We start from the raw sequence: 72,089 nt of genomic DNA on the forward strand, positions 1-72,089 counted from the left end.
CAGATGAAAAGAAATTCAAGAATTTTGGTGAGGGAATGATTCAAGTTATCAATTTCAACATCTGGTCTGAGTAGGGACATGAGTGAGGCCAAAAAGGACTGAAGACCTTCTTCACCTGTCCATCAGATGATCTTCCACAGGGAAGAAACCAAGAACCAGGAGCAGTGCCTCTATGATACTCAAACCTTATCACAATGATCGCTCTCCCTAAATTGTTGAAGGCCATCAAAAATCCTTCCAGGATCAGCCTTAATCTTTCCTGACTGTATATCAGAATCACACAGAGAACTTCTATAAAAGACAGTATGCAGATTCCAACGACAATGATTGAGGATGAGGCCGTGGTAAAGGCATTAAAAAAAATATATCCTGATGATTCTAAAGTGTATCCAGAGTTTTAAGCCATTGGTTTAGTCGGTCAATCTCCAATTATCCATGTCAAGGGCAAGTTGGTAGAGAACTGCAGGGTCTAGGAAGAACATAAATAACTGAATTCTATAGACAAGCCCAAATCCCAATGATGCTAATGGATTCAGCCTTTTTATTTATTTTTTAACTAGGTGGTAATTAGTACCAAAATCCACTGTCTTGATTTTCTTTCCCTATTTCTGTCACTCATGATAAGACAGAGGTGCTAATTAACAGCAAAATGACCTAAAGGCAGCCAAAAGGCAAGAGAAAAAAAGGGAAAGAGAAGTGTGTGGTTCCATAAATGGGATCTTTGTCTCTGTAACAGCAGGGTTAACACACATATGGTCCTTACTGAGTGTCAGGTTCCATTCTAGGAATTCCACACGTAACTCAGTTCTTTTCACTGAGTCGCAGTCTTCTGTTATGCCCATTTTACAGGTGGTACAAAGACGATACTGCAGAGTCATAAAGCTAGCCATTGGTGGGGATGACACTGCATGCAGGTTTTCTGATTCCACGGTCCTCTCTCTCACCATTACACAGATGCATTCTAGAAGCTAATAAACTCATTAAGAAAAGGAGAATACACTGAAGAAATGAAAAGTCTCAGATGTAGATTTTTAAATGGATCTAATTTTTTTTTCTGATTGCATTGTTGATTTACAATGTGGCAACAGTTCCTGAGCTAACACTTTAAAGAAATTATTTTTCTGATGCAAAGCCAGTTTTTTATTAGTCTAGTACCTAATAAAAAGTGAGGCTTCCCTGGTGGTTCAGTGATAAAGAATCTGCCTGCCAGTGCAAGAGACTTGGTTGGATCCCTGAGTTGGGAAGATCCGCTGGAGAAGGAAATAGAAACCCACTCCATTATCCTTGCCTGAGAAATCCCATGGACAGATGAGCCTGGCGGGCTACAGTCCATGGGGTCGCAAAAGAGTAGGACACAACTTAGAGACTAAACAACAATAACAACCTGAAAAGTAATACACTTTACCTTAGAACTAAATCCCTGGATGAACTGGTTGATAGATTATTGCCACCCTCCTAAAAATATATGCTTAAATGAACAAATAGATGATAAGTAAATTTTTTCAACTCTCCCCTTGCACAGTTTTCCTCAATAATAAGATTTCCATCTTGCCTCCCTCATTTGTATGCATTGCACTTATCACATAACAGAACCTTCATTCAATTAGGGTTGTATTAAACCTTCATCCTGTAGCTAATTCTCTTTCAAAATGTCAGAATCTACTGCCTCATGGAAAGCTGTGTATAGTCAGTTTATTTGTGACCTAGGTGTTCATAGTGTGCTTTGCTTGCCATCATGTTAATTAAATTACTTGTTGTATAAATTATTGCAGAATGTCCCAGATGATGGAGACCAGGCAAATGTCAGGGTGCTCATTAACGTCTCCTCAACAGTTGCAGGAAGGAAAACATTGCTATTTGTCTCTGGTTCTCCCTCTCTCAGGTGGTTCTCAACCTCAGCTACACATCAGAATTGTTTGGAGATCTTTAAAAAATATGGATACCTGTGTCCCACCCCCAACGGTTCTGATATCATTGATCTGGGTATTGGAATGAGAGGTTTTAAGATACTTCCAGGTGATTCTAACGTGTAGCTGGGGTTAGGAATCCATTTCTCAGGAGCTGGCAAGGCTGTGGGTAGAAGCAGCAAATGAAGAGAGGTGTATTTCCAAAGCCACCCACATTTTTTTTTTTACACTATGTGACTCACAAATCTCTAGGGCTGTCACCTTCCTCTATCTTTTAGAAGCTTTTTTTCTTTTGAAATAGATATAACCTTAGTATTTTATTTGAATTCAGTTCCTTTGGGTAATTGTACTGTGCACTTATAAAATGTCTCAGCATTTCACTTGAGTCACTGAGACATCATGTAAACCAATAATTCTTTAGGACCCACTTGTGTATGCTAGGAACACTGAAGCATTTTAACTGGGAGATTTTGCTTCTGGTCCAGTAGTTGAAAAATTGGAGAAGCATATTTACAAGCAGACAGGTTTCTGTGCGAGTTCCTGAAGCAACACAAAATCACACACCTGTGTTTGTTTAATAGGACATATCCATCTTACTGATTATAAGTAAATGTAACTGATTCAACAGGTTTTTGAAGAGCAAAAATACAATTATTTGCCTGAAACAATGTGACTAAGAGACAGTTTCAACAGTTTCCCACAACCTACCTCAAGAAAGAATAGGGAATGTAACCAAGAATATGACAGGGTGTCCAGGAAACTGTTTACTGTCATTGAGCACGAGGTCCTTTCACTCCACTGAACTCCATCCCCCTTTAACATCATGTGACCATGGGTTAATTAGGTAGCCCATCCATGCCTCTGTTTTGTCATCTGCAGAATGGGATAATAGTGGAGTGGACTTTAACTTCTGGGCTGATGAAGGTTAAGTAAATTAACACACCTAGAATTCTTAGACTTGGGCACTTGGTAAGTACTCAATAAATCTTAGCTAAAATAATGTTGTTTTTTCCCAAGACCCTATGGTTGGAAGCCATTCATTTCAACCAAAAACTCAGCTGCCTCTGTGAGAGCAGAGCCCCAGGAAAGGTGACATCACTGGCCTTGGTGGACACAAGGGGCAGGAGACTCACGGACCCCCAGCAGTAGTCTTTCGCCTTCTTCCTTTAATACTTACAGGATCAAAGAGGCATCTTCTCCACATACTGGTTCCATTCCACTGTCTGAAATGCATTTTCCTCATTCTTCAGAACTTCAAGCTCCATGAAAGCAAGGATAAGGTACATTTTCTTCACCAGTACATACCCAGTAGTTATCCTGGGGTCTGGCAGCACTCACGAAGTGAGAAACAAAGTGTGGATTAATCTTGGGGTCCTGGTAGGATAATATATTATCAGCTACTAACACTTCAGCTTGGAGAAGTCAATGGCAACCCACTCCAGTGTTCTTGCCTGGAGAATCCCAGGGGCGGCAGAGCCTGGTGGGCTGCCGTCTATGGGGTCGCACAGGGTCGGGCACGACTGAAGCGACTTAGCAGCAGCAGCAGCACTAACACTTCGGCTTGAAGTCAATGGCACCCCACTCCAGTACTCTTGCCTGGAAAATCCCATGGACGGAGGAGCCTAGTAGGCTGCAGTCAATGGGGTCGCTAAGAGTCAAACACGACTGAGCGACTTCACTTTCACTTTTCACTTTCATGCATTGGAGAAAGAAATGGCAACCCACTCGTGTTCTTGCCTGGAGAATCCCAGGGACAGAGGAGCCTGGTAGGAGGGCGTCTATGGGGTCATACAGAGTCAAACACGACTGAAGCGACTTAGCAGCAGCAGTAGCAGCAACACTTCGGCTTAACTCAGAGTATATACTTCAGTTCTGTTGTCTAATGGTTCTCAGGTGTGTATGAGTGTGCATGCTAAGAAGCTTCAGTCATGTCTGACTCTATGCGACCCTGTAATCCTGTGGACTGTAGCCCACCAGGTTCCTCTGTTCATGGGGATTCTCTAGGCAAGAATACTGGAGTGGGTTGCCATGCCTTCCTCCAGGGCATCTTCCTGACCCAGGGAGTGAATCTGCCTCTCTTAAGTCTCTGGCATTGGCAGGGGGTTCTTTACTACTAGTGCCACCTGGGAAGCCCCAATATAGCACAAGTTCACTCAAATTAATTTAAGACTGCGTGTTTATAGTTGTGAATGAGAGAAATGTGAATGCAGAGAAATTTGAACACATCCTTGGAACACTGTGGAGGGAATCAATGAACAAAAATTTAGCAAGCAAGAAGTAGTGTTAAAGCTCAGGGCAAAGCCTAAGGAAGCAGAGAGAGACAATAGAAAATGTTTTGTCAGCACTTGAAGGGGATGTACTGAAATCCAGTCCCTCTCTACCAGGAACATCCTTTGGCTTTGGTTTCCTTCTGAGAAAATCTCCACCCCCATCAGCCTACTCCAGGAAGTCTATGATCTGTGAGAGCTGAATGTGAACCCTGGGGAAATCAACAGTTGGAGAAGCCAAACATTGTCTTGAAAACTGGCAAGGGTGAAGAAAACTCTGGGGTTAGAGAATAACAGGAAAACTACTTCCTCACTGCTCCCAAACACTTCCCATGTAATAATGCCCTTGTGGCATGCCAGGTTGTGCTGGCTGCGTCTACACACAAAACAAAGCGAACCATAAAATGTACCTCTGTGCCCAGGATTCTTATTGGAATTAAGTGCTCATCCTCTAAATTTTTGCCACTAACTTAATGACTTGCCGATTTACTTAAGGTAGACTATGTCATCTATTAGGTTGGTACAGAAGTAATTGTAGTTTCAGACCGTGAATTTTAAATCATTATAAATAGGCTGAAAAATCTTTTTTCATCAAAATAGGAACCATTACAATCAACACATTTTTGCCAACAAGAAATAAGTTTTGTTTAGTCCTGTACTGAAAAAACCCATGCTTCAGGATTCGACAAACTCTTGGAAAGGATTTTCTGCCTCTTGCTGGTTGTGGAAGCCTTTTTCCTGGCTAAAAGTTGTCGAGACGCTTGAAGAAGTGCTGGTCGGTTGGTGAGAGGTCAGGTGAATATGGCGGATGAGGCAAAACTTCGAAGCCCAATTGGTTCAACTTTTGAAGGTTTGGTTGTGCGAGTGCAGTCAGTCGTTGTCATGGAGGAGAATTGGGCCAATTCTGTTGACCAATGACGACTGCGGGAGTTGCAGTTTTCAGTGCCTCTCATCGATTTGTTGAGCATACTTCTAAGATGTAATGGTTTCGCTGGGATTCAGAAAGCTGTAGTGGATCAGATGGACAGCAGGCCACCAGTGACCATGACCTTTTTTTGGTGCAAGTTTGGCTTTGGGAAGTGCTTTGGAGCTTCTTCTCGGTCTAACCACTGAGCTGGCCAGTGTTGGTTGTCATATAAAATCCACTTCATGTTGCACATAACAATCCAATTGAGAAACTGTTGTTATGTAGAATAAGAGATGACACTTCAAAACGACAATTTTTTTTTTTTTTCGGTCAGCTCATGAGGCACACACTTGTCGAGTTTTTTCACCTTTCCAATTTTCTTCAAACACCAAATGGCAGTAGAATGGTTGATGTTGAGTTTTTCAGCAACTTCTTGCATAGTTGTAAGAGGATCAGTATTAATGATTGTTCTCAGTGGGTCTTTGTCAATTCCTGATGGCCGGCCATTATGCTCCTCATCTTCAAGGCTCTCATCTCCTTTGCAAAACTTCTTGAACCACTGCTGCGCTATATGTTCGTTAGCACTTCCTGGGCCAAATGCATTGTTGATGTTGTGAGTTGTCTCCACTGCTTTATGACCCATTTTGAACTCTGTAATAAAAAAACTGCTTGAATTTGGTTTTCGTCTAATGTAATTTCTATAGTCTAAAATAAATATAAAATAAACATAAAAAGTAATTAGCAATAATTATTGCCAATAATTATTAAGTAATTAGTCATAAGTAATACGGAATAAGTCATTAGCAAAAAACATAAAGCGAGAAATGTGCATTAAAATGATGCATAACATAACCACATTCATTTCAGAATGTATTCCAGTATCAAACGACAAAGCTTAAAAATGTAAAACCACAATTACTTTTGCACCAAGCTAATATTTTTACGGTTTTAGTTTAAGGTGGGCTTCCCAGGTGGCACTACTGCTAAAGAACTTGTCTGCCAAGGCAGGAGACTTACGCGACACGGGTTCGGTTGGGAAGACTTCCCGGAGAAGGGCATGGCAACCCATTCCAGTATTCTTGCCTGGACAATCCCTATGGCCAGAGGAGCCTGGTGGGCTACAGTCCATGGGGTCGCAGAGTCAGACAGGACTGAAGTGACTTAGCATGCATGCACTGATGGTTTAAGGTGCTGGTTCTCAACCTTTCCTGCACATTTGAGTCAAGTGAGGAGTGGTTAGCAATCCAATACCCAGGCTGCACCCCAGGCTAATCAAATCCGAGTTCCCAGGGATTTAGTTCCCCAGGCATCAGTATTTTGTAACTCCCTTGGTGATTCCAATGCACAGCCAAGGTCCAGAGCCACTGCTCTAAAGTAATATTTACTTTTCTTCATCCTTCTCATGACAATTTTAAAAATGAAACAAGAAAGGAATTTAATCAAAAAAAGAAAAAATGCAAAAATTCACTCCATAAACAATAAAACAGAACGTCATAGTAATTATATTATTTTCAGCCCTCACCAGATAAATGCCTGTGTTAAATACAACTTCTTTATGTCATTGTGTTATTCCTCAGCATCTGGCTAGAATTTAATACAGAAAAAACAAAAGCAAAATTACAGAAATATTGCTGTAAGATGTGTCTCCTAGCATGAGAAGAGGGACATTGATCAATTATACCTTAAGAAAAGTAAGTGGACTTCAATACAGCTCAGAAGGTTTCCAACAGACATACGCTCTTAATTGGGCTCAAAGTCTTTGTTCTAACCATCTGTCAGGGTTTTTTGTTTTGTTTTGTTTTGAACTATAGTTGATTTATAATATTGCATATATTAGTTTCAAGTATACAACATTATGACTTGGTTAGTATTTTTCTGATTATAATTGATTATACATTATTACAAGATATTATATATAATTCCCTGTGCAATATAGTAAATCCATGTTGCTCATCTATTTTCTGTATAGTAGTTTGTATCTCTTAATCTAATCTGTTCTTTACCCTTCCCTCTCTTCTATCAGAACATGAGGAGTGAACAAGGCTCTTTCCCAGAGGCAGAAGTCCTCTGTCCACCCAGATATAAAGCAAGAGGGTCTTTATTATGCCTGAAATGGAGTTTTCTAGTAACCTAGTGGGCTGTGGGCTTAACAAAGATTAATCTTGACCTACAGGTTTTAAAGAATGTTAAATGTTTACACTCCAAATCATAGAGTAAAATTCATACCAACTAACCTGGTGCTTCACAGACTAACTTAGTCTCAAGAGCCAAGGGCTATAGCCATCAAGACATACATAAATTCCAATTCCAAGACTGAGTCACTCATGTAAAGAGAACAGACTTGTAAACAGGCAGTGTCACCCACTTTTGGAGCATCACCAGACTTTTCAGGACAAACCTGAGACAGATTTGTCACCAAAAGTCCACGAATACTGTATATGCTTGAGACATACTTTTGTTTTCACCTCTGGCCATTTCTCTGGGAACCAGAGTGCACCACTAAGCAGGGAACGTGTACACAACCTGAGACTTGCTCTCTGTAAGCAAGTGGCTTTTCACTTATACATCCAATGAACTTTTACAGAGTTTTTACTAAACACCAGTACTGGAGAAAAAACACTGAGGGCTATCCTGGCTAAAGTAGGATTTAACACAGGCATTTACATCTGTTCTCTCTTTAATTCCTACTAAATGACAGCTGAAGACATAAACTGCGGCAACATAGAGGGCTGGAACTGAGAAACAGTCAGAAACACGTGGCCATGGAAAGGCAAATGTAGGAAAAGCAGCTGACCTTTTAGGCCAGAGACGGCTGCAATCTATGCTGGCAGAAGTGGAAACTAAGGAGCAAAGTGATTTACCCCAAATCAGGAACTGGCAGTACCGGCTGTCTCTAAAAGGAAGGGCAAAAGTGAGGCTGAAGACAGCAAGACCTGTTAAAACAGTATTTCAGAAGCAGCCAAAAACCAGAGGTTTACTCTCCAGAGAGGTTGAATCAGAGGTATTCTGAGGGCGGGGGACACAGCACAGCTGACAGCGGGTGGGATCACTGTAGTAAAAACAGGAATTAGGTGAAGGTCCAGGGACTTGTGTGACCCACAACCCCTGCAGGCCTTCTAGACCACGGGGAGCCGGGCCTACACAGGAGAATGGAAGACAGTTCAAGGGGTAGAATCTGAGCAACCCAAGGGAGAAGGACTGGGGGTCCCCAAAGGAACAGGGCAGCCAGATCACTTGGGAGTGAAGCCTGACAGGGAACAAACTTTGAGCTTTCACACACAACTTCCAATCAACAACTGGATGACCTCAGTCTCAATTAGGACCAGACAAGGAAGGGTCCCTGGATGCTTGAGGATTAAAGTAAATAAATAGGGGAAAGAAGATACTCAGAGGAGAAGACACTGTAAAAACAAAGCCTTTCATTAATATCTCAGAGACATGAGACTGCACCAATGAAATAAGAACAGAGGAAACATTCAGAGAACTAAAAGCAAACAACAAAAAAAAACCTTTAAAAATAAATAAAATGAGAGTGCTATTAATTTTTTTTAAGTAGGAATGGGAAACTAATGTAGATGGAAAATGAAATTTATGAAACACTCCAAGAAATAGAACAGAATCAAGAAAAGGAAAACAGGAAAGAAAAAGACAAAAACAACAACAAAGAGAGCCCATTCAAATAACAGAAGTTCCAGGAAAGGGGAACAGAAAATAAAGACAAATTCAAAAATATACATTCCCAGGTTATTTGCTACTCACAATTGCTATTCAACGATGGGTTCTAGGAGAAGGCAGTGGCAACCCACTCCAGTACTCTTGCCAACTGAGTGACTTCCCTTTCACGCATTGGAGAAGGAAATGGCAACCCACTCCAGTGTTCTTGCCTGGAGGATCCCAGGGATGGGGAAGCCTGGAGGGCTGCCGTCTATGGGGTCGCACAGAGTCGGACACGACTGAAGCGACTTAGCAGCAGCAGCAGCAGATGGGTTCTAAGCAGAGAATGACATAAGTAGAATAGCAGCAGTGGGGAAGGTGAGTTGAAATGGGTCCTGAGGAGGGAGGCTGAACGAGGAAGCTAGTCAGGAGACTCCTGCAGTAACCCTGCATGCAGAAGAATTAAGCAGGAAGGGAGAGAGTGGTTGGCAGTGGGGAGGAGAGGACGGAGGGCTGAAATGAGAGAGGAGACTGCGAGGGCTCCTGGGTGACCGCCTACGCAGGCAGACCAGAAGGCAGGGGTGCCGTCCATCAGGACAGGGGTACAAGGGGAGGACCAGACTGGAAGGGAGCACAGTCAGACATGTCAACTTGGAGCTGCTTACAGGCTGTGCAAGTGGAGGTGCCCAACAGGTAGTCAGGCCCCTGGGTGTGTAGCTCAGCAGAGGGATATACAAAACTCATCACTGCACAGGTGGCAGCAGAGTGCACCCACTTGAGAGAAATCAGAGGAGACAGAGGAAGAAAACGGGATGGCCAAACTTGGATCCTGGGAACATTGGCCTTCAGTGAGTAGATGAAGGAACAGGAATCACAAAAAGAGATAATGCATGATTCACATACATCCAAACTGTGATTTTGTTACCCCAAAGAGCTCTCTGCTAGTCCTTAGAAATCTATGGTTTCATTGAGGTCAGGCAACTTAGGAAAGGAAAAGAAGAATGAGTCCTCTCCCCCTGTTGGCCATACAAGACACACATGAAGAAAAAGTAAAAAATGAGTCCCAGATGTATGGGCAACAGAACTGAAGATGGGCATAAGAGACCCAGAAAGAACGCTTTGGGAAGAAGACTATGAGTTCCATTTTTTTTTTTTTTTTAAATAAAACTGGCAGAGGTTAAGGGTTGGACCAAAAAGAAAATTTATCTTCTTGATCACATCATGCAATGAACAAGACTTGTACAGATCACAGCACAGAGTCTCTCAATGAACTCTTTCTTCTTTCTGTGGCAACTCTCTCACACGTGGCAAGTGAATTCAGCCTCTGCATGTTTAGAAAGCATAGTTTAACATATCAGTGTGTGCATGTGGGCTAACTGAGTTTGTTGCCTTTTGCAACAGTTCTAGAGGTTTTTATTAAAATGATCGGGTTGAGTGGCTAAGATAGGCGGGCACTATCTGACCTTTGGGCTTCCCTGGTGCTCATTCGGTAAAGAATCTGCCTGCAATGTACCAGACACGGGTTCGATCCCTGGGTTGGGAAGATCCCCTGGAGAAGAAAACGGCAACCCACTCCAGTATTCCTGCCTGGAGAATCCCATGGACGGAGAAGCCTGGGAGGGCTATAGTCCACGCGCTTGCAGAGTAGGACACGACTGAGCAACTAAACCAGCACCGCCACTTGGCCTTTAAGGCATCATCCATCGGATGCTTCTCTCTTAGGGAGCACAGGTAAGCTCAGAGAAGTTTTAGAAAATTTCAATGCTACCTCAGAAACTGTTCTTCTATCTTTGAGGCAGTGGGTTCAGTGGTGCGAAAGAAAAAAAAGAGAGAGAGAGAGAGAACTGAGAAGAAAAAGATCATAAGACCATCCATTATTTCTTGGCATTGTTAGAGCCATCAGAAACAATCTATAATACACACTGAATACGATGGGCTGCTGTCCATAAGGCAAAATATGCAACGTGCTCTGACTTGCAGTTAGAGAGTGAATTAATTTTTGAAGAGAAGCTAAAGCAGTACCTCCAGAACAATAACAAGGAAACTTGTGCTACAGACCTTAACTGGCATGTGGTATAAGCTGGGGAACATTCTTCTTCCTTGCTCAGAAGTCAGACTTCTAAAATAAGGACTGATAACAACATTGACCCTGTTCATAGGAAGGTTGTTAGGATTAACTTAGAAATCATTATAAAATTATCTCACAAATATTGTATTAGATCAGAATACCTAACTCCAGGCAACATATCTTTACAGTTGAAATAAAGTTTGAAATTTTCTAGACTGTTCATCATTGCCATAAAAATAGAATGGAATACAAATACATTAGCAAATGTTAAAGTCACTTTGCCCCTAGTGAGTTAATTTGGAACAACAGATTACACTGCTCAAGTAGTCACACAAATCAACGTGATTTCGGTTGAGTTACGTGCCAAATCCAGACAAGTTTTTAAAAGATACTTGACGGTTTTCATCAAATAAATTAACATCAATTTTAGAAATGTGGGTATAAGAATATTGTATCAAACAGAGCTCTGGCAGGTGATTCAAGGAACTTTTGTAAAAATGTGGGCCAAGATAAGCAACTGATAAAAGATGTTGATGCCCCCAAGAAATTAACCACAGAAGAAATGGACGCAACGAGATGGAGAAGATAAGACCTTTCAAGAAACCAAAGAGTTGAAGAATCCAGATTCTGCCAGAAAAGTCTGCCTAAAGCAGAGATGGAACAGGGAAGATACGGCTCAACCTCCCTCTCCCACCACTTACCTTATTCACCTCTCCTTCAATATTTTTATTTGAGAATAAAATCTCTACTGATTCAGATCACTAAATCCTAGTGCTGCTGCCTTTGCATGACAATGAGTACATCACAGGCTTACAGACTTGATGCATAATTAAGTATTTGGGGAACTAAATACAAATGCAAGGTAACAGTACAATTGGGCTAACCTTGAGAAGCAATTATATTCATATTAAACATCAGTACTATGTTCTAGTCACTGGATTTGGGAACATGAACGAGCCACACTAAAGATTATCTGTTATGCTTCCCAACCTCCAGTCTCCTTCCTGCTGGTGCTGACCACTGTTTGAAAAAACAGAAGCCAAAGAGTCAGGGGATGCAGTTCACAGGGTTAGCCTCCTAGGGCTCAGAGGAGGGTTGAGAAGGGCAAAAGTTGATCTGAGGAATGGTCAGTGGAGAGTGACCAACATAAATATAACCCTCAGGATTTTTAAGGCATCCTATCAGTCCAGCTTTAAAAATAAGGTTTGTGTCTTCCTTTTAATTTATTCATGAGTCACTGAAATATCCTACAGTATGTTAATGTTACGGTAATTCCAATAGGCAACAAGTTCTATATAGGCCCAGGTTTTGATCAGGTATATATTTGACTGTAAGAAGCAAAAAAACTTGTGACTTTATTTATTTATTTTTACAATGACTTTAATAAGGTGGGATTCACCCATACGAAGGGCTTCCCAAGTGGTGCAGAGGTAAAGAATCTGCCTGCCAATGCAGGAGGCAGAAGAGACATGGGTTTGATCCCTGAGTTAAGGAAGATCCCTGTAGTTAGGAAATGGTGATCTACACCAGTTGCCTGGAAAATTCTTGCCTGGAAAACTCCATGAACAGAGGAACTGATGAGCTACAGTCCATGGGGTCACAAAGAGTCAGACATAACTGAGTGACTGAACACACCCACACACCCCCATAAGAAGTTTGGAGGTAGTAGACTGCTGGCATTGTCAGCACTCAGGGACATTGGAGCCAGAGTCAGCCATTTGGGGGGCTTTTAATCGATGCGTTTCACCTCAAGGTTGTAAGAAAGCTGCTGCAGCTCCAGACATCATACCTTCAAGGAAAGAGGAAGGCAGAAAGGAAAAGAGCAATGCCAGTTACATCTATCCATTTTTATTGGGAGAGCAAACACTTTCCTAGAAAGCTCAGCCAAATTCTACCTTTGTTTCACTGGCCCAACTACAGTGCACTTCTAACTATAAAAGAGGCTTTGTAAGCACATAGTTAGGCAAGTGTTTTTTGTCTTTAATAAAATCTGGCTTCTGGCAGCAAGCAGGAAGTGAGGAGATACTTAACAGGCAACGGAAAGTGTCTGCCACAGTTAAATATCATTCATATATTTTATGTTTACTACATTAGCTACTCAAAAGAAACCCATTCACACTCATTAAACATTAGATAACAAAAAGAAATGCTCGTTTACTCTTCCTTCTCTAGTGAATAAGCCAAATAGGTAGTGAGCCTGTCATCTGAAAGCCATTTTCAACTAACATCAACCCACTTCTTACAGTAGATGGGAGAACGGGAGAACTGATTTAAAAGTAATATCTCAACTTATGAATATGATGCTGTCCTTCTCAGGATAATTATGTTGTGTTCTTGAATCCTAGTTCTTACTAGGGCTTATATTTAGTACTAATATATTTGCTTCTCAAAACTAGCCTAATTATGCTGTTAGTGAATTCGTATTTAATTCCCAAATATACCCACTTCCACATCATCTCTACAAGACTCTGTGATCTACTGATTGCTACGCAAAGACAGCAGCATTAGGATTTAGAAATCTGATTCAGTAGAGGTTTTATTATCATTAGAAATATTGAATAAGATGTCCCTGGATGTACCATTTTGATCAGTTACAAAAGATAACATGCTATAGACCAAGAGATATTATACTCTAATTACTGCCTTCTATTCAGTGATCCTACTGCTCATGTTAATGAATAGCTGCCAAGTAATAGTCATTTAACAGAGAAGGGAGCAGAGAAACCACATTTCAGACTTCAGTATGGCAGTGATCCATCCCCCTTGTACAAACCCAGCATGGTGTGTGACCTTGAGTTGCTGTCATTTAAGTGGTTTTTGATTTTTTTAACCATTGTTTTATTCTGCATTGCATCTATTATTCATATGAATCCTAGGGCGAAGCTAATTTTCCTGCCACATCACCTTGTTCTGTCACACAAACTTTCTGGCCATTTCTGCCCCAGAGCACTCTTGATGGAAGCATTTGTTATACAATCAGTCTACAATGTGGGCTTAACTTGGCACTGACTCGCAAAGGGGAAGGAAAATCGCATTTTATGGTGCTGAGTTTAAAATCTGAACAATTCAGGTACATCCAAAGCACTGAAGACAATGACATTTCAAAGGCAGCTGGGTACAAAACACTAAATGATATTCAATTCAGTCAAACTGTTTTATGCTTTAGTTCATCAGTATTGTTGACATATAACAGAAAAAGATTCCATGGCCATAGTGAGCCCCAGTAGACTGCAGACTATAACTCTTGTGATGCTTTAAAAATTAAAAGTGTGAAATGGGGCTGGATGATCAAGAAAGTCGGTCCTTTGTATATTAATATTATGGACAAAAAAACCTTAGGCATCTCCTGAGATGTTTCCTTAAAACACAGCTAGTAGGACATACCACAGTTTTCCCTCTTTTTCTTTTGTCCTTCCTCTATTGTACTGCTGAGAATGTGGGTTGAGCTCTTAGCACCATTTTGGATCATGAGGATAAAGGTCACATCTTAGGGATGGTGGGATAATGAATTGGAAGCATCTTGGGTGCCTGAGGACTTCAAGGACCAGCTCTGGACTTTCTACTCTAGAATCCCTCTGTGAAACTGAAACAAGCTTCTGTCTTGTGGGTCTTTATCGCTCAATGTCAAACACAGTACTAGCAGCTACAAGCTCAGGTAATAACAAAAACAACAGCTAATATTTATTGACCTCTGACTTTGTTGGATAGTGTTCTGGGCACTTTATTTGTGTTAGCATCTTCAATCTTCACAACAACCCAATGAGGCAGGTACTATTTTACAGAGGAGAAAACTAGAACTTGAGAAAGATACTTAACTGGCCAAGGTGATGCAGCCAGTGAGTGGTAGAAACGGAACTCAAGCCCAGGCATCTGACTCCAGCATCCATGCTTAGGACATTAGCCATGGTGGAGGCCATATTTATAACTATGACTCCTATTTCCTCTACATAGTACATCTATCTCATTTTGAGCAATATTTATGTTTGCCTTAGTTTTTGGAACTCCCCTACTTCCAACACCCTACTTGTTCAACAAATGCTTACTTTAATAGGTTACAATACTCTGTGTTATCCCAAGGTTAAGGAAGACAAGTGAAATTTATTCTGATGGAATAAATATCGGAATTTATGCATGTAATTGTCTTGTGCTCTGTAGCAAAAGACATAATTTCATTCTTCTAAATGCTGCACAATAGGGAAAAAAGAAGTGAAGGATAGAGACAATATCTTGAAGAATGATTCAGTAAGGAAGGACATGGTCAGAGAACAACCTGAATTCAGTACTCTTTCAATGCAATCTTCCACAACGGCATATTCAAAATACTTTATAGATCAGTAGCTTAAATTATTTTTTAAAAAGCAACTGTCATTATCCATAAGAGGAAAATATATTTACTCCATACTTAGGGTGGCTGGTGCTTAAGGTCATTTTATGCAAATGATGTTTTTGTTGATAAAGTCAAGGACAAGGAAACCCAGTTTCTATGTAAGTACTAGACTTTTTTTCTGGACCCTGGGCTTTTAAATATAATTATGACATTGGAATGTCCAAAGAGAAGTATACATGAAGGATAAAGGAGATCGGAATTAACCCTTTAACCTTATTCCACATGACTGCTGCTAAGTCTGCTGCTAAGTCGCTTCAGTCGTGTCCGACTCTGTGCGACCCCATAGACGGCAGCCCACCAGGCTCTCCCATCCCTGGGATTCTCCAGGCAAGAACACTGGAGTGGGTTGCCATTTTCCTTCTCCAATATTCCACATGACTAGAACCTCATATCAAATGCTAGTTTCACAATTTAAGACTCAGAATTTTGAGATAGAAGGAAGTCAAGAGGCCATAGTCCAGTGCCTTAAATTACAGAGGGAAAGAGGTCCAGTAAGCACCTGGTCAAGACTACACAATAGGAAGAAGAACAAGTAGAAGTCAGAATCCCGAATCCCTAATTGAAGCTCCATCCTTTAGGCCATATGGCTCAAGAGAGACACAGAAAGCTTGGAGAGCCTCAGAAAAGGCTGAGGGCTGGAAAACAGTGTAATGAAAGGTCAGAGGATCTGGGATTATTTAACTTGAAAGGAAGAGACCAAAGAAATGATTTAATAATTACTCAGTGCAATGGTACCCCACTCCAGTACTCTTGCCTGGAAAATCTCATGGACAGAGGTGCCTGGTAGGCTGCAGTCCATGGGGTCGCGAAGAGTCGGAAACGACTGAGAGACTTCACTTTCACTTTTCACTTTCATGCACTGGAGAAGGAAATGGCAACCCACTCCAGTGTTCTTGCCTAGAGAATCCCAGGGATGGGGGAGCCTGGTGGGTTGCCATCTATGGGGTCGCACAGAGTCGGACAAGACTGAAGTGACTTAGCAGCAGCAGCAGTAGACAAAAAAAAAAAGCCAAAAACAGAAAACAAAACAACCAACAAACATTTTCTCTCTCCTAATGAGACAGATAATAAGGGTTTTCTTCACAGTGTTGCCCATGCTATTCTTTCTGTTTTAAACATTGTTTTACTTTACTGTCCACCTACCCAAATACTGGGCATCCTTGGTGGCTCAGCAGTAAAGAATCCACCTGCAATGCAGGAGACACAGGTTCGGTCCCTGGGTCTGGAATATTCCCTGGAGAAGAAAATGGCAACCCACTGCAGTATTCTTGCCTGGGAAACACTATGGACAGAAGAGCCTGGAGGGCTACAGTCCATGGAGCCACACAAGAGTTAGACACGATCTAACAATTAAACAACAATCCAAATACAACTTCGTTTCAATGTCATTTGACAAGGCCTAGATCTTTCTAAACCGTCCCCAGATGAGTCCATTAACACTGAACTTTATTTTCTCAGGTTTCCTCCTTTAGCACTTATGGTTAGGACCGCAAAGATTGACACATGCATTGTCATCATGACCAAATGTTTCATTGGGGTGTTTCTCCTTTGGAGAAATCTATTCTAATCCTTCAACTCTTAATCCTCCTGTCATGTAAACCTCCATGGAACTTCTATCGTGGTCAGAGTTGAGCTTAGAATAGAAACTCAATACTTATAGAATTTAATCGATCCAGGGCATTGTAATTTATGTTAAATATAAAATATATTTTTTCTAATGATGAATTAAGTATTATTTAAGTAATCATTAAGTAATATACTAATTATACTGTAAACTTTCTAAAACCAGATATATTATCTATCTGCAAAATGTAAGGTCTGAAGGTTCAAGGATTGACAGATAAACCACAATCCTTTCTCAAGTCTGAGCCTTATGATTCTGTCATTATCTACATTGACTTAAACAACACATCCTCTAGATCTCAAGGTTTCAGCTATCTCCAACATTGACTCAAACCAGTGCAAAGTCAAACTGATGAATTAATCAATGAGATATTTGTAATAAGTTTTCTGTGGCACAAATAAACTGAACAGCTGATTCAATAATCATGTGATTAGAATGTTCCAATTCTATCCATGTAATGAGAACCACAAGCTAGAAGCCGTATATATTGCTCTGATGTTACAAAAGATGAAGGATTATAGATGCACTTACCTTTTATGGATCTATTACCTGTAGTATTTATACAATATCATGGTTTCATAAATTTTTCTGGAGACTATTTTTTCACTTTTATTATTTGTACTCATGCATTTAGTAAAGTAACTGATATACTAGAGAAGAGAGGATATCACTAAATAATCTTGGCAGATGAAGAAAAGAAAATCCCTTACAAGAGACCAACTTGCTGCATATTTTAAAAGATCACTCTTACATATCTCTATGGCTGTTTTAACTGACATCACTCTAATCTCATGCTTCTGAGGGTTTTACCTTCACTATAAAACATATGCATGGGGATTTGCCCTTTTATTAGCATGTCAATCTATTAATATAATAAATATGATATTTGAGATAACGAACTACCTGATCTCCAGTGGAGATCATTAAAATGTTGCCTCTCAAATTGCCTTCCTAAGGGGCAGACCTCTTTAAAAAATTGATGGGAGTCATGAATTGAATTTGTGAAATCTGTAGAATCTCCTTTCAGTAACAGCCATAAGTTTTCTATAGACAAAGATGGTATTTGGCTCACTCTGAGAGGCTTCCTTGTCTAATAACGTGAAATATAATACAATTTTAGAATAAGCAGGCCTTTAAAATGTCATTTTAGAATGACATTTTAAATGCTTAATGAAAAGCAAGACCCTAAGTGTCTTTGTCACTGCAGTTTATTTCAAGATTCTACTTCGCCTGATTTAGGGTCACTTGAAAAACAGCCAGATTGACAGCAGGATTTGAAAAGTGGCAGTATCTGGAATAGACAGTCCTTCCAATGCCAAAGTGGATCCACAGTGAAGTTAACAAGGCTGACCCTTTGGGGCTCTCGCTTGCACAGGTCTATGAAGGCAAGAAGCTATGAATGTCCCCGTGTCCTAGGAGGGGCCAGCAAGCCAGGTGCTAATCAGGAAGCATTCCTATGTGTTCATTTCTGGTAAGTTGGCCTACAGAGATCTCTGAATCTTCAAGCCTTCCATAATTTGTTGTGATTTACTTTTTTTTTCATTTTAACTAAGATCTCTTTTATAACTTTGTATTTGTTTTTTTTTCTTAGAGGGATCCCAAAGTCATGTGAATCTCAGGCCCTATAAAATCTAGATTTGCTCCTGCCCAACAGCAAGAAGGATTTCATTACAAACGAAATTTGTTGCAACGAATATTTTTAACTGACATTTTCTAACAGAGTTCGATTAGCTACACTAAGGCCCTCAAAGTAATTTGTGTGAATGTAGCCAAATGGTCTGCATAAATCATCATTTGGATACTGGGAGTTAATGATGTGACACAAAGCCTCAGAGATAAATGAGAGCCCTAATTTAGATGTAGCACCATGGACTCTTAAAACAATAGGTGGATCAGTGCAACAAAAATGACCAAGCAGATGTTAATTCCCAACTTATTACCAAGTAGGAAACTCCTACAGAGATTGCATGAGGTTCTGACACACCTAGAGTAAAAGTTAGGGGCAAAGGCATAATCTATCCTGTGTCGAACAATAATCACTACTGAGGCTGAAAAGAAGAGCTTCATTTGGGGTCTTAAGAATTGCAATTCAGGAGACATAGACTCTGGTAAAACTGTTCAGAGTGGTCCCGGAGAATAGAAAGTGTCTGGGGCTTATCAAGGCAAAAGCCAGAAGGTTGTTCAAAAATTGTGACTGACCCTGATGCAAGAAAGGAAATATTTGTCCTTAAGGGATAGGCTGTCACAAATTATTTTAGAGTAAGTAAGGGCTTCCCTGGTGACTCAGTTGGTAAAGAAGCTGCCTGTAATGCAGGGGACCCAGCCAGGTTCAATCCCTGGGTCAGGAAGATCCCCTGGAGAAGGGAAGCAGTGAGAAAGCTACCCACTCCAGTATTCTTGCCTGGAGAATCCCATGGACAGAGGAACCTGGTGGGTTACAGTCCATGAGGTCACAAAGAGTCAGACATAACTGAGCAACCAACACTTTCACTTTCAAGGGTCAGATACATATCTTGGGTTTTTGGGCTGATGTTCTGGATGCCTATGTTATGATAAGAAGTGGTCCAAGTTCAGATTTCATCTGGGCTGAGCAGTGCTTGAGTCACACTTCTTCAGTGGCCTCTCAGCTCTATTTCAGATGCCTCTCTTGTCAACACTGACTCCATTTTGATTCTCCTTTTATACCTGAAACCTCTCTGCAAAAACTGAGTTTAGACAAACTGAAAAAATTCAGTGGTCAGTGCATACCATGACAAATAATACGGTGCAGAGATTCAAGTCAGTGTGACAAAAGAAAAAAAAAAAGGTATCAAAGAATCATTAGTCCCTCTGAACATCATACATTGTGCTGACTCTATTCTGCTGAGCTAAGGGGTCACAGCTTGAACAGGGATCCACTTCTAAGTCACTGATACTTGTCACTTATCCTGCAAGAGGTGGGCTAAGAGCACATAAATTGTCAGCACTCAATTAGGAAAAGAATATTTCTCTCACTTTTAGTTTCATGACTTACTAACATGTCCTATACTTTAGAAAATTCACCAACATTAATACCAAGGCTATGACAGTCCTCCAGTGGAGTTAAGATGGTTGTTGCTAACAATAAATCATTTTAAGGTAACTTCTATCATCTGAATGAGATAAACTTTCAATACTTAAGGTAAATCTTTTTAAAATATTCCCCACAAAACTTAACAAGTCAGAAGACAGTCTCTCCCAAGAAAACAAGTACAGCCCCTGGGCATATTGGGTAAAGGCAATGGTGGTGGGAGATGGCTGGTGGGGAGGGGTGGAGATAGGAAGACAGAAGATCAAGGTTAAAGCTTGTGAGAAGATTCACACAAGACACAAGACTTTCTCAGGAGAAATCAGTCTTTAGCCAACGCCTTAGGACAGCAGTACCCCAAATACGGGCTGTCGGCCTCTGAGGGTCATTGAAGTTACTGTCAAGTATAAACTTACAACTATTTTAATAATACTGAGACATTATTTGTCTTTTTCATTGCACTGTTTTGCATAGATGGTACAAAAGCAATGATGGCTAAAGCTGTTGGTTGCTGCTGCTGCTGCTAAGTCACTTCAGTCGTGTCCGACTCTGTGTGACCCCATAGGCGGCAGCCCACCAGGCTCCCCCATCCCTGGGATTCTCCAGGCAAGAACACTGGAGTGGGTTGCCATTTCCTTCTCCAATGCATGAAAGTGAAAAGTGAAAGTGAAGTCGCTCAGTCGTGTTTGACTCTTAGCCACCCCATGGACTGCAGCTCACCAGGCTCCTCCGTCCATGGGATTGTCCAGGCAGGAGTACTGGAGTGGGTTCCCACTGCCTTCTCTGAAAGCTGTTGGTGGCTAAACACAAATCGAGGCAATGGCTTCTAAGTGTACTGGTATCATGTACTAGTTTCGTGTGAAATCAGTGTGCTACTATAATGCACATTGTACTTCACTGCCACTCACTGGCAGGAGGGGAAAAAAAAGCCAGAGAACAGTTTCACCTTACAATGACTGTTAACAAAGCAATACAAATTATTAACTTTATTAAATATCAGTCCTTAGATGTACTTGGTTTTTTATAATCTGATGAAACGGCAAGTGTTCAAAAAGTACCCCTGCTACACACTGAAGTATGATGGTTGTCTCAAAAAAAGGACTTGGACAGTTGCTTGAGTTCTGAGCTGAATGAGCAACTTTTTCAGAGACTGCCATTTTTACTTGATTTGGTGAAGAATCATGCGGAGAAGGCAATGGCACCCCACTCCAGCACTCTTGCCTGGCAAATCCCATGGATGGAGGAGCCTGGTAGTCTGCAGTCCATGGGGTCACTAGGAGTTGAACACGACTGAGCAACTTCACTTTCACTTTTCACTTTCATGCATTGGAGAAGGAAATGGCAACCCACTCCAGTGTTCTTGCCTGGAGAATCCCAGGGACGGGGGAGCCTGGTGGGCTGCCGTCTATGGGGTCACACAGAGTCCAACACGACTGAAGCGACTTAGCAGCAGCAGCAGCATGTTTATTTAGACATGAGTATTTGGCAGAAACTTTCTCAACAATGAACCAATAAGACTGTCACTTCAAGGAAAGCAACTGACAGTTTTGTTGCCAAGGATAAGATTCAAGATTTGCAGTGAAAATCAGAATTTTAGAAAAATTGTATCTACCAGTGCAAGCCTGGCAGTTTTTCAATGCTCAAAGACTTTTCTGATGATTAGCAACATTAACAGATAAAATATTTTACACTGCATAATGAAATATGCCAACATTTGACAGAACTGAATAATTCAAAGAATCAATATTCCAACTGACCAATGCATCATGTTAGAATGCATCATTACAAAATAAATGGGTAAAATAGCGATTCAAAGCACAAAATAAACCAATAAATTCTAATGTAACAGATTTTGAAAAGTTCATGGATATGGTTTCAGATTCTATGATGCAATTCACCTTTAAGAAACTTAGTATTTGGTGTTGCATCTAAGAATAGCCACAAACTATTTAAGAAAGTTATTAAAATATTCCCTTTTCCAAGTATTGAACTGAGATTTCTTAAAACATATCAACCAAAACAAGACATCACAACAGCTTGGTAGTGTCTTTAAAATATGTCCACAGACTCTCTGACAATCCTGTTCTAAAAAGGTGTATTCTGAGAGTCAGACTTTTTTTTTTTTATTGAAGTATAGTTGACTTACAATATTATTTTAGTTTCAGGTAGACAGCTGAACTGAGACAGCAAAGTGATTCAGTTATGCATATATGTATATCTACTCTTTTTCAAATTCATTTCCAAAATATTGGTTATTACAAAATATTGAGTGTAATTCTCTGTGCTATGCAGTTAAGTCCTTGTTGGTTATCTGTTTTACATATAGTAGTTATTACAAAATATTGAGTATAATTCTCTGTGCTATGCAGTTAAGTCCTTGTTGGTTATCTGTTTTACACATAGTAGTTATTACAAAATATCGAGTATAATTCTCTGTGCTATGCAGTTAAGTCCTTGTTGGTTATCTGTTTTACATATAGTAGTGTATATATGTTGATCCCCAAAACACGTGAAAATGAAAGTGTTGCTTAGTCATATCTGACTCTTTTTGATCCCACAGACTGTAGTCCACCAGGCTCCTCTGTCTGTGGAATTCTCCAGGCAAGAATACCGGAGTAGGTTGCCACTTCCTCCTCCAGGGGATCTTCCTGACCCAGGGACCAAACCTAGGTCTCCTGCATTGCAGGCAGATTCTTTACCATCTGAGCCACCAGGTAAGCCCACGTTAATCCCAAACTCTTATTATTTGTAGACTTTTTATGATGGCCACTCTGATTGATGTGAGGTGATACCGCACTGTAGTTTTGATTTGCATTTCTCTAACAATTAGCGATGCTGAATATCTCTTCATGTGCCTTTTGGCCATCTGTATTTCTTCTTTTCTGAGGCTCAGACTTAATGATTCATTTCTAGCAAACAGTATGTGACAAAAGTGACAATGTGTGACTTATAACAGTTCAGAAATGCATCGTGGTTTCCTCCTTGCTCTCTCTCAGAAAACATGGGAGAAGTCAGCTGCTACTTTGTGAGGACACCCAAAGATCTGAGAATCTTGGCCTTCAGTGACAGGAAAAAGATCAAGCCGGATATCCGCATCTTGATTATGTGAAGCGAATATTCCCTTTAGGTAACTTCAAGCCTCAACCACTGGCCAGGCTTCTTGTGGGTCATGGATAATGTATTATATTGGGAGTTGGCTAAATTCAGCTCACTGTCTGCTTTTACAAATAAAGATTTATTGGAATACAGCCAGGTCTCTGTTACATATGCTCTTCGGCTGCTTACAACAGCAGTGGTGAAGTTGTCACAAAAACACCATGGCTTAAAATAGGTATTATTTGGTCACTTACAGAATGTTTGCTTACCCTTGTACTACATCAGTGTTCTTCAATTTGCCCTCTTGAAATTTCAAGGTATGACTTTTTCAAGGAATCAGAACCTTTCTCTTCTCTCCCTCTTATTCTTGTCTAATCAACACCACAGTGTGAAAGGGTGATTGGTTAATATTGCAAATGCCATTACACTGACGATTAGTTTTCAACTTATAAACTTTGAGGGGACACAAACATTCAGTCTATAGCAGTAATCAAGGAATTTTAGTACCATATAAATTTGGTACCCACCATCATCCATTTAAAAATAGATAAAAGTGCTCTTAAATTGAAATTTTACATCTTTCTTTTTATTTGAATCTGTTCTTATGGTCCACATATCTTCCCTGGCAACTGAGTTTCACAATGTATTTTTTAAATCACAAGTTCTTTATTTATCACCCTCACTCAACAAACATATAGAGTTGCCCCCTGAACAGCACAGGTTTAAACTACACAGGTCTGCTTATACACGGAATGTTTTCAATAGCAGATGCTACAGTACTACAGGTTCAGGTGTTGACTGAATCCCAGGATGAAGAACCACAGACATGGAGTAACTGAGTACGGACGGCCAACTGTGAGCTAAACTCAAATGTCTGTGGGGAGAGGTGGCGCCCCAATCCTCCACTGTTCAAGGCCAACTGTATACAAACTGAAGTTTTAATGTAAGTTTTATATTTTCTGTGAGCATAGGGTTAAAAATTTTCTTCTAAATTAATTACTATTATAATTATTATTAATATATAACTGATGAATAATTTTCATATATTAAAGCTTTTTACCAAAACATAGATTTATTTTAATTTTTATAAATAACTATTAAACATACAAGCTAACATTTTATTGAAAGTTCTCTTAATAAGGTTAATATGTATGCTCTGAGACTCGGTCATGTCTAGTTCTTTGCAACCCCATGGACTGCCAGGCTCGTTTGTCCATGGGATTCCCCAGGCAAGAATACTGGAGTGAGTTACCATTTCCAATTCAAGGGGATCTTCCTGACGCAGGGACTGAACCTGTGTCTCTTGCATCTCCTCTGTATTGGCATGCAGATTCTTTAGCACTAGCGCCACCCGGGAAGCCCAGTAAGGTAAATAAGAAGTTTTTTCTAATTATTTCATCCACAGGTGAATTTACTTTTTTCTAGATTAAGCTAAGCTAAGTCACTTTAGTCGTTACCGACTCTGTGCGACCCCATAGACAGCAGCCCACCAGACTTCCCCATCCCTGGGATTCTCCAACCAAGAACACTGGAATGGGTTGCCATTTCCTTCTCCAATGCATGAAAGTGAAAAGTGAAAGTGAAGTCGCTCAGTCGTGTCCGACCTCAGCAACCCCATGGACTGCAGCCTACCAGGCTTCTTCGTCCATGGGATTCTCCAGGCAAGAGTACTGGAGTGGGGTGCCATTGCCTTCTCCATCTTTCTAGATTAAGTTATAGCAAATATAGGCCATCGGTTATATTCCTATTTCCCATAGTAAGATTTGGGATCAGTGAGGTACACATCTTTCTCATGTGTAGTACGAGAAAGGGTATTACAAATGCTTGTAAATTCTCAAGGTGGTCAATTTAAGAAAAATACTTGATATAAAATTGAAATTTCCCTTAAAACTATTTTTTTTTTTTTTTGCACAAGTCCTCTCTTGGGAAGTCTTCCTGTACCTACGGGCACTGAGTTTGAAGCCCACTGGAGTAAAGACCCCCGAAATCTCAGAGGGGGAAAGACGGAAGTGAGAACAAGAGCAGATGATCAACCATGAAAGCTATAGGGCCGCTGGGTGGAAGAGCTGGATGAAATTAAGTGGAAGTTCATGATGAAGTTCCCTGGTGGCTCAGATGGTAAAGCATCTGCCTACAACGTGGGAGACCCAGGTTTGATCCCTGGGTTGGGAAGATCCTCTGGAGAAGGAAATGGCAACCCATTCCAGTACTCTTGCCTGGAAAATCCCATGGATGGAGGAGCATTGTAGGCTACAGTCCATGGGTCGCAAAGAGGCGGACACAACTGACCGACTTCACTTCGACTTCACTTCATGATGAAGTAGGTAAAGGAAAACCAAGAGGATGAGAAAATAGGAAATAAAATTTGTTTTAAGAAAAAAACTAGAAAAAGGCAAGATGGGAGTTTTTGCACACTGGGCAGGGGTGAGGGTGGTGGGGCGGACCACAGTATGTCCAGAAGGGTCTGTTTTCTCAGATATTTTCCTGATGATCATCTACTCCAGCTCAACTCTATCTTATTCTGACTGTGAACAAGCTCCAGGCACAAGGGAGGTGCTCAAAAAGGTTGTGCTGACTAACAGACCATGTTTAGGAGGTTTAAACTGCAAGGCGCTATTCAGGGAAAACATTCTCTACCTATCTGCCTTGACTATCGATGCAAGAGGTGGAAATACAATACTACCCTTATAGTTTTTATAGCACCACTTCCCAACTAGTGTCATGTGTGCTTTGTACAGAAATCTCTTCTGGAGGTTTTCTAAAAGACATTTTAGCATATGAAAGAATAGGGCCCTCTCTGCAATAGCAGTCCTGTCGGATCTTCGGCTCTTCCCTCCCCTCCCCCTTCAGGGTTTGTGGGAATCTCATCCTTCCTATTCTGTACACATAATACTCATATTTATTATGCTGAATCAAAATCCAACCCTGGTTTCCTCTCTTCTTGACCTTAGAGCACACGGGCTCAAGATGCCTATTTTCCCAGGCTGCTGATTGCTGATTCGTTCTCACCTGGATGTCTGGGGCAGTGGTGCCCACACACCAACTCTCCACGTGACAGTCAACACCACTCACATAGCACACAGCACACAGCACTGCCGACTGGGATTGCTCTGAGTAAAGCTGCAAAATAAGGCAAAGAGCGCAGCAGATGTGTTTGGCTCAGAAACATTTCAGTAACGATTTTCTTGCAGATGGTCAACTCAAGCATTGTTAAACTATCATACGTCGGGGTTTTTAACTGTTTTTCCACAAGAGCAAATATATTTTCATCATCTGAAGGCTCAAGCCCTAGTAGATTTTCCCAATGGTATTTGAGGGTTGGGCTGAGGCATGGACAGCAAAGTTATTGGCACACCAAGGGAATTTCCAGTGCCAGATATTATGGGGTAGAATTCAGCCCAAATATTTCAGCTTCCTCTACTCACCCTCCCTCCCAAACTTATTTCTTGCTAATTCTTTCAAAATTAGCTTTTCTAGCCTAACACCCCAAAGTTGCCCTTTTGCTGTTATGAAATTGCAAACCACTTCAAGGCAAAGCCGTCTCTGAGATGTACCTGAGAGGCACATTATGAACTGCAAAGCTCCCACGGAGCAATTTAAAATGATGAATATCCTTTCCAAACATCCTTTTCAAAATTGCACATGGACTCCAGCCAGTCACAAGACAGAGATGTGGAGGATGCATTCAACTCCCCGTCTGCTTTTCACATTGCTCATCGCTGATTTATAACTCACAGTAAGTCACTTGGCCACACAAACAGAACTGACGGGCAAGCAAAGCCCCCAGCAGATGCAGTGTGTAGCTAAGAAAGAAAAGATGGGTCCCTGGCATTATGTTTTTTTTCTCCTACCTGCACCCTGATGTGACTCACTGCTATTCTGAGAAGAGTTCTACCCACTAGTCTCAGAAGAAGAAAAACACCAAACCCTGAGGTACATTTTAGACTTTGACAAAATAAATAAACCACTATAGAGATAACTTCAGACTTCTGCTTTCATTAAAGCAGTTTCAATGCATCTTCTCTCCCTTGAAACACAGTAGCGTGTGTAAATTCATTCCTTCCTGTGTCAAGTTTCATTAACAGAATCACTACTTTTTTTCTAGAATGTGTACCATTCACTGATTAGATGAGACACATAGACACTTCCTTTTGCACAAGCCATGAGAGGGCACTGTATGTTTCGCGAGATAAAATGAAGGCTGTGGTAATGAATTCAGGAAACCTCAAGGCACAGCTAATGTAATTTCTGAGCAGAACTGCAAAGCAAGCAGACAAGATGGCCATCTTATGCTGCCATGTTAGCTCAGCCCAACTTGCTACGAGAGCTGAAGGGTACCGGAAACTATGCAAAGTCACGCTCTGGAGCCGGCAGAAGGCAGACTGTGAAGTGCACGCCGGCTGCCATTCTGGCCGCGCTGCCCCCAGCACTCCACACTGGCTGCCCAGCGGGACATCCCCACATGGGGAAGTGTCCCGGGACCTCTCACCGCCATTTTCTATCATCCCCTCCCCCACCTCACCCTTGTGTCCGATTTTTCTGCCCTATAACCAGCTCATCCCCTATCAGACCTCTGCTGCTGCTGCTGCTAAGTCGCTTCAGTCGTGTCCGACTCTGTGCGACCCCATAGACGGCAGCCTACGCGGCTCCCCCATCCCTGGGATTCTCCAGGCAAGAACATTGGACCTCTAAGTGTTCAAATTTAAGAACGAACTCATTTAATTTGCTCAGGTGCTAATAGCTAATGCAGAGAGAAGTACCTCTGGTCCGTCTTTCCCTCCGAGGAATAGAGCACATTTTAAACAGGGGCTTCTTATAAACTAGTATCTTCTGGCCCAGAGGAAGGGTACTCCTGCTGGGAAACTTCCAGGAAAATAGGAAACCAAAGGACATCTTTGGAGAGGCAGGTCAGTGACTACTGAAGTATAACACTTGACAGTTGTCTACTGGGTCCTGGGTCTTAGCATCACTGTAATCTTTGGGATCCTTTGATCATATGGAAAGTCTTATTCTGGTTACCTCAAATAATAGTGGAATTGTTATAAGGATATACATTGAAAAGAGAGCACCTGGAATTTCAAGGAACCATGAATAGCTATGGCTAATCAGTTTCACAGAAATGGAAATGTAGTTTGGAAAATGGAAAACAGTTCAAATTCAAGGGTGATCTAAAGCTTGGAGAGCAGGGGTTCATCCATTCCTTCCCCATCATGGGGACTCAGTGCCTCTGACTTTTGCTTCCTTGCAGCTGTCAGCCAACCACCTCTTCCTCCCTTCTGCGTATGCTTTGATTTCTGCTAGCTTATAACTTTTGCTTGTTCATAACTTACTCACAATTTCAGCCTACACAGTCCCTGCTATCTCATAGCCCCTGGTTGTGTGTTTTTAGCTTCTGTTCTGGGTTCTGATTGACCGACTCACATATTTCCAATTTGAATGTCCTAGAAGGAGAAGTTACCTGGATCAGTTAGCTAGCATTCTCCTTGTTGAGGTAGAGACTTTGTATCAGCAGTCAGCCAAAGCATTCTTAGTTGCTAAGAACCAGTTTGGCTCATTTAAGAAAAAAATATATATTGAAAGGATATTGGATCAGAGAGAGGTTCAGAAAATGAACAGAAACAAATGGAGGCTGAGAAGCCAAAACAGCAGCCAAGTCATACCTCCAAATTAGCTGAGGGTGGATACTCCTGCCATCCCTGAACAGAAGAAGCCATGACATGTAACTGACACTGGGCGCTGGAAACCAGGTCTCACTGCTTGTCCCCCAGCCCCCCTGGAACCTGGACAGTGTCACAGTCACTTCCAGAAAGCACTCTCCTCATCTCAGTTCTTTTGTGTGACCAAGTTTCAATTCCAGGTCCAAGGGAGGTATATTCGACTGTCCAAGCCTAGGTCACATGCTGTCACCCCAGCTACACTGGTGTTAGGTGGTGATCAGAGGATGGGAAAGAGTATACGGCCTTTCAGGCTTCATCAGTGATAGATGGGCTCTGCCTCTCACAAAGTTTCAAACAGTGGCACGATGACGGGTGGCTAAGAAAAAAAAAAATGTGGACATCCATCACATGAAGACAAAACCAATAAGCTCTGCTCCGGGGCAGCAGAACAGGGCTCCCCACTCAGCGGGGGCTGTGGGCAGGTTGAGTACTTTGACTGGCCAGCCCGAGACAATCTCATGACCACAAAAGCACAGGGGATTCTTTCACATGCACTGTTTGAAGCCTCACAAGGCACACTTATATTCAAAGTAGGTATTTATATGTCTGTCTGCCCGGTTGAACTGTAAGCATTTTAGAAGACTTTGGCTTTATTTTTTATCTCCCTAGTGCTGGGGCACTGCTTGGCATATAGCAGATGCTCAAAAATGTCCGTCAAATTTAATAGGACCGTGGTCCAGGAATTTTTCCACAGCATTAGATAACATAAATTTCTTCACACTTTGGGGGCAATACTATGATTTAAACAAGCAAATAAACAAAAAGGACTATTGATAGTTCATGAAAGAGCAAAAGAAGTAAGAATTTTTATGGCCCACAGTCTTCTCTGAGTTATCTTAGCTCCTTTACAGGGCACAGATCTATGAAATTGTGGCAGATGGAAAGGGGGAACTGCTTGAAAGAAGAGAGATGGAGGCATGAGAGAGAGGACAGAGTTTGAGAAGGAATCATAAGCAGGGCAGAAATGAAGGAATTAAGGAAAAGAAGCAGAGAATCTGGGGATATTAGACACAGAACGTAAGATTCCTGATAACCTAGAAGGAAATTAGAGAATGGACAAAGTAATTCTGAATGCTGCTTTGATGGTAGCAAGGAAGAAAAGATGGACCTAATATTTTTAAGCATTTATTATATGCAAGGCAATTGCTAGGAACTCTGTGTGTATGTATATATGTGTGCAAGCTCACACACACATTTAACCATCACAACAACATAACAATGTGGACACTATTATATTGAGGCTTAGAGAAGTGATTGGCTTAAATCACACAGGTAATAAATGAGAGCATCAGAATTTAATGACTCTCCATCTGATTCCAAATTCCATACTTTTTGAAAAAAACATTCATCTCTCTCTGAATAAGGCAGAAAAGGGTTGGGGGAAAGATAGGGTGATCATGCTTGCTAGAAGCTGGTACTATGTCTCTAAACTGTGCCCACAAACTCCCAGGACCTTGAATGGTGCCTAACCTACTTTTGAAGACAGATTTGACAATTAACATTTTCTAAATCATTTGTACATGAAAATTTTTAAAAATTAATAGAAGAGAAGCTTTGCCTCTCACATTAGTTTTGAAACAGTTTTTGGAAATTTGTTACAGCAGCCCTAGGAAACCAAGTTCAGGAAACACCAAGAAAATCCTCACAGATTATTTATTACTTATTTTGTATTGAAATACAATTGGTTTATAACAAAGAAATGATTTTGTGGACGTTACTGCTTATGAGGAGGCTAAATAGAAATCTAAGTACCTAATAGAGCAAGTGGTAAGTGGATGTAGGACAATTCATGAAAGTAGCATGTGGACAGTAAAGTTTAGGATACAAAGGCAAGTGTGTTGCGAGAAAAACACGTCTCCTAATATGCCCTCTGGATAGTGCAACTCATTCCAGCATCCTGCTTTTTAGATCCTATACACAAAGAGTCACACAGAAAAGATGAACATATGGACAATCTCCCTGCAGAAGGAAATGGGAGAGATAGAGCCTTTGCTCTCTTAGCAAAGGGGGCTCAAAGTTAAGCCTGCCACCCCCATCGGCCTCTACCTGGAGAACCACTGAACAGGGGTACAGCTACCATGACCGCAGGAGCTGGACGCTGGTAGGTGGCAGTATCTGGGCAAATTTACATGGTCACCAAGGCTTGAGCAGCATCTTTTTATATTGATTTGTGCTCCTGGCCATCTCATCAGGGAGATGACACCAAGGTGAATGCAGCCCGGCAGGCAGAGCAAGGACCGGAGGCCACGCCAGGGACACCTCCCAGGGCTCAGCCCTTTGCAGGCCATAGAGGCCAGAGGGCCACTTGGGTTGTTGATTGTCAAAGTGGAAGAGACCTCAGACATCAAATCATCCAAGCCTCTCGCTTTCCAGTTGAAAAAACAGGAATCCAGAATCACTGGGGGAAGGTCACAGGGCTGAGTGGTAACCGGTGTTAGGCATACCAGTTAAAGGCTCCCTGTATAGAGTTCTTTTAAGATGTGTGACTCTCTGAGCCAGTGGCCCAGTAGGGAATTTCTAGGATTGCCTGTCTCCCTGTCAGTGATGGAAACTGCAATCCTATTCATCTCATCTGATGATCTGGCAAAGGTCTCGGAAGGGGGAAGAAGAGAAACGCTGGAGGAGAGAGGTCTGAGGCGAGGCACATCACAGGACCGGGCGATGCCCCCAACGCAGCTCAGAGCTGGGCTTCCTGAGATGCACCGAGACTCGTGGTTTGGAGTTGGGGGCTGCGTGGGATTCACAAAAGAGGGGAAGAGTTGTCAGAAAGTAGATGCTTTTGCCTGAAGAGAAAGGTCCCTAAGTCCCCAGTCGCCTCCCTCAATGCGTGCGCGCGCGCGCGCACACACACACACACGTACAAAAGTTGAGGCCACCACATCTGCCTTCCCCAGATGGGGTTCCCTGCGCAAGAGTCTCCTCCCGCTCCAGGATTTTCCGACGCTGGCGCAAGCTCCTCCCTTGCCGGAGCCTGGCTCCAGTCCTAGCACAGAGTGTCCGCCCGAGCAGGGGCTGGGGGGCGGCAGGGAGTGGGCCCCGCTCGCCGCCATTGGCTGTGTGGCTGCTGGGTGGAGGGAAGCCTCCCGCTGCGCCCGCCGCCAGCCCGTGCGCCCCAGCCGCGCGCAGCACCGGTGCGCTCCACCATTCCCGCCGACCGCTTCTCCTGCGCAGATCGGCGAGACCCGGAGCGCCTGCGAGGAGCTCGACGCAGCCCGTCCCACCCCGACGCTCGGGAGCCGGCAGGGGACATCCGCGCGCCCCGATCCGCAGGTCAGTGAGGGGCTCCGGACGCCGCCCGCGAGCGTAGGCAGAGGAGTGGGAGCCGGGGAGGCGCGGGGTGCCGAGCGCTGGAGGGGGCTTGCCCTGTGCCACCGGCACCCCGACTCCTCTCCTGGGGTGGCCTCGGGTCCCAGAGGCTCCACTCCCTCCCGACCTCCCTCGCCAACTCTCCCCGGCTCCCAGCGGTTGAGCTCCTTGTTCTGGTCACCCCCGAATGTGTCCCCTTCGCGCAGGCGAGCAGCTTCCGCTGCCCGTCTCTGCCTATTCTCCGGTGACTCCTCGGGGCTACAGTAGGACGCCGTGTCCTTGGTCCCGGGATGACCCGCTTCTATCCCGGACACGGGGCGCCGGGGATGTCTGCCCTCGCGTCTGCGGCTGCAGAGATGGGTTGATTCCCCCGCTTAAGTGCAGGCACTTCTACACTTTGCGGAGTGTGTCTCGGTGCACGCTCGCCTCTGCGAGAAAGGTTATTCTCGCCTTTGCAGTGTGTGCGGTCACGTTCGTGTCTGTTGGGCGCCCACCTGGATTTCTAGGGTAACCCCTCCCTTCCTGAGGATTCGCGGCGCGCACACTGACCGCCCGCGTTGTACCTTACCTGCCTCGCGTGCGTCTTCACCGGTCCCCGGCGGCTCCAAATCCGAGCAAGTTCTCCCGGCGCGGAACAGGCTGCCGTTCCCCAGTCGCGGTTTTCCGAGTCCTTGTTGTTGGAAAACGCGTCGGCTTCCTCCCCGTTTTCCCTGATCTGGTGAGACGCTGGAATCCCGCGTTTTCCTGACGAGGTCCGTGGACCATGGGCAGACTGTCTGATTTCTAATTGAGGAGGAAGGTGAGTCCTGCGGGGAGCATCGGACTCCTCCATTCACAGACTCGTCTCGTTGAGTCCCAGGCACCCGCTCGCTTTCCACCGCCAGACGCCTGGGGCCCCGCTGTTGCTGGGTTTGGTGCCAGACTCCAGGGATGGGGTCCGTTTCTTACTGTCCTTCATTTCCTCTGCTTGTAAAATTTCCTTTGGAAAATTCTGTGCTGAAGTAAGCACTTGGATGGTTCTTTGCGGGCGAGAATGGGATCGGACGGCTACAGGACGTCTCACAGCCTTCGCATTTAATTCAGCCCAGACTACAGGTGCCAAGGGCGGGAAACAGGCGGCGATATGTCCTGAGCATTCCCGGGCCCACCATAGGGACCACGCCCCGAAAGGCCTTTTTTTTTTTTCTTTTTCCCCCAGGTGCTTTTCACTTTAGATTTTCCAGATTCACTGTAAAGACAGTTGCCTATCAACAGGAAAAGAGGCAAAATAAGTGATACCCTTTTCTTCAAAGGTTTAACCCCCTAATGCATTAAGCCCAATGCATCCTCCCTAAAAAGACAAAAAAAGGTATATTTAACTAGTTTTAGCTTATTTGTGATCTGGCTCGGAGGCATGCTCAAATATATTGGCACTATTTTACTAAGTATAAAGGCATTTTACCCCCACCCTCACCCCCGCACACACATGCACACCCTTTATAATCTGCACACAGTTGATCTATACTGTATAGACAAATGGCCTTTTGAAGTGTTAGTGACGCTGTCTTGCATTGACACCAGCCCCACAGAGGATGCCCCAGTCACCTTCAAATGCTGGGCATCAGGCATGGGGAACCGTTTGCCAACCTCAGAAGTAGTCTGGGAATAGTGAGTTCCAGAAAATGGGTGGAGTGTTCCATTTCTGTGTTTGGGTTGGAGGCTTATTATTTATTTGGCTTATTTATTTACTATCTTTGATTCCTCTACATAAAGGCAAAGCGCTTTGAAGAGCTCACCACACACACCTTTATGGTTCTCTTTAAAGAAGCCTCACCGAAGGTAAGATCCATTCTGTTCTCTCTGCCGCTGGTTAGTTCAATTCAGCAGATTTTCCTGGATGTCTGTGATGTAAAGAGATACATAATGTGCTGGTGTACATCTGTACATCCACTGGCCTTTTCAGGTCCAGGGTAGCAGACTACTGAGCCACATTCTAGGGCCTCAGCACCTCTGATTCTGACTTGTAGTAGATATCTCTGTGGGATCCAGTGTTCTGAGAAGCTCAGTCTCATGACATGGAATGACTCCTTCAAGAGTTCCCTATGAATAGAACCCATGCTCACCTTTGGAACCAAGACACCGTCATTGTTAAGTCTACACTAAATTTTGGCAACAAAACAATGAGGGTTCTGAATGGTCAAGTAGCCATATACAATTTAATAGTATATCTAAACATGAAATGGCACAATCTAGCCAAAATAGTGTCTGAATTCACATCAGGAACACGAGAGACTGTCATAAATACTTTCTGAGTTCCTAACTTTTAAATTGTCCTCTATTAAGTTGTGATGGCATCACTGACTCAATGGACATGAGTTTGAGTAAGCTCCGGGAATTGGTGATGGATAGGGAGGCCTGGTATGCTGCAGTCTGTGGGGTCGCAAACAGTTAAGACACGACTCAGCAACTGAACTGAACTGAACTGAAGTTGTAACGGCTTCCCAGGTGGCGCTGCTGCTGCTGCTAAGTTGGTTCAGTCATGTCCGACTCTGTGCGACCCCATAGACGGCAGCCCACAAGGCTCACCTCTGTCCCTGGGATTCTCCAGGCAAGAACACTGGAGTGGGTTGCCATCACCTTCTCTGAGGTGGCGCTAGTGGTAAAGAAATCGCTTGCCAATGCAGAAGACATAAGAGACATGGGTTCAATCTCTGGGTCAGGAAGATCCCATGGGCATGGCAACCCACTCCAGTATTCTTGCCTGAGGAGCCTGGTGGGCTACAGTCTGTGGGGTTGCACAGAGGCAGACATAACTGAAGTGACTTAACATACATGCATAAGTTGTGTTAAGATGGGAGATCAGACTCTTCCCTGGTGGCTCAGATGGTAAAGCATCTGCCTACAATGCGGGAAACCCAGGTTCAACCCTGAGTCAGGAAGATCCTCTGGAGCAGGAAATGGCAACCCACTTCAGTACTCTTGCCTGGAAAATCCCATGGACAGAGAGCGTGGTACGCTACAGTCCATGGGGTTGCAAAGAGTCGGACATGACTGAGTGACTTCACTTTCTTTCACTTTTCAGTCAGTCCAGATTCATTATTTGTACAATATTACAGGCTTGATCTTGATGTTGACATTGTTATAGACAATAGTGAACAGGTGTGGAAATTATAAGCCTATAATAGTTGTTAAAAAGTGTAACTTAAGAAGGTAACAGACCTGAATACAGTTTTTGATGGAAAACAAAAGGATAGGTGGCTGTTAAGAACCTATTTCAAACTCACAAAGACAAGAAGTTGACTTCAATCACAGTCAAAACACTAAAGATATTCATTCAGGGAACATTTAGAGGACAGATTTGCCCCCTGGGGTAGCCAAGACAGCAGCTTTCCTTTGCCATGGTCATCTAGTACTCATCAGACGTGACCGGCAATTTGCCAACTATTGCCAATCATGCTGGTTTGGTTCTTACTCACTTTCACTTTTCCTGTGACCAGGATCATAGCAGAGGGACTTACTCTTCTCGTTGCTTAAACAGAACATTCAGAACATGCTGTAAAATGCAATTGTAACAGAAAGTACAGTCACGTCTTTTTGGGCAGGTTGACTTACTGGCCTCAGCCTGAGAGTCTTAAACTTTGAAATAAAAGGTACATATGAACCACTTTAAAGGCTTGTGTTAAGCATATACGTTACAAAAAAGAAGGAAGGGGAGAAGAGAAAGAGTTCTGGGCTTAATCAGGAATATTTTACTGCATAAGTTATTATTAAATTTTATTTCTATTTCTTAATGAAGATACCTGCATTTTCTGATTAAGATTCATTTTCTTGTACCAACATTCAAATGCAGACATGCACAAAATAGAATGTGAACATGCCCATAATATCACCTGCTAACAAAACCATATGTTAGCAACCTGGTACATAACCTCTTATCTCTTTTAGTTTAGTTTGGTTTGGTTTTTGCATGTCACTAAAATTGTGTGTGTGTGTGTGTGTGTGTGTGTGCGCGTGCACATGCATGCATAGCAGCAACAGCCAGGCTGGTAATCATTTTATAAAAACAGAATCATACTATGCACAACTCTAAAGTTTACTTTTTTACTTTGCCAGACATGTCCAGCGTCTTTCCATGTTAGAAAACATAATTCTTTTGATTATACCAGAATTCCCTATTTGTACAATCTTGCCATCATTTGTTTAACCAATCTTTGACTCATTGGTAGTTCCAGTGTTCAGCTACAGAGTACATCTTTGTGCGTGCACCCTTTAAATTTGTCTTATTTTTCCCTATAGGGTAAATTATCAGGATTTATTATTTGTATTATTGACCTATCAGATCAGATCAGTTGCTCAGTTGTGTCCGACTCTTTGCGACCCCATGAATCGCAGCACGCCAGGCCTCCCTGTCCATCACCAACTCCCGGAGTTCACTCAAACTCACATCCATTGAGTCAGTGATGCCATCTAGCCATCTCATCCTCTGTCATCCCCTTCTCCTCCTGCCCCCAATCCCTCCCAGCATCAGAGTCTTTTCCAATGACTCAACTCTTCGCATGAGGTGGCCAAAGTACTGGAGTTTCAGCTTTAGCATCATTCCTTCCAAAGAAATCCCAATGCTGTGCATTTCTTCAATAAAACAGAAAGGACTCAGTAATACATCCAACAAGTAGTAGATATTCCCCACTGTGATCCAGAGTATCTTCTATATGCCCAACATATTTTTCCCACTTAAAAAGATAATTTTTATTGTTACTTAACATCCATAGTGAAAGTACACAAGTCATAAGCACATAATTTATGATTTTTTGTGTTCAATTTGAACACACCCATGCAGATGGAACCCAGGTCAAAAAATAAAATACTTACCAATACCATCCCTCGTGCTTCTCACATGCCTTGGCAACCAATTGATTATTCTAACAATTCCTCATGAGAAAGTCGTTGGTGAGCTTGTTGACCTCAGTTTTCATGATTCAAGTGCTAGATTACGGGCACCGTGCTGTTCAGATTGACAGTGTAATATTGATTGATGCTTTTCAGACCTTCAAAGATTCCTTGTCAACAAAGGTGGCCTGATTCAACGGAATTAGTTTCCAAAATCCTTCATTCTGTCCTCATCACTTTATCATTTCTATCAAGTTTGATCTTATATTTATCCATTGGACCGTGCCTGGCACATATTTCAATTGGTATCATGAATTAACCTCTGGATAACAAAAGAAATTGACTAACTTGTTTTTCATCTGATTTCCTATTGTTGGCCACCTAGCCCAGCTGAGTTAGTTGGATTTAAAATCGGGAAAGGAGTCCTAGGCTCTCATTTTGTGGCTTCTTTCTTCTGCCTTCTTTTTCCATTAGGAGTATAATCAATAACCTTCAAAATTCAGTTAACTTTCAGAAACATCAGTTTCTTGATTTTTAAGGACTTCCAACTCTTTGATTCTATTAAAAAAAAACCATTATCCTTTAATGTATAATTAAATACATATAACTTTCCCTTCACGGAGGAAAGTCAATATTGAGAGTAAACGCAGGAAAGAAGGAATGTGTTAGATGCATGAAAAGTGTCTTAAGTTAGTTCAGTGAATGAGGAGAGAAAATATTTGCTCCTTTTGTGCTCCACTGTTTTCATCCCTTTTATTATTTTCTAAGAAGCGGAAGTCTGGATCAGTTTCCTAACACAATACTGCTGGGGAGATCACTGCTCACATTACCATGGCTGCAATCGAGATGAAGTGCTACTCAAAGTACAGTTCACGCACCAGCGCTTGAATTGTTAATTACTCATTCACCAGGAGAGACGGAACTTGAGCCAGAATATAAATCAAATAAGGCATGAAAGCAGACTTTTTAGCTTGGATGATTTTTTGGTAGTAAAACCTTCTTGAAGGAAGCAGTGCTTTGAAGTTCCTCTTCTCACAAGGACTCATAACCCACCTATTCCTGAGGGAGTCAAGTGGCTATTCGAATAGTAGCACTGATCTCTAAGGTGGGCTTTGTAGTTAAATTGAGAAATTTGTAAAAATGTAAACATTTTCTCTTCCTGTGCTCATTTTCTATTGAAATTGGTTTTGTTTTTTTTTTTTTAGTTTTTTTTTTGAGCGGAAGGTATATTTAACTTTGAGACAGAGAGACTAATAGCACCACAAAACATAGTGTTCCTGTACGCAGCTAATTATAATACCCTTCCCTACAGTGATCAGCGTATTGCCCTTGACCCTTTTTACTTCCACAGATGAGCAGAGAGACAAGGACTGTGATTGTACGAGACTTGGTGATTTTCAAAGAATGGGATTATCATAGACTTTATATTTTAAAAAAAAACAATGCACCCTGTTTCCATATCCAGTCACATCTTCACTGATTCACTATGGTAAACTCCCTTTTGATTTTTATTGTGCTCTTCAGAATACATTCATTCCAGCCACGCAACTACATTCATGATAATATATTTCAGTGTTGACAGCAGATTCCTCCATTATCCTGGTGGACAAGAAACTCAATAAAATCTTTGTTGAATATTGTTGAGAGATACAATTGCTTGATAAAAGTATGGTCCAAGTTTGCTCTGGAGCATGGAACTATTCATTTTATTGCCCTAACTAAAATATTTATAAATTTAGGGCATGTTCATCATTTTTTTCCACTATTGAATAGCTACCCTTTGCCTTATCAGTATGATTTAATACAAGATCATTTATTCCTTCATTCAATAAATATTATTGTGAATCCAAAAGTAGAATAGATAGAAACTAGCTCTCCAAGAAGCTTCAAGTTTCTCATTTCTTTTACCCTTTGATTCCTTCATTCCTTCAAATACTTATTGAGAATCTTTATAATAGAGATTGCTGATTCATAGATAGAAAGATTAGTCCTCTATTCTAAGAGTACATAGTCTATCAAAGCAGACCAGTGGGTCAACGAATGTAACAAGTATAATAAAATGTGAGAAATGCTATTGTAGAAAGGTATAGAAAGTATCCTGAGAATACAGAAGAAGGAGCCAGAAACTTGCTTAGAGAAAAATAGGTAGGGATTTATATTACGAGTGAATTACCAGATGAGGCAGATGCAGGAAGGTTTGCAGAGTCTTAAAGAATGAACAAATTGGATTTGGGGTGGAGTTGGGGAGAAGACATACAAATATAAGAATTAAATATAAGAATTCAAAATATATGGGGAATCTATAATAGTTTAATATGCCTGGAACACCATTCTCAGAGACAAGAGAAAAATGAGACTGGAAAAGTAGCATGTGGCTATGTAACAAGGGACATATAAGGTAGGTAATATAAGAGAGGATTTTTAGAATTTTTAATCAAGATGGTCACTATAAAAATATGTATGTGCATTAGACTCATGCACATATAGTAATATTTTATCACCTTACCTTACATAGTACATGGTTAACAAGTTGTTGAGTTAATCATTGATTGTATCAAAGAATAGTTTTCTTAACCAAAGTCACTACCACTATCCCATTATTTTTATAATGAGTTGTTTTATCCATTAGGGGTCTTGAGTTAGTCTTCATGTCTTTATTGTCTCTCCCCTAGTCCCTCTTGAGGGCTTCCCTGATAGCTCAGTTGGTAAAGAATCTGCCTGCAATGCAGGAGACTCTTCAATTCTTGGGTATGGAAGATCTGCTGGAGAAGGGATAGGCTACCCACTCCAGTATTCTTGGGCTTCCCTGGTGGCTCAGCTGGTAGAGAATCCACCTGCAATGCGGGAGACCTGGGGTGGGAAGATCCCCTGGAGAAGGGAAAGGCTACCACTCCAATATTCTGGCCTGGAGAATTCCATGGACTATATAGTCCATGGAGTTGCAAAGAGTTGGACATGACTGAGTGACTTTCATTTTCACTTTAGTCCCTCTTGAAACCATTTGTGCAGGTTAAAGCGACAGCTGGGCAGGACTGTCCATATAAAATAGCACCTCTTCATGCACCCTAAAGGCAATCAGTCCTGAATATTCATTGGAAGGACTGATGCTGAAGCTGAAACTCCCAATACTTTGGCCACCTGATGTGAAGGACTGACTCATTGGAAAAGACCCTGATGCTGGGAAAGACTGAAGGCAGGAGAAGGGGATGACAGAGGATGAGATAGTTGGACGGCATCGCTGACTCGATGGACATGAGTTTGAATAAGCTCCAGGAGTTGGTGATGGACAGGGGAGCCTGGTGTGCCACAGTCCATGGGAGTCTCAAAGAGTCGGACATGACTGAGCGACTGAACTGAACTGAACTAAATGCTCCAGCTTGTCAGGGAATGTGTGTAGCTGTATCAATAGCTCACTCTCATTCCTTTAAACCTCACTCTTGTATGAAATTAAAGCTAACCAAAAACATGCTTTACAACCTTCTTTTTTAGCAGTGCCAAAAGAGAGTTTTAATATAATATATAGTAATTCATGCAGCTCTCCATTATTCAGAATTTGACTGCTTTAAAGTCAGTTTGTTATATACCATTGTAATCTCTGCTGTCATAGTGAGTCAGTCAGTAGAAGGTAGATGATGCTACAGTACAAAATAAGCGAGTCATCTCAGTGGCTTAAAACAACAGAAGTCTACTTATTGTTCACACTAAGTGTTCACATAACCAGAAAGGGGTGAATGCATTGGCTTTGGTCACCCAGGAACCCAGATTGGCAGAAGCTGGCCCAAATCCACAGTTATTGCAGCAGAGGGAAGGCAAATCTCAAACGTGAAAGAAAGGTGAAAGTGAAAGTTGCTCAGTTATATCCAATTCTTTGTGACCCCATGGACTATACAGTCCATGGAATTCTCCAGGCCAGAATACTGGAGTGGGTGGCCCTTCCCTTCTCCAGAGGATCTTCCCAATCCAGGGATCAAACCCAGGTTTCCCACATTGCAGGCGGAATCGTTATCAGCTGAGCCACAAGAGAAGCAAATTCACACAGTGATTGGAGCAGAGGGAAGGTATGTGGCAAATCTCACATGTAGTCTTGCATTTTATACCCACAAGTAACACATGTAAAATTTTCTGCGAATTTTACTGATCAAAACAAGTCATGTGGCCACCCTAGTTTCAGAGGGGGTGGAAACACGCAGCCGTACAACATGCCTGGACAGAGGGAGGGACAGCAGAAACATGTAAGCATCACTGATGACCACAGGTCTCAAATGTATTCCTCCTTTATCTTCAACCTCCCCAGAGAGAAGAAATGGAATGAACATAAAATGTGGAGACATGGTGATATAGATTTGAATTCCAGCCTGGCCTCTAAGTGTCTGGGTAACCTTGGGCAAGCTTTTGAATTCTCTGATCCTTAATTTTCTCATTGGTTAAAGCAAGGTAAGGGATAATAATAACTACAGTACAGACTTGTGAAGATTAAAGAAAATACCCCTGTGCCATACACACACACACATACACATATACACACAACTAGTATATGCTTTTATTGAATACATATCAGCTGCTGTCATTCATTGTGCTGCTGTTTTTCCAAACTCGTTTATCTGGACATCCCTTCTCCTATACAAGCATGTCAGATCCAGCTTCCTCTGCCTGTCACATTCTGAAGACCTCCTTTCATTCCACAATGACCTGGGGATCCTTGCACCACCCCCTGCTACTTCTCACCACTCTTCTGGCACGATGTTGCCTCTACATCCAGTGCACATACACTGAAATAAAAAAGCACTCAGATATGAGAGAAATGAGTGATGTGTGAATGCGTGCTTCTGATTAAGGGTATTCCTACAAATTTAATTAAAAAAAACACAAAGCACACAGCCTGAAAGGTAAAGTGGAGAGCTCAACCTTCATAAAGGGCAAAGCCAAAGTCTGATAAATCTTGTATAAAAGATCCTCGTGATTTTCATGAGTAAAGCCATATTTATTTGTACTTTTAAAAGAATGTATAAGTCTTTTATATAGGCCAGCAGTGTGGTAGTCTGTTTTCTACAAATAATGACTAATTATTTTCCAGTTTGACCTCTTCCCATTTTTAAAAGTGAAATACATTCTGGGAGCATTTGAGCCTACATTTGCTTATTGCTTCCATATTGTCTTTGACAAATTCTAGTCCTGGGTTGTTATCTCAAATAACAGGTTGCCAGGGACTTGATTTCCTCTACATTTGATAGTCTGCCGTGTCATGGTGCTCCGTGTTACAAGGAACACGTAGACATTCTTTTTGTTAGCCAGACTTTTGAGTTTATTGTGCTGCCTGAGAGAAAAAGGAAGGATGAATGAGAGAATTTTAAGGCAAGCTCTGCTGCTCTGTTTACACAAAGGATTAGCAGGACCATGGGAAGTTTCTTGAGGGAACATGCTTTCCTGATGAAGGACACACTGTCCTCATTTCTGTCTCCTGCCTTTGCTGGTGAACTTGGGAATCCTGGTAGAAGAGTAATTTCAGAGCCATGAGAGGGCACTTTGTCTCCTTATATGGTTGGTGTTTTATGTAACCTCTGCCTAAAATCTGACTCATCTGGTACTCATCAATTTAGGGTACCTACCTAGAGCCTCAGTCATATGATTGCTTATGACTAAAGAAAAGCACTATTAATGTCAATGCTCCATATTTTAAAAAAATTTGCAGCTGCATTTTTCAATGACTAGTTTCATTCTTCAGAGAAGGCAATGGCAGCCCACTCCAGTACTCTTGCCTAAAAAATCCCATGGACAGAGGAGCCTGGTAGGCTGCAGTCCATGGGGTCGCGAAGAGTCGGACACGACTGAGCCACTTCACTTTCACTTTTCGCTTTATGCATTGGAGAAGGAAATGGCAACCCCCTCCAGTGTTCTTGCCTGGAGAATCCCAGGGATGGGGGAGCCTGGTGGGCTGCTGTCTATGGGGTCGCACAGAGTCGGACATGACTGAAGCGACTTAGCAGCAGTAGTAGAAGCAGCAGTTTCATTCTTTAAAAATTGTTTACTGGCTCCTATTTCAAAAGATGCAGACCCTGAACTGTAAGAGAGTTCACGTATTTGGGTTTATTCTTCTTGCCACAATAGTATTAGGACGCACCCAAACCAGAGCGATCAGGGAGGTGGCTGCTAGATTTGAAATGCAGGAAGCATGAGTTCTTTGATCTGCTGAACTTGGAGTTTGAAGACCGATGCTTGATGCCTAAATCAAGTTTCCCACTTTTGCTGAGTTTATTTGCTTCTGTGTTTCCTGTGGGCCCTATGTGGAACCTGGACCTCATTGGCTATTGGGAGTCTCAGTGACCTTCCCCAGAGCCTGCCAACACACTAGCCTTCAATAGAAAATGACTCTCTCTTGGATCTTGAGGGCAGTATACTAAGTGAAACAAGTCAGACCAAAAAACAAATTCACACAATCTCACTTATATGTGGAATCTAAAGAACACAAAAACAAGCTCATAGAACAAGTTGGTTGGCGGGAGGTGTGTGAAATGTGCAAAGGTGGTCAAAAGGTACAGACTTCCAGTTATAAAATAAGTAAGTCATGGGGATATAACATTTGTCATGTTGACTGTAGTTAATACTACTGCATTGTATATTTAAAGTTGCTAATATCTTAAAAGTTCTCATCATTAAGAAAAAATTACAACTGTGGGTGGTAGCACATATTATCTTCTTGTAGTGATCCTTTTGCAATATACAAATATCTAATCATTTTTGTACAACCAAAAACTAATACCATGTTATATGTCAGTTACTGCTGCTATACTAAAGAGTAATGCATGCTCAGTTGCCCAGTCATGTCTGACTCTTTGTGACCCCATAAACTATAGCCCGCCAGGCTCCTCTGTCCATGGGATTTCCCAGGCAAGAATACTGGAAGGGGTTGTCATTTCCTCCTCCAGTGGATCTTCCCTTCCCAAGGATCAAACCTGCGTCTCCTGCATTGGCAGGCAGATTCTTTACCAATGAACTACCTGGGAAGCTATATGTCAATTATATCTCAATTATTTTAAAAAAGAAAACTACTCTTTCTTGAATCAGGATACCTACAAAGCCCCTCCCTTTGACTGGGTATTTAAAGTGCAGGAAAGATATCCTGGGCTGCCTCTGAGGATGACTGATGACGTAAGATGAACATCAAACACCTTACATTCATCTGGAGGTCCAGACAGAGATTTAGACCAGTGAGTGGCGGCAGAGTGAAGTCATGAGCAAGGCTGGCTGGCCAGTCACCATTCCTGGTGTTCAGGCAGCCTGTCCTGCCACTATGGATCTAGTTCCCTAGGAGTATTAAACCTCCTCTCTCTCATTCTCTGAGACTTCACTTCCTGTACCTCTGGGCATCATAAGCTGATGGTGCAGCAAATATTTGAACTTCTCCAAAGCCCACTGAAAAGTCAGGCTTAATCACTGTATTTATTTAGAAGCTTCTAACATTTTTACTGACTTACTGCATATTATACCAAATATATTTTCTTAATACCCTTGGGGATAAACCATCTTTCCCTAACTTATATGTTAAAGATCACCAATCCTACTGAAAAACTATGAGAATAATAACAATGGACACCTATATATCCTTTAACTAATCAGTTGCTAATATTTTAACACATTTGTTTCATCATCTTTTCTTTCTGTATGTGTGTGTATACTAATTTTTTTTTATTTTGGCTGACCATTTGAAGGTTAGTTGCTGCTACTGTGATATTTTACTTTGTACATGTATTTCCTAATAACCAGAACGTCCTCCCATATCACACTTAGGAAATTTAACTTTGCTACAATGCAGTTATCCAATGTACAGTCTATGCCCAAATTTCCCCAGTTGTCATAATAATGTCCTTTATAACAAAGCTATTTTTCCTTTTAATGGGCCCAAGGATCTTTCATTGTATTAGAGGATAAATCTCGACATCTGCATCCTACTTTTTCTTCTTTGAGTATTCAGCTGAATACTAAATAATGTAATACAGCCAAAACTGGTTGTAGCCAAAACTTAGCCTGCCTAAGCTGCCAATTACCAAGCATTATTATTTTTAAATACCCGTTTCACTGTGGAAAGCATCATCATACGTTGACTCTCAGCCATGGAGGACTGGAAGAATGAGAGAATGTATTTAGTAGAATCCATATGTATGAATTATGCTAAGCACTGGGCTAATATCCAGGAGGGTTGGGCAGCGTACACGCTATGTAATCAACTAAGGTTCTATTTGTAGTTGTAGTATGAGGGGCGATGGTTTATTAATTCAAGTAAATGCTTTGTTGAAAATGTCATCAGATGGAAGACTCTGTGAGCCTGAGTCCTTGCTGGGAAATGCAGGACTTAAAACACACATACTTGTCATAGTCCAGTCCATTTCTAAGAAGAGGCTATAAAGCATCTTAGTTTAAACAAATACATGACTATAGTTGTCAACAGAGAAATATAAATAAATCATGGCCTGTTTAATTAATTTGCTAATACTGAAGTTCTTTTCAAACAACCTATATCATCACTTTTTTTTTTCAAATTGTACCTGTACACCTGATTTTTATAGATAAGAGAATGGTTTGTTAGGTTTTGGCATATTCTTAGGTGCAAATTTTATAAGTGGATATATTAGATAATTTATCTTTCTGTCTTCCATATGCCTCAATTACCAAGATATTTTAATGGAAAATTAAGCTTGGGGTTTAATTTATGAAGTGAATAAAACATTTACTACATATCCATTCTTATAAGCTGAAAATTTATAATGCTAAGTCACTTCAGTCGTGTCCGACTCTGTGTGACCCCATAGATGGCAGCCACCAGGCTCCCCCATCCCTGGGATTCTCCAGGCAAGAACACTGGAGTGGGTTGCCATTTCCTTCTCCAATGCATGAAAGTGAAAAGTGAAAGCAAAGTCGCTCAGTCATATCTGACTCTTAGCGACCCCATGGACTGCAGCCTACCAGGCTCCTCCATCCATGGGATTTTCCAGGCAAAAGTACTGGAGTGGGGTGCCATTGCCTTCTCTGGAAAATTTACAATACAGATGAAAAATTACAAGATAATGTATACACAAAACAGTAATAGACATATACAGAAGCATATGCCATCAGAAAAGTTTTCACTGAACACATTTGCCTAGATACCTATGGGAGATGGAAGGAAATGTAGAGAAAGAGGGATCAGGTTAGTCACAAACAGAAGAATGTGTATTTAAAAAGGAAAATAACAATAGAAACAAGAGAATAAAGAGTGGCATTGGTCAGGAGTTGTACAAGCTCACTTACTTTCTTCTTATGCTGCATGGTCCCAGTGGCCCATAGTTGCCTACTTCAGAGGAATCTGCTTAAATTTAGGGTGGACTTTATCAAAGCTTATAGAAATCCCATATTTCCAAGCTCTTCCCTGTCTCCTTAGAACAGTTTTAGGGGCACTCAAAGGCCCCTGGAGCCTGAGAGAGTTGACCGGGAATACCCTGTGGTCTACCTATAAAAGTTTAAAAAAGTGACTTATGGCAATTGCAAAATTAAGTTTACAAGAACAAAATCTTCCCAAATATCATACTCCATAAGGAGACTGTTAGGAGCATTTCCTGATTGGACAAAAACTAAACTTAATACAAATTATTTTAATTGTGGAGATAGAATGAAAGGCAATGGGAAAGAAGGAAATGCCATTCTCCAACCAGAGCATGGTTCTCCAACCACAGCATGGTTCTCCAACCAGAGCATGGTTGAGAATTTTTTAAAACATGTCTCGTCTTATTAAAAATAAGCAAGCAGGTTTCCCTGGTCATCCAGTGGTTAAGAATCCACCCTGCAATGCAGGGACACAGGTTTGATCCCTGGTCTGGGAGGATTCCACATGCCCTAGAGCAACTACGCCCATGCGCCACAGCTACTGAGCCAGTGTTCCACAGCCTGCTCACCACGACTAGAGAAAGCCTTCTCACAGCAACTAGACAAAGCCCTTGGGCAGCAAAAATAAAATTTAAAAATGTTAAAAAAAAAATAAGGAAGCTTTTTTGTATACTAGTTGCTCCAAGAATTAAAATAATATATATTTTTCTTAATATTCTTCTAAAAAATTGGAAATGATCAGAGCTGAGTGGAGGAAGGGAGTTGCACCTCAAAGTCCTCATTAAAAATTCTGTAACATCTTGAAAGGTCGATCTTGGCTTCTTACCGTCTTTCTTCACACTGATTCATTTCAACTTTGCCTGTGATCTTCAAGTCATTTCTCTGACGGTTTGCTTTTTCTTTAAATCAAGTGTATAGCCAATAATCTTTTTTCCTGCTCCCTGAAAGTGACTACATATCATGTTCTGCTACTTCTGAGCCAGTTCCTGCTTCCTTCAACCTTTAAGTGGCCACTTTTCTCATTTTGATTTGATTCATTGTGTTAATAACATAGATGAGTCTAATTTTCCCAAAGTGCAGGGTAGACCCCTTCTTGGTCTTTTCTAAACATCATTACAAAATCACAAAAATACTATGCCTAATACTGGTTTTATATTTGACCTTTTTAATCCAGAAAATGGGGGCTTCCCAGGTGGCACAGTAGTAAAGAATACGCTGCCAATGCAGGAGGTGAAAGAAACTCAGGTTTGATCCCTGGGTCAGGAAGAGCCCCTGGAGGAGGAAATGACAACCCATTCCAGTATTCTTGCCTGGAAAATTCCATTGACAAAGGAGCCTGGCAGCCTGTAGTCCATGGGGTCGCAAAGAGTCAGACACGATTGAGAATGCATGCATCATGCATCATTGTCCAGAAAATTATCCACTTAAACTTTCTTTTTTCTAATGGAATATCATTTAAAAATAATTATTCTTACTAAGGCAGAGATTTTGGCATAAAAATGTTCACAAGAATGTAGCAAAACTTTATTACAAATAATAGTTTGATTTCCCCAGGAAAACAGTGCTATAGATGCAAGGGAACTCCTATCTATAATTGCTTTTGAGGCTGTACAAGATAGATGGTCACTTAGGTTCCTATCTCCTTTTGAAATAGTTTCTTGTGTTGTTTATTTTTATTTTTTAATTTCATTCAATCTACACTATTTTGCATATCAAGAAAGGTATATTCTGAATATTCTGTGAATTATACCTTATGTGGATAACTATTTTTTAAAGAATCAGAACAAAATAACTAGCCTAACATAAAAGTATTCTGAAAATAATTTAATTATTTTGCTGAGGAAATATTTTACTGAGCCGGAGGCTAATCCAGAGAGATAAAAGCCATCACCGAGGTAAAGAGAGATAGTAAGGGATTGGACTGAATCCAAAGCCACCTAATGACCTACCCTAGAAACTGGTTTTGAAAATAAATCACAGATACTAAGCTGTTACTCCAACACTTCTTTAATTTTCACCAGAGTACTATGAAGAAATTCTGATTACATCTTCTCATCATTCTTTTGAACTACAGATAAAGAGGACTGTTCATTTTAATTTTTGGCTGCCATTATCCAGTCCAGGGGAGTTTCCCAGGTGGTACTAGTGGTAAAGAACCCGCCTGCCAATGCAAGAGACAGAAAAGATGCAGGTTCCATCCCTGGGCTGGGAAGATCCCCTGGAGGAGGGCATAGCAACCCACTTTAGTATTCTTGCCTGGAGAATTCCATGGACAGAGGAGCCTGGCGGGCTACAGTCCCTAGGGTTGCAAAGAGTTGGACGCGACTCGACTGAAGTGACTTAGCACACATGCATCCAGACCAGACCATGAATTCTAGGACGTTATCCAGAAACTTCATCTCTCCACATTTCTTTTCAGAAATGGCTCTCTAACTCCACATTGAATAGCAGATAGACTCAGTTTTTTTCTTTACTTGGTTTTATTTTTTATTGTGCTGACTCAGGGAATCATAATGAGATTCCACTAATTTTCACACAAAATTCTTCTCCCAAAGCACTGTACTGACTAAGCAGGAGCAGTTCTCAAATAAGCAAATATATGGCAGCCCACTCCAATATTCTTGCCTGGAGAATCCCATGGACAGAGGAGCCTGGTGGGCTATAGTCCATGAGGTCACAAAGTCAGACAACTGCAGTGACTTAGCATACATGCATGGATGGGGTTAATCAGCTTTGAATAAGGTTAGTAGTAATATAATGAACTTTATTTTCATTATTGCAAGCCTAGGGGTAAGTGTTTGCCATTGACTGCAAGTGAAGATTTGCATTTAAAGTATGTATTGTCAGCACCTACCTTCTCTTACCTAGCATGACCTAAAAGGCCACTAGGTGAAGAAAAAGCATTAAGAGAAAAGAAAATCATGCAAATTGTAAAGGAAAGTTCAAGGTCCTATATAAACCATGTTCTTTTCTAAGTAGAACTAGAAACAACTGTGCTAAGATATGATAAGTTCCCCTCCAGATTCTGGAAATGGTAGTTTCTACATGTCCTACAAAGAAAGGGATCAAATATATCATCTAAAACTATTCATTACATTATACAATTACATTTTACATTTGTAGACCTGGAAAGAGCCTTTACCATGCATGTTAATACTGTATCAAATTGTTGCTAATGGTTTGGGAGGCCCACCTTTTGGAGAATGACACAGCAGGGCATGATAACGATGAACTGTTGATGCAACATCCTAACAGCTAGGGCACTCTAAATAATGTCCACAAGGGAACAAAGCAGCTTGTCCCAGTTTTCTACAACAACAGCAACAAAAAAAAAACCTTTCACAGAGTTGCTATTCACATAGAAATGTATTTAAATAAAGGTCAGAAACTCAGAGACTGCTGTGCCAGACTGGGGGCTGACTGTAGGCTGGGTTTAATCCACCACTGTATTGTAGAAGTCAAGACCCTGGCAGAGGCCCCTCCCACAAGCTGGCCACCCAGGGGTCTTGCAGTGCTTCTGGGAGAGCACTCAGAGATGAGGGCTTATCAAATCTCCTTCCTTTCACTAAGCAGGAAGGTACACACAGCAGAGAGTATGCTTTGCTCCTTCAGAGCTTCACAGTCCTCATAATCACCCCCTGGGAAGGAAAGCTTCCATTCTTTCAGAGGAGTCACAGAGGCTGGGCACTGAGTGACGTGCAACGGAGGCCCGCCCCCCTCCGCCAGGTCTGCCTTAGCTGTGCGGTTCCTCTGACTCCCCACCCCACCGGACTCACAGTGAGATCACACGCCCATCCTTCCTCGCTTGTAGACTTCTTCCCAGCACATTTTTCTATTCCAAGAGACAAAGGGATAGCTGGCTGATCATGAACTGAAACATCTCCCCAGATCTTCACTTATAATGCAATCTGTCTCTTCTTCCTTTCTCAAAAAAAAAAAAAAAAATTCTGAGAATGGGTCAGAGGAAAAAAAAATGCATCTCAATCCTCACATGGCTTTAGGTGCCACATGAAATGAGAGTCTGCTCTCGCTGCCCCTGGATGGGTCAAGGCTATGCATTTCAGATGAAATCGCTTTCTTTTTTCCTTTGAACCTAATCTGTTTGGGAGAAACAACCCAAGAAGCAGCATCTTGAAACACACTTGTTTGATTTTGTTTCCACAGTACCACCTACAGCCTCATTCACACTGTTCAGTGACTAAACACATACACTCTGGGTCATCCTCAGCATTATACACAGACTCAAAACATTCACCAGAGAGAAAAAAAAGTTATCCATTTTTAAGACATCTATAAGAAAATAAGAAGTGATGTCATCAAGTTAAAATGATTCTAACAGTGTGTACACTCTATTGTTTTGGAGTAGAAGAGTGAAATGAAGTTTGTAGATCTGTCATTTTAAATTAGGTAGTATTCTGAAAGTAATAGTAAATCTAAAATATTCGGGGAAGAATATTTAGAGAAGATATTTAATTGTGAAATGTTGAATGAGGATGCAAGTTGTCATCTGTTCATTTCTACCATTATCTCCCAAGGCCACTTGGAAGGTCAGACACTTTCCCCAAACATTCTCAGCCTCAGTTGCCATAAACTCTTCCGTAGACACTTGAGGCTCACAATGGGCTTTTGTCTCAAAGAAGGTGATCTTCAGGAGGTGAAACGTACTCTTGGAATATTTACATTGTAAATAGATACCTTGGATTTAGCAACTAGTCTGGCAGCCAGTTGTGAGCTCTATCACTGAATTGCCAGTGACTGATTCGGTGCCTCCAACCTCACCTCCAGAAAATGATACAGAGCTGAGTAGCAAAGGTGGTTTTAGAGAACTCAGCCAATTTCGGCTGAATGTATGACCTGTACGTGTCAGTTATTGGACTAGCAGAGACCTGGAAGTCCCTCTAGTCCTTCGAGGGATTGAGAAAGACCTATATCTACTGGTCTTTTACTTGGATGGACTTTTTTTATTTTCAAAGCATGATTTTGGACACAGTGTCACATCCTAACTTAGGAGCTTGTGGAGAGGTAGAAAAGGTATCATTGGACAGATGGGAAAACAAATATCAAGACTGAACTGTAAACTTGTCCAAAGTAAGTGGCAGGTAGGAACTAACCGAGTGTCGTCATTTTCTCTTCCTACCACAGTTGAGGAAAGTAAGAACACAGTTCAGGCATGGGTTCCTCTCTGTCCTCTGTTACTGACTAGTTGTGAACCCTGAGTAAATCACAATTTCTTTGTTGATCAGTTTCCTCATCTGCAAAATGGAAATAATAATTCCTGCTCTGCCTCTCCTACAAACTAGTTTGTGTGAAGAACAACACAAAATGCACAGCCCCTACCTTCTTACCGATGCCAGAAAAAGAAGGAGTAAAATCATTACTACCAAAGGATAGGAAAATTGAGATTGGATGGTATAAAAGGTGGAAGTTTTGGCTTATCTTCTAATTAGATACATTTATTTTTGTCATATCAATGCAAGACAGAATCTTTGTCCTTAGTTTCCTCAGCTAGACTTAGGAGGTCTTATCAGAACATCTTGAATATTTCTTTCCATTCAGTCTACACGATTCTTTCCTATGCACCATGCTGTCTCTGAGTGAAAGTCGCTCAGTCATGTCAGACCCCCATGGACAGTCCATGGAATTCTCCAGGCCAGAATACTGGAGTGGGTAGCCATTCCCTTCTCCAGGATGATGTCTCTGAGATGCTGCTATTTTCCCTACAGATGAATGGCTAGGGCACTTTTCTGCTGTATAAGGCATGGTATTACTACCAGATCAGTGGAACATGTTTGCAGTCCCACTGTGATCCTCTTTTTTTTTTCCAAAGGATCCTTAGGAGCCTATAGCAGCCTAATGGAATTAAAATCACCAAAGTGTAATGAGGAATGGGAGTCTCATTATTTTAGGAAATACTAAGAGCTTGTCCCATGGCCTCCTCTGAGGAGTCACTGAGATTGTTAGCTGGCTTGACTGCCGCCAGGGCAGCCCTCTCAGAGGGTCCCTCCTTCTTGGGAATCATTAGTGCCGCTCAGCCACAGCCACAGCCACAGCGGCCGCTGTCAGCCCCTCAAGGAATCAGTCACTTAATTAGATTTGAGGAATGGAAGGAAAGGCAAGTTGTCAAGGTAAAATGCGGGCAGAGATTAGGGAAAGGGAAAGCCAGGGTACAGAGGCAGCATTTCACTACATCTGATGCAAGGAAATCTGGAAATTTACAACCAAATGGTCCAATGCCATAAAGAGCTAGGAAGAGCATCTTTGCTGGATTTGAGGAAAGAGAGTCATCCATCAGAGGGATCATTCTCCCTCAGGCTGCTTCCCTCGCCCCCACACGGACTAGGCAGAAGAAGCTGGCTGGGACTTCTCCAGTCATGGACGCGAGGGTGGTAGAGACACACCGCACCCACACCCACGCCTGGAGCCTGCAGAATCACACACCTTCCCTCCCAGGATGCCCACCTGGCTCCGTCCACTTTGTTTCTGGCGTTCCTCACAGGGACCACGTAAGGAGGGGAACATGGCCAAGAGCATTTCTTTCCCTGTAGTCAACACACACATCACACATATACACATGCACCTCCCCCCCCCACACCACACATACACATGTACACTCCCACACACACCCACACACATCACACCCCTCACCCCCACCGCACGTATACCCACACATACACCCATACACCCACACACACCCACACACATCACACCCCTCACTCCCCCACACACCACACGTACACACACACACACACACCACGCATACCCCACACACATACCACATGCACATACACCCCACATACAGATGAACCTCCCCCTGCCACACACACACACACTGAGCTCATTTTGGCCCAATTTTACAGTTCACAGAGTGCTTTCCTGTCTATCTTGATCCCTGCATAACACAGTGTGCAGTTGGGGCAGTACTATACTATTTTACAGATGAGAAAAATGAAGCTCAGAAGCTAGGCAATTTGCCTAGCTTCCCAAAGATAAAGGAGAATTCAGGTCTCAAACTTAAGGCTCTTGACAGCAAACCCAGTACTCTTTCTACAATTAAGAGGAAATCCAACTTTTATCAATCTAAAGGTTTTTAATTCAATGCCAAAAATACGCAGAACAGAATACAGAGGTAGACCTAAAAGGAAACAAATATGTAGGAATGGCCCCTGATCCCAAAGAGATACGCTTTTATAAACAAGTCAGCAAATTATGAGAAGCAAGCTTACACGTGCAGTGATTCTCCAAAGCATGCTAGAAGGAAATACTGGTCAAAAAAAGTTGTGCTAGTGGGCTGGACAGTGCAGGGAATTCATTTTCTGGAGGAGGAGGGTTTGCGGCTAACTTTTGGGGTCCTATTCTCAGAGTAGGCTTGGAGCATCTGTTGAAATCTCAGCAGATGGAACACACCAGAAATGTACTTTCCTTTTTATTTTGGAGAAACCTGGCACCTAGGGTACTATGAGATCAAATAAAAGTGCATTTTTATATCATCATTTGTAACATAAAGTCAGGAACATTACTTGTTCCTGGGAAAGTGATTTCATTTTTTTCCCTCCCCGATGGATTTTATAATTAAGCCATGCTGAAATGAAAACTGGAAATGAGAGTTAATGTGACTTCTTTCTGAATAATACACTCAGTTGTCTGGGGTTTTTTGTCTTTGTTTCTGCAGTGTCAATGGACACCTGGCACCTGCCGCCTTTGCTTGGAAACTGAGAAGTTCTGTTGCGCTGCAGTGTTTGCTGAGGCTATCACAGCAGAAGGAATGCTGATTCTGTCCCTTTTAACCCCTGTGTGAAACTGACTTTCATACACTGTGCATTCTGTGACCTTCGGTAAAGATGTCTGAACCTGACTCTTCCTCTGCATTCTCGGGGAGTGTGGAGAACGGAACTTTCCTCCAGCTGTTTCCCACATCCCTGTCCACATCGGTGGACCCGTCCTCGGGCCACCTGTCAAATGTCTACATCTATGTGTCCATATTCCTCAGCCTGTTAGCCTTTCTGCTCCTGCTTTTAATCATCGCCCTCCAGAGGCTCAAAAATATCATCTCCTCCAGTTCCTCCTACCCGGAGTATCCAAGCGACGCTGGGAGTTCTTTCACCAACTTGGAAGTCTGCAGTATTTCCTCGCAAAGGTCCACTTTTTCGAACCTTTCCTCCTGAAGAAAATGGAAGAATCTTTCAGTGCCGTGGCCGCTGAAGTTTTCCCTCAGGGGAAGTATCACAGGAAGCAGGCACTTCAGGAAAGAAATGCCCATGTTGTTCTTTTTCACCAATTAGACCTGGTTCTCCTCCTCCTTCAGCCCTGATTTCTTTTTCTGTTCATGATGCTTTTTGTTGTGAATGTAGGAGTTGATGCTGACAGAAATGCTTGCATGGTGAGGAATTTCACCCAGACCACTTGATGAACCTGCAGCTGGCTTCTCAGTGGGGCAGGCCACCCTGCTGGACACCTGAGGCTGAACTCACCTGAGGCGGCCTCGCAGAGGAAGCTGGGTCAGGGTCAGGGCTCTGCACTTCTGTTTCTCTTACAAAACCATGAAACCAACGGAGCCAGCAGAAACTGGCAAAGTGAAGTCTGAGCTATGTAGAAGATATTTTACATATTTAAAAGATAAAGTGGAAAACACCAAGTTTAAAAAAAAAATCAGTTTGGATTTCATGTATAACATCTCTACAGCCAGAGGCAAAAATATGCTAAGTGTTTTATTTCATTTCACTTTAACCAATGAAAATCACATTTATTGATGAATTAAGTCATAAATGGAGAAGTTCTGGAAGACTTTAACTTTTAATAGCAAGACAAATAAGTGTTATGATGCTGTTTGTAACATATTTCTGCTTTGGGGTTTTTTTTTCCTACTTATGTTATAGTCTTAATGACTCTATGTTTGTGGAATTCTTTGTGATAATTGCTGTTGCTATTCCTAAGACAGGCACCAGAACAGACACTGGAAATTTTTATTTTGTATCTATAATTTCCATCAGTGGGAATCATACATACGGAAAATACTCATTTAGTTGTATTTTGCACTCCTCGTGGTTGTGAAAGTATGTTCCTTTATTCAGTTTCACAGTCTTCATAAGCTCAGTGCAGAATTATATTGACTCCAAGATGTCAGATGTCTGTTCACTCACATTAGGTTGCAAAACTTAGAAGACTCCATTGCTTAATAGTTATGTTGTTATATACTCTGTGGATGTTACATGTCTCTGATAATTCATTATTGTGTGTTAGCATAATACTCTACATTAGGATTTCGGGATGTGGATTTATGTTTAAAACTGTAAACACTCACATTGGGTAGGGGGCTGCTATACTGTGGTCAGCCAAGCACAGTTGAACTCGGGGGCTTTGTGCATGAAAGGAAGTACTCTCGAGAGCACAGACATGGAATATGGAGGGACTCAAGTTGCCCCCAAAAAAACTAACAAAGCAAGCAAAGAGCTTTGCTCCTTTGCAGCGTCTTAAGAGTAAGAATTTTAATATAATTTTTGAAATCAGTGGTCTACGGTGTAAACACTGAATGTATTCATTCTGCAAAGCCCCTGCATCAGCATGGCCCCATCTGCCCAGGGCAACTAGACACTTCTTATCCAAAATATTTAATAATCTGAAGTGGTGGGGCCTTAAAGCCACCCTTTGGTTTGGTTGCATGGCTTCTCCATCCAGAACTGGAGTGGGGTAAAGAATGCACCATTTTTACAGGGCATACCTTTGTCATTCTAAAATGCTGAGAGAGATGTGAATTCACAGTGAGGATCAGGTTTTTTTTTTTTTTTTTAATCCATAAGCCTCACTGAAATCTGACCATATCGGAAGGTTTATGTATCAAAAATCCCCCCAAACACTATAAGACCTGCACAGAGTTGCAGCCCTAAAATGTATAATGAGTGAAAATTTCCCCTCTGCTGTCATTTAAAGCACAGCAGTGTGTTACAATGTTATTATGTAGTATAAATGCTGGACTGGGAAAACTGCTATTTTAGACCATTATTAGCATTCTCAGTGTGTGTGTGTGTGTGTCTGTACACAACATAGAATATATAATATATATATATATGTATATTCACACCCTTCTCAATTAAGAGTTGTGTGAAAGCTGCACAGGATTACAGAGGCATCTATATCATCACTTTTGCTCTTTGATTAGTCTTGTGCTATTTTGGTTACCAAGGAAAAAAGGACTCGGATGAACTGATTTTAAAAAATAAAGGAGCAAATTTGCCACATGACAGTATAATCTGCGAATGGTCTGTTCTAAGGGGGTAACTTTACACTTTCCTTCTGGAAGAGATCTAAAGGCTTCTAGGACTAAAACTAATTTTTTTTTTTTTAATTTTCAGGCACACCCCTCCCTTCCCCATCCCCCAACTCCCCTCCACGATGGTTCCAGCTCTCAAGGTTAGCGATTGGGAGCAACATTCAAAGACATAAAATAGGGTTTCTCACTCCCAGCTTGCCAGGATAACAGACTCTACAACCTGAGATGAATTTGTGTTAAGAAGTTCAGGAAGGTTGGAAGACTGGTTTATAAATAAAGAAATCAAGCCCACTGGAAGCCTGGCTCTTCTCTTATTGTTTGTTCTCAGTGAGGCAGTCCACAAGCTTCTCTCCTGGGAAGGCTTTTCCTTCAAGTCCTCACTGAAGCAGGATCAATAAAGAGTGGTCAAAATGCCAGCCTCTCCCCACCCCTGAAGGGTCCCCTCCCTCTGGGGCAGTGAGTTCCATAAGTCCCTGATCAGAAGAATCACCTGGATGCTTGGGAACTATTCAGGAAATATTCCCAGGCCACAGTCCAGACCTCAGGAGGGAGCCAGAGAACCGGTATTTTTAACAAGGACCCTGGGTGATGCTCATGGTCAGTGAGACACACGGTGGCAGAGGAAAGTCAAAGTGTTAATCAGCCGTGTCCAACGCTTTGAGACCCCATGGAGTATAACCTGCCAGGTGGCTCCTCTGTCCATGGGATTCTCCAGGTAAGAATCCTGTTGAATAGTGTTCGATGAATTCTAGGTTGGGAAAAGTGAAAGTGTTAGTTTCTCAGCCATGTCCACCTCTTTGTGACCCCATGGACTTAGTCTGCCAGGCTCCCCTGTCCATGGAATCCTTCAGGCAAGAATGCTGGAGTGGGTTGCCATTCCCTTCTCCAGGGGATCTTCCTGACCCAGGGATTGAACATGGGTCTCGTGCATTGCAGGCGAATTCTTTACCATCTGAGCCACCACGGAAGCTCAGGGTCACATATATTGCCTGAGGTATTTGTGGAGACCAGGGAGGTCTTCCCTCTGGACTACTGCCTAAGTAACAGCTGTTTCTCTGAGAGAAGTGTCCCCTTCCCCAACACACAGCTCACAGCCCCACCCATGAGGGAGCGGCTGAACTCCAGGCCACCCTCCCTGGTGGAAAACTGCTGTCATCACATTGGGCTCCCGGGAAGAGGGATATGCGAAAAGTACCTGTTTCACAAGTTTGTGTGCCTATAACAGACTAGGTTAGAGGATGGGGGTCACCAACAAGATTTATAAAATGACAGAAAATGTATTTCACGGTATCCTAACTAGATTATTCCCACAATCCAAAAGAAAGCAATAGCATATGAATGAACCAGTGAATGAAAATGAACCATTCTCCAAGAAAAATGCCAGTGTCTAGACGTGCTGCCTAAGGTCTGCCGTTCCCCCACCCAAGGCTCCCACTTCAAACCAACACCAGGTCCCCTGTCCTTCAGGAAGTCCTCTAGGATCCCTCCTACCTGGCAGAGCACACAGAACTCACACTTCAGCACTGCATTTCCCAGGGCCTGAGTAACTCAGGACAGAACAGGGTGCATGGAGGGGTGGGGGGTGGTTCCAGTGGGTGGTTGGGGGAAGAGTCTGACAGGAGCTCTGGGGCTCCCAGGGCTCTCTTCAGGCTGTCCCCTGAGAGGACAACCGTGATCTTTCTTCCTGGTCACCAGTGGGCAGCTCTTAGAACCCTGTGTGTGTGTGTGTGTGTGTGTGTGTGTGTGTGTGTGTAGCATACACTCACACACAAATCTCCCAGGAACAAACAGCAATTCTCAGTGTTCAAAGTCTACACATCATTTTTCACAGTCTGCTGACTTCACTACAACCCTGCCCTCAACGGTGAGCAGGGCACACTAGTTCTTCCTTATTCATTCTTTGACTTCAAAGCCGTGCCTAAACATCTCTAGTTTGTACAAGACGATTTCTAGTACCACTCCTTTTATTACAGCAGAGCTCACTGACCCCGGTATTCACTCCACACCTGACTATTCAGAGACCTCATCAAACCACTGCAAGCACTGACTGCTTTTCTTTATCTTGTCTGTGTGCACTCAGTTGTGTCTGACTCTTCACGACCCCATGGACAGTAGCCTCCCCAGGCTCCTCTGTCCATGAAATTTTCCATGCAAGAATACTGGAGGGGGTTGCCACTTCCTCCTCCAGGGGATCTTTCTGACCCAGGGATTGAACCTGCGACTCCTGCAATGGCAGGCAGATTCTTTACCACTAGGGCTTAGATCTGATCCATTCTGAGGGATGGTGTGTGCCACCCTGAACACTGTAGGGAGACATCATTATCATCAGGTATTTATTAAATAAACAAATAAGACCATTGGCAGCAGGTATAGCAAAGAGATATAGTTTCTTCCTTCAGGAGGCTTAAAATTTAGTGAAGAAGATACAGAAACAAATAAAAAGCAATATGCATAATCACAATTACTATTAGCACTATGAAGAGAATCAAATGGTAAAATGATAGATAAGAAGGGAAACTCACTTAAGATATGGTGGTCAGGGACAGCCTTTGTGATGAGATCACATATGAGCACTGAAGCATGCTGGGAAGAGTATTTTTTCAAAGGGAGCAATGTGTGCAAAGGCCCTGTGGCAGGAAAAGTCTCAGCTCCTATGAAGTTGGAGTGGTGGGCAGGGGCAGATTATGCAGGCCTAGAAGGTTATAGGGGCTTCCCAGGTGGCACTAGTGGTAAAGAACTGGACTCTCAGTGCAGGAGACTAAGAGCCATGGGTTTGATTCCTGGGCCGGAAGATCCCCTGGAGGAGAGCATAGCAACCCACTCCAGTATTCTTGCCTGGGGAATCCCAAGGACAGAGGAGTCTGGCAGGCTACAGTCCATGGGGTCTCAAAGATTTGGACATGACTGAAGCAATTTAGCAAGCATGCACAGAAGGTTATAGTAGGATTTGGGTTTTATTCAGAGACCAGGGGGAATCCATTGAAGGGTTTGAAGCTGAAAAGTTAAATCACTGAATTTATGTTTAAGAAAGATTACTCTAGCTGCTTTGTGGAAAACAGACCAAAGATGGACAAAAAGTTCTATTCAGATCCTCCCTGAGTGGGGTATGGGAGTGGGTGGAGAGTAGCTCTTCATGCTACAAATATCTGTTCATCTTCTAGCCATGGAAACGATCTTAGCTTAGAATGAGTGTTGCCACACAACTCCCTTCCTCCTCCACACTCTCACCTCTCCCCCTCCTCTCTCCCTCTCCTCCCCCGACTTCCCCGCTTTCTCAGATTACCCTCCTCCCCACCCTTTCCCTCCAACCCTCTCCTCTTTTGTCTCCATTTGACCCTTGTCTAAAGTCTTTCATTTTCAGTCCATGTAACTCTTTCTCCAGTATTTTTAACATCATGTGTGACTAATGCTCCAATAAAACTAATACCACAGTAAAGCTGAAGTATGTAAAATTTTTCTCCTTTTAAAATTCTATTGATGAAAGAGTTGTCATGCTTCATCTACTATATGGCTGATTCCTTATGACTCTAGCCTCTGGCAAATAGTTGACATTTTTGGGTAGTTTATCCTCAGTTATCTACCTGCCCTGTTTAAATCACTCTATGTGTCATGGAACACAGGCACATGTAGATTCAGGTACAGGTGGTTCAAATCCTTGAGCCTTAAATATTACCTCTGTGACCTAAAGCAACCTCTCTGAGCCTCCAAGACCTTAATGACATAAAGAGAATAGTTACTTCACTGGTGGCTCAGACAGTAAAGAATTTGCCTGCAATGCAGGAGACCTGGGTTCAATCCCTGGGTCAGGAAGATCCCCTGGAGAAGGGAATGGCTACCCACTCCAGTATTTCAGCCTGGAGAATTTCATGGACAAGGGAGCCTGGCAGGCTACAGTCCATAGGGTTGCAAAGAGTTGGACATGACTGAGCAACTAACACTTATATCACACTTACAGGATGTCAAAATTAAGTAGAAATGGTATATAAATCATCTAACATCACATTGCTTAATATGTGGTGATTAATTAGTACTGTACATGTAAATATCAGGCAAATATTCTGTAGAACTTTTGGCTCCTAAAAGTTCAAATTTTTCCATTTGTTTCTGCCTACTATCTGCTCTCCCTACCTTCATGAATGTAATTCCACTTCCACTTTCTTTTTTTCCATTTATTTGTCCCTTTCTGTGCTGCTGTAATCTTGCTCCCTCTGCTCCCTCTCTAAGTTCCCACGGCCTCAGCGAAGACACGTGAGGGGAAGAACTCATGCTACTATTTCCCTGAACAGCCCTGTTGACTAACTCCAGCCTATCCCCTTCCCAAGGTCTGTGGGCTCTGGGGTCCTGTATCAGAATGTGAGTGATAATGGTGGAGACACAGGTCGAGGATGAAACCTGCTAGTGATCAGAAATTTGGGGTTACAGTCAAACTTGCAGTCATCCTAGGAATGTCAGGGTGGGATGAGATGGTACCTGGAGATATCAGGCAACCTGAAGGCCCCTGCATATTTGCCCAGATCATCCAGGGCTGCCCGGTGAACCAGCACCTCTGGATTCCCAATATGCTCTGTTTAGCTGCACAGAGTATCACTGGTTCCCAGACTGTCCTTATATTTTGAGGAGTCTTTGCACTACTTCTCCCTGGCATTCAAGAACATAAACTTACTGAAGAGCTTTTGCACATTGTGACTTCCAGATTATCATATTGCAAAAAAAGTAGTTTATAGTTTCTTTATAACAAAATCCACTCAACCCCAAAGCTATAGTAACTTCAATAATTCAGAAGCTAATTCAAGATCTCCCAGTGAGCAGAATGATCATCATGAACATTATTTTTTTGTTCTGTAGGTATAAATGCCAGTCTAGGGCAGTTCTGGTTAATAAAATGCCAGATTCATTTGCTTACTACAATGTCATTGTAATAACATTAAGAGTATCTAAACATGCTTACTACTGCCAATAAAAGTAAATTTATTTAGCTCAAGACCATTATTCAAGCAGGAATAATAATAATGACAAATAACGTTAATTGCCAACACACAGTCACTACTGTCATACATGTCACTTTTTAAAGCATCTTATTCACTCCAAACAGTCCTTGAAGTAGATACTATCATTATTCCCATTCTACAGATAAGGAAACTGACAAAGGTCACAAAGCTAGTGAGTGCAGAATCAGGACTTCAACCCAAAAAATCAGTCTCTAAGTTCTGCAACTACTGCTCTTTACTTCTCTCATCCTTTCATTCAGAAATTGTCATTTTTAATAGATATGTTTAGGAAAACATTTATTCACAAAGGTGGCTAAGGAATAACTATATATCCAAATATTAAACTTCACAATATTCTGCAGGCCAGGATAAATGTGAACCTGCTGAAAATGGAGAGAAGATCACAGGCTATTACTCTCTTACCTAACTATAAACATAGGTCCCACACAGGCTCCTTTCTCATGGACGTGCCCGAGCTGGAGCCAGGAACGCTGAGCAAGGGCCCTGCTACAGAGCGTGGACACAAAGATGTCTCAGCTCCACAGCAGCTGGGAGTGAGGGACACACACACAAAACACACACAGAGCCCCTCCATGGGGCAGACTCATTTCTGATGAAGAAGTGTTCGTGCCTTCAGCAAATATTTATTGCTTACCTACTATATGCCAGGATTGTTCTTTGCTCTTAGGGTTTAACAGTAATCAAAATAGACCAAAACTCTTCAAGGAATTCGTGTTCTAGTGGAAAAGACAGACAATAGCATAATAAATAAGTAAAATACATTGTAGGCCAGATAATTTAAGTGCACAGGAGAAAAAATAAAGTAGGAAAAGCAGACAGAAAGAACTGAGCGTAATTGAAAGGTAGAAAGGGAGACCTTTGTGAGACGTGATTTGAGTTGTATAGAGCATCTTTTTGGGCTCTCTTTGCCCTAAAATGAAATTGCATCCCAAAGGATGATCATTTGAAGATTACAGTGTAAAAACAGTTATTGAATCTCTATCCTTTCAGTCACTCAGAGTCAGCAAACATAAAACCACAAGTCATAACAGAGTTTTCACAGATTTACCTGGGAAAGAAAAGAAACAGAAAAAAATAATCCCTCACACATTGAGTTGACCTCATTTTCCTCTGTCTTCCATCTACTGATTGGGTCTACATGCTCTGCTTATTCACCCAAAGGATACATGAATCAAGATGACTGGTTGGAACATTAAAAATGACATTAACCATTTGCTTTTGCTTTCCAGTTCCAAAGGTTTGGTCATGTTTTTTGTTTTTTTTTTCACTTCATAGACTTTGGTGTCTGTGCACACCTGGCTGTCATGCCAACCGAGCCTCAGCTAAATGGTCGGGGGGCAGGAACAAATTGAGAATTTACAAAGCTCTACTGGAAGTAAGTAGAATGTACAGCAGACACAGAGGAAGAAGCCTGTTGCAAGTTGAGGACGCCTGAGCCAGCTCTTGGCCATATGGATGGGCACGGAAGATGACATTCCTGCAGCAGCAACAAGGTCAAAGGCCAGGTGGTCAAGAGGGCTTAGTATGTGTGAGGAATCACACAGCCTTCCTTGCTGCCGGCCGACACCGTACCCGCGAGAAGGCAGATCAGCACAGGACCAGCTTCCAAGGTGTTTAGGTCCTCCCCCATGGACTGTATAGCCCATGGGGTTGCAAAGAGTTGGACAAGACTGAGTAACTTTCCTGCTGGTGCAGCATCTTAATTCCTTGTGTCCTGTGACTGAGTAGCACCTGAAGCTCAACAACTTCTGCAGCACTTTTAAGGGGGGAGAGAAAGTGAAAGTGAAAGTGTGAAAATGTTAGTCACTCAGTCCTGTCTGACCCTTTGTGACCCCATGGACTATAGCCCGCCAGGCTCCTCTGTCCATGGAATTCTCCAGGCAAGAATACTGGAGTGGGTTGCCATTCCCTTCTCAGTATCTTCCCGACCCGGGGGAGATCTGAACCCAGATATCCTGCATTACAGGTAGATTCTTCATCGTCTGAGCCACCAGGGGAGCCCCATGGGTGAAAAGAGGGAACCTGAGATACAAGATCAAGGACAAGTGGCCACGAATAAGGAGGCCATTTCCCCGTCACCTTCCCCTGTACACCTCAATATCTGAGGATTTGAGGGTGGGCTTCCCTCTGGACCCCATGACAACAAAATTGCTAGTTTCAGCTCTATGGGGCAGTGGTGAGAGATGGTCCCCGCCAGTCAGGATAGAAACCATCATTAGGCCTCATTTGCCACGGGAGGCTGGGGTATCCTCCAGTGGCTGGTGGCCTGCTGCAGACCCCTCATAAGCACAAACAAGGGAATGACATGACCATACCCTTTCCGAGTTTTTTGAAAGTTGGAATAATAACATATATGAAAGTGCTTTGCAAATCTTACTTTTTTTGTCCCCCAGCCATAGATGGCTTAGTAATGTTTGCAGAATGAACAAGGGAAAGAAAGAGACAGACAAACCATGCAGGAATAAATTCCCTGTGCTCCCAGGAGGGCAGAATGAGAACCCTGAAACCCATGAGAAGAACTGATCACAATAATTTCATGGGCACCATCCGAAAAAATTAATGGCAATGACCTCAGAGACTCTCTAAGCATCTTTCTGTGTGTCTATTTCATCCTGGAAGCTCTAACAAATAATTTTTTGCCTAGAAAAGCCAGCAGAAAGAAATCAGGCTGGGATATATGTAACCACAGTTCAGCTCACTGAGTTTTTGAACTGAGAAGTTTAATAAAGCAGGGCATACCATATGCTGTGAAAATGTTCATGAGGACGTGAGGAAAGAAGCAATAAGCCAAAGAACCCAATAAATTGCTGAACAGGAAAAAGCATCTTATTTGGTTCAGTAAACCCGGCATCTTTGAGACTTTAAACTTCTCTTCTCTTCTGCTTGTGCTAGGGCAGTTTTCAATCAGCTGTTCCATATAAATATCAGTCTTTCAAGCTTATTTGTACTCTTTGCTTCAGTGATCCTGCAGACAATTTATCCTACACTGTTTATAAGGCTAAGTGAAATCCCCAGTTCTGCCTGAATTCTTTTTCCCCCTCTAGAGATTTTACTGCCTCCTGGTTTGGGTTGCCTCCAACTTGTGAGAATAGTGTATTCCACTGCATCCTTGAGAGTCCCTTGGACAGCAAGGAGATCAAACCAGTCAATCCTAAAGGAAATCAGTCCTGAATATTCATTGGAAGGACTGATGCTGAAGCTGAAACTCCAATACTTTGGCCACCTCATGCGAAGAGTTGACTCATTGGAAAAGATTCTGGGAGGGATTGGGGGCAGGAGGAGAAGGGGACGACAGAGGATGAGATGGTTGGATGGCATCACCGACTCAATGGACAGGAGTTTGAGCAAGCTGTGGAAGTTGGTGATGGACAGGGAAGTCTGGCGTGCTGCAGTCCATGGGGTCGCAAAGAATGGGACATGGCTGAGCAACTGAACTGAACTAAACTGAATACTTTCTCCCCTTTCCTTTGGATGCTGTCCTTCATTAACCACAAATGTTCCTCTTCTCCAGCGATTCCACTGGCTTCTTCAACTTCCTCTCAGGAACAAGCAGGCTCTCACTCAGGGACGTGTCTGCCATGTACTCAGAATCCGCAACACCTTCTGGCTTGTTCTTCTGCAATCTGGGCTACTTCAAATTGTCTAACTATAATCCCAGCAAAGCCAGTGTCCTAGAGACATTCATCAGTTCAGTTCAGTTCAGTCCTGGAGAACAGAATGGCAAGTCACTTCAGTATTCTTGCCTTGAGAACCCCATGAACAGTATGAAGAGACATTCATACTCTAGTCGATAAAAGCTTCTCCATAGGGTCTGACTTTCAGTTATACTGCCAAGAGAACGTATTGGAGGAGGAAATTGATTTATGACATCAATATGCATGGTCCAGTCATTTGTGACAGAACTCACTACCTGATATATGAAAAACATTTAGAACGATCAGCTTTGTTTTGGTGGTGAAACAGCTTTTTCTTACTCTTGGTACTACTTCTGTTCCAAAATACGACTAAAATATATGTGCATGCTAAGTCACTTCAGTCATGTCTGACTCTTTGGGACCCCATGGACTGTAGCCTGCCAGGCACTTCTGTCCGTGGGATTCTCCAGGCAAGAATACTGGAGTGGGTTGCCATTTCCTTCTCCAGGGGATCTTCCCAACCCAGGAATTGAATCCAGGTCTCTTACATCTCCTGCATTGGCAGGCAGGTTTTTTACCACCAGCGCCACCTGGGAAATATATGTAGAAATAGTTAACTCTAATCTTGATATCACTTTTTCCTTCTACATTAATGTCATGTTCAGTATATAAAATTTGACACAATAATTTAGCCAAGGAATGTCATCATGTATTAGGAGTAGCATTTTTTAAGGCTGTCCTGACATTGGAAGGACTGATGCTGAAGCTCCAATACTCTGGCCACCTGATGTGAAGAGCTAACTCATTGGAAAAGACCCTGATGCTGGGAAAGATTGAGGGCAGGAGAAGGGGACAATAGAGGATGAGATGGTTGGATGGCATCATCGACTCAATGGACATGAGTTTGAGCAAACTCCGGGACATAGTGAAGGACAGGGAAGCCTGGCGTGGGGTAGTCCATGGGGTCTTGAAGAGTCAGACATGACTTAGCGACTGAACTTCTCCTTAAAATACACTCTCTTAGTTCCTGGTCCTAACTTAGGTTAGGAGGAAGAGAGAAAATAGGTAGGTTGTCAAGACCTTGATGTAAAAGATTATATACATCTTTTAGCTTTTCACTTAGACGTCAGCTCCTCCGTGGTCTTCTGTGACCCTCCCAGGCCAGGGGTGGTTTCTCTTGTGGGTTTCATACTGTGCCCTGTTAGTGAATACATAGCATGCATCACTGCATTACTTCATCTGTCTCCCTCACACAAGATACTCTGAGTTTGCAAGTTATCCTCCCAGCCCACAGCAGCAGATGAGGTTCCCTCCGTAAAGAGTCCACAAATGACTGTCATCTAAGAAAAATAGGATTCAATTTCCCTCATGCTCATCAGTATTTTCACATAGAATGAATTTAAAGTAACAAACCAAATAGAGCTCATTTTAAAGTGTTTGTTTATGAGCTACACAACACCTCATAAAATAAGTGAAGACAGGGGGAAAAAACCTTAAATGGTTTTCCCAGTCACCTAACTGCATAAAGCCCAGGTTAGCTAGCCTCTTTCCAGTTTTTGCCTTTCTCAATCTGCAGGCTCCCAAGGCTTTGGATGTGTTCCTTCTAGCTTCTCTGGAGGCCAGAGGAGGAGGAGTACACACTCCACTCCACGCCCTCGCTATGCACTGTGTGCCCCCAGCTTCACTCATTCTCTTTAGGGTCCACTTTCTCTTTGTCAAAGGAAACTCTGTGACTCAGCAGTGTACAATCTGCCTTCTTAAACAAGTAGTCCTTTTTGCTCAAAGCAAACACGATTAACCACTACCTACCACACAACAATTAAGTTAGAAAAACACTTAACAGATCTCTGTATAATCAGAAAATAGCTGCTTATAATCCACACATAGCTAGAATTAAAATTTTTTTTCAGAGTGAGATGGCAATTCAGCCACACTTGGCCATGTTGTCATAGTGAATGCTAAACTACAACAAAGAATTCCCCATAAAGGAAGTGTGCTACTCTGATTTCTTTCTCACAGGATAAGGATGCTATTTTACCAAAAATAATTTATACCTTGGCATCTGGTGCAATGAAAATTGATGAAAATATAAGACTCCATTAAAAATAAGGAAATGAAAGCCTCTGGTTCACACAATATGCAGACTGAGAACTTTGGTGGATTTTAGAAATGTGGGCTTTAGGCTGTGTTCTGAACGCATGGCAATAGGTTTTATAGTTGGTCTGTTCCTAATAGGTGTGAAAAACACACCCTGTGAAAACCCCCTTACTGTTTACTACAATCACAGTATAGCGTTTATACTAAAGTTGTGCCTCTTTGCACTTCCTCACAGTAGGACACAGAAATCTGAAATATTGGTAGCACTGATGATTCTTAAATACAGACTTTGAAGGTCTGCATATTTTAAGTCCCTGTTACATAGGTTCTGTGATTCATTAAACAATTCTTCCTCATAGAAAGTAAATAAGATGCAGACCCTGTCCTCAGGTGGCTCGCAGTCTGGTGGGGGTGGGGATGAGGGGAAGGAATAAGGATAAAGAAGAAACAAATGTAAGCTGAATGTCTGCTGTGGGTCAGGCACTGTGTCCGATGTTATACAGAATTTCACTTCACCGTCACAGTAACTCCATGTGGTTTCGATGACTAGCTCTGTCTGTCAGAGAAAGAAAGAGAGGCTCAGAGAGATCTGTGCCTCAAGATTACCATCCTGGTGGTGGCTGGCTGCAGAGCAAGGTGATAAGAGCTATAGGAGTCAGAGAAGGAGGCAGGCCCAGGTATCTGAGTGGTGATGATATTGTCAAGTGGGATAAGAAAACAGAAGGTGGGAAGAAGGTTTGCAAGGTTGGATATAATGAATCTATAAGATCCCGATTTTGATGTCTCTGTAGACGAGATCCTTGAGACAGTTGAAAATACGGGTTTGGAGTTGACGAGAATGCCAGGCTGAAGGCATGAATGAGATCCCTAGGGGTTCTGTACAAATTGAGAAGAAAGGAGGCTAACGACTGAACTTTGGGGTTAAAAGCCTTATAAAAGGAGATGAATCCACCATGAAGATGAAGCCAGAGTTGTGAGAAACACAAGGAACATGGTGTCGTGGAATAAAATCTGTAGAGTAGAAGCAGGTGTCCAAAGAGGGCTGCCTCAACTTTGACGTTCAGGATGAAAGAGCTTGCCTGTGTTATAGGGACAGCAAGAGTCTGATGGAGTGGAGAGGCAGAAGATGGACCAGAAAGGGGACAGTTTTCTCACACTGAATGGCAATATTCATCTAACATGGTTTGTCTTTTCATCCCTTCACCTCCAGCCTCAGCAACAGGCTGTATAAAGTGTCTCAGAAATGTTTGTTCAATGGCTGAATGAATGATTTAAATAATTAACACATAAAAGATCCCACAGAAGATGGGAGGAAATGAAATGCAGAGTGCAGATGGTAGGGATCAACGCTGGTCAAGAGGAGGGTCACCTCTTTCTTTCAAACTGGAATCACTAGCACTGGGCATGTTGCTGGAATAAAGAGACACTCAAATGTCTGTGGATGAAATGAAAGGAATTATATTAAGTGTGCTATCAAAACATAGCTTATCAGAATTCCTTAATTTCACAGTTAGAAAATTCCATTAAAAATAAGTCTACTAAACTAAATTGAACTTTGATCATCAACAATGATTTTGTAATAGACGTGCCATTAATGGGGCTTCCCTGATAGCTCAGCTGTTAAACAATCCGCCTGCATGGCAGGAGACTCTGGTTCGATTCCTGGTTCAGGAAGACCCACTGGAGAAGGGATAGGTTACCCACTCCAGTATTCTTGATCTTCTCCTGTGGCTCAGCTGGTAAAGAATCTGCCTGCAATGCGGGAGACCTGGGTTCGATCCCTGGGTTGGGAAGATCCCCTGGAGAAGGGAAAGGCTACCCATTCCAGTATTCTGGCCTGGAGAATTCCATGGACTGTCCACAGGGTCGCAAAGAGTTGGACATGGCTGAGTGACTTTCACTTTCATATTCATGCCATTAATAAAAGGACCTTCTCTTGATTTCTCACCAAGAATAGAAGAAGCCTTCCTCAGTTGATGGTTTAACGTTATGCTTTAAAGAGGAAACTGATGATTGAACATTGTAGAAATTATTTTCAGATATAAAGAAGATTCTCATGCTGCTGTAACATAGTCTGCATTCATGGATACATTAAAGATGAGATGCTTAAAAATAAGAACGAAATGTGGAAATCTGCTCTTCTAACTTGGTGTTTATCCAAAGGATGAGGATAGAGGCCACAGGAAGAAAAGAGAGAGAATGTTAAGAAATTCTTTTTAAAATATAATCGTACAGGCCTAGAATCCCATTACTGTGTCAAAAGGAATATAAACATGTAGCGAATTCAGAAATCTCTTTGGAGGGCTTACCTTTTCCATTTGTGTCCTCCAAGTGCCATCCAAGGCGACCGGGTAACCCTGCTCCTACCCCAGATAAGAGCACATGCTGCACCACACAGCTCTCTGTCACAGAAACACCAGCCCTCACAGTTCCCTTTGGATCCGAGTTCTCTTCTGCTGGAGAAGGGATAAGCTACCCACTCCAGTGTTCTTGGGCTTCCCTTGTGGCTCAGCTGGTAAAGAATTCGCCTGCAACGTGGGGGACCTGGGTTTGATTCCTGGGTTGGGAAGATCCCTTGGAGAAGGGAAAGGCTACCCACTCCGGTATTCTGGCCTGGAGAATTCCATGGACTGTATAGTCCATGGGGTCGCAAAAGAGTCAGACACGACTGAGCGACTTTCACTACTACTACTCTCTGACTTGGAATTCTGCATTTCCACACACACTGGCTTCTATATTCCATATGAAATAGCATTTCTGTTCCTCGGCCAGGATTCCACTGACAGGAATGCAAAGCCAGCCATTTTCAAATGATGTGACTGTTCCCACAGGTTACAGAACACTGGAGAATTGTCACATGGTCCAAAATCATTCAGTGAATAAACTTGTTTTGCTCTGTTTCCAGTTTCCTAGTCAAGCACCCATTTTCTCCCACCCTACTCCCATCCCAACCAACATTTGGAAAATGTGCGTGTGTGCTTGGTCACTCCAGTTGTGTCCAACTCTTTGTGAGCTTATGGACTGTAGCCCACCATGCTCCTCTGTCTGTGGGATTCCCCAGGTAAGAATACTGGAGTGGGTTGCCATGCCCTCCTCCAGGGGATCTTCCTCACCCAGGGAGTGAACCAGCATCTCCGATGTCTTCTGCATTGCAGCAGAATTCTTTACCGCTGAGCTACTGGGGAAACCCAACTTGGATAATAAGAGATGAAAAAAGAATTTCCTGTCCTTCCATTCCCATTGTCCCTATGTGATCAACCAGAATTTGATAATTGCAATAACTTATAAAACTACTGTTTTCTTCCATGTCTGATCCAGTCTGTGTTACACTGCCAGATAAATCTCCCAAATATATATTTTATTTATCACTTTGAATCCCCTGCTCAAGAATCTACAAGGGCTCCTGCTGCCTTCTGTATCAAGTCTTAATTCCTTTGTTCACCTTTGAGACCCTAAGAGTTTGGCTCCATTCCAGTTCCAGTTCAGTCACTCAGTTGTGTCCAACTCTTTGTAACCCCAAGAACCACAGCATGCCAGGCTTCCCTGTCCATCACCAACTGCCGGAGTCTACCCAAACCCCTGTTCATTGAGTCGGTGATGCCATCCAACCATCTCATCCTCTGTTGTCCCCTTCTCCTTCTGCCCTCAATCTTTCCCAGCATCAGGGTCTTTTCAAATGAGTCAGCTCTTCGCATCAAGTGGCCAAAGTATTGGAGTTTTAGCTTCAACATCAGTCCCTTCAATGAACACCCAGGACTGATCTCCTTTAGGATGGACTGGTTGGATCTCCTTGCAGTCCAAGGGACTCTCAAGAGTCTTCTCCAACACCACAGTTCAAAAGCATCAATTCTTCGGTGCTCAGCTGTCTTTATAGTCCAACTCTCACATCCATACATGACCACTGGAAAAACCATAGCCTTGACTAGACAGACCTTTGTTGACAAAGTAATGTCTCTGCTTTTTAACATGCTGTCTAGGTTGGTCATAACTGTCCTTCCAAGGAGTAAGCGTCTTTTAATTTCATGGCTATAATCACCATCTGCTATAACCATGGCTATAAATCACCATCAGTGATTTTGGAGCCCAGAAAAATAAAGTCAGCCACTATTTCCCCATCTATTTCCCATGAAGTGATGGGACCGGATACCATAATCTTAGTTTTCTGAATGTTGAGCTTTAAGCCAATTTTTTCACTTTCCTCTTTCATTTTCATGAAGAGGCTCTTTAGTTCTTCTTCACTTTCTGCCATAAGGGTAGTGTCATCTGCATATCTGAAGTTATTGATATTTCTCCCAGCAATCTTGATTCCAGCTTGTGCTTGCTACTTGTTTATACTTCTATCCTCCCAAGGCCCCCTCCTCAAGGACAAAACCATTTTCCTCTCTGCTGTTGGAAGCCTAGCCTGTCCTATCTCCACTCCCCTACCAGTTGATACGACAGAGGGGACGACAGAGGATCCTTCCCTCTCCAATCCCCCAACTCTTTCTCCATCCCCCTCAGGACCAAGTTAAGCTCTGTGTCTTGCAGTGTTGTCCAACTCTTCCAGTCTTCCAGGAAGACTGATGGGCAATCTTCCTGCCAGGAGCAGACAAAGTCAAGCTAGGTAATCCTGGGAAGGAGGTAGGTACTTAACTATGCTTTGTTTGGAAATAAGTCTTAAGTTCCTTTCTATGTTCCCCACATAACTGAGGGAAGAGCAAGGCAAGTAGTCAACGTACATACTTCCTCAGCTCTTGATTGCACAGTGTGCCCCTGTCCTTCAGTTCCGAGGCCATGGTGCTTTGAATGTCAGCAGCTGGAGAACCAGTTGCTACATTTTTATTACAAACCCAGCTGTCACATTACATCTTTAGCAAATGCAGATCTATGACTGGTTGAGTCAGAT

The 72,089-nt window shown here is 42.3% G+C and overlaps 1 protein-coding gene across 5 annotated transcripts; it reads left to right on the forward strand.

Moving 5' to 3' along the window:
* The first annotated feature begins 31,578 nt into the window (after nt 1-31,578).
* On the forward strand, nt 31,579-56,760 carry SERTM1 (serine-rich and transmembrane domain containing 1). 5 transcript variants are annotated; one of them, XM_010835617.1, is made up of 4 exons: nt 31,579-31,943; nt 32,438-32,778; nt 33,732-33,797; nt 53,869-56,760. In XM_010835617.1, exon 4 carries the CDS (start codon nt 54,038-54,040, stop codon nt 54,359-54,361), a length of 324 nt encoding a protein of 107 aa, XP_010833919.1. In that variant the 5' UTR covers nt 31,579-31,943; nt 32,438-32,778; nt 33,732-33,797; nt 53,869-54,037; the 3' UTR covers nt 54,362-56,760. The 5 variants fall into 5 exon arrangements, with proteins under 5 accessions (XP_010833919.1, XP_010833920.1, XP_010833923.1 ...); XM_010835618.1 differs by lacking the exon at nt 32,438-32,778; XM_010835619.1 differs by lacking the exons at nt 31,579-31,943; nt 32,438-32,778 and adding an exon at nt 32,803-33,074.
* Nucleotides 56,761-72,089: the final 15,329 nt, after the last annotated feature.

Source organism: Bison bison, unplaced genomic scaffold, assembly GCF_000754665.1.
Source record: "Bison bison bison isolate TAMUID 2011002044 unplaced genomic scaffold, Bison_UMD1.0 scf7180017864048, whole genome shotgun sequence".
Taxonomy (NCBI): Eukaryota; Metazoa; Chordata; class Mammalia; order Artiodactyla; family Bovidae; genus Bison; species Bison bison.

Bases quoted from the DNA above. Each gene is read 5' to 3' on its own strand.
- SERTM1 (XM_010835617.1), top strand. From the start codon at position 54,038: ATGTCTGAACCTGACTCTTCCTCTGCATTCTCGGGGAGTGTGGAGAAC.